We start from the raw sequence: 72,089 nt of genomic DNA, 5'->3' as shown, positions 1-72,089 counted from the left end.
ACAATCACATTATACCGCGGCTAAGAGGATTTTGAAATATCTGAAAGGAACTCAGGACGTGGGACTATGGTACCCAAAAGACTCAAGTTTTAATCTAAAAATTTATTCTAATGCAGACTATGCAGGCTGCAAAATCGACCGAAAAAGCACAAGCGGTACATGCCAATTTCTGGGTGACCGACTTGTTTCTTGGTATAGCAAAAGAAAACCTCAGTTGCCACTTCAATCGCAGAGGCGGAGTATTTAGCAACCGGAAGCTGTTGTGCTCAACACCTCTGGATTCAACAACAACTAAAGGACTTTAGTGTAATTGCTGAAGAGTCTCCAATCTTTTATGACAACACAAGTGCAATAGCGATTACATACAATCCGGTGTTACATTCGAGAATGAAGCATATTGATATCAGAAACCACTTCATTCGGGAACACGTTCAGCAGAAACACATCCGGTTAGAGTATGTCTCAACCGAACAGCAAGTGGCTGACATCTTCACCAAGTCGCTACAGGAAGCTAAGTTCTCTTATTTCAGAAACATTTTGGGACTTATTGATAGTAAACAACTTATACCTTAAAATGTTACTGCATGTTTTCAAAAATCTAAACCTTTATGAAAAACTGTGGCATGAGCTCAGGGAGAAGCTCACGCTTCTCAAAGTTATGATACTTTTATAGGAAATTAAACACTCATGGATGCTAACCGGAAAGATGTCTCCGGTTAAGCTTGGCAAATTCACATTACCAAAATTTCATGTAAATAATTCGTACGGTTCAAATGACTCTCGTAAAACAGACGGTTTATTTCCTAAACTGAACATATGTCGGATTAGTTCGACATCTCTTCACATCGGAATAAACTATCTCGATAAAACTAGTCATGGAAAACTAACCGATAAGTTGCATCATAATTTCGATGAGTGAATTTTTCCGGCTAACTTGGGACAGGTGATCGTTGTTTTCATGCATGCCTTGATGATTAAACCTATGAAACATAAAACAATTTATACCTTAATCAAAGTGAAGACACATGTCTATCACTACAAGAGGAAGACTAACACTTTTTCCATATTTTTTTTAAGCCATTATGAAAATCTTTTGCTATCATTATTTTGTCATTGGAAATAACCATTATACACTCACACAAGTTAACTCTATCATAATTACAAGATGACATCACTAAGCATGCTTACCATCGTTTGGCTATTTAAGCAGCTCATCTAATCCAATCTCAAAACACTATTCATAACAAGAAATCTCTCTAAGCAAAACTATCAAGAAAAATGTTTTGCTCTCTTTCCAAGAAAGTTCTTCTGGCCGACTTTGAATCGGTTGCCAATTCTGAGGACAATGAAGTCCAATGCATATTCAGAGCCCTTGAGAGCACCGGTCTCAAGAGGTTCCTGGAAAACCACTACGCCATTAACTACTCCTTAGTTAATGAGTTCTTTGATATTGCACGGGTGATACACCGAGATATCATCTTTGCCCAAGTTCACGGACAATCCTTTCTCTTCAGTATAACCGACTTCGCAACCTTTTGCGAGCTGCCAACTGAAGGAGTTACCGATCTAACCTACTCTCTAGTGTTCATCGATGAGATGAAAGACCACTTTTCCGGCTCTATGACCCCGGTCAACACCTAGGGACCCAAGAGTTTGCTCGCTAACGAATACCAAGTTCTAAGCGAGATCTTGAGTAAGTCCATCCTGGCCAGGGACAAGTTCCAATCCTACACCCAACGTATCTTCGAGATGATAGCTTCCATCACCGAAGGAGCTCGGGAGAACTGGTCCAAGATCATTTTCGACAACCTGAAGAACTTGATCATCTCCAAGAAAACCAGTTATGCTCCGCAACTGAGCGGCTTGTTTAACCACTTCAACAACTATCACGGTTCGGGTATCATTCTTCACCCGAAACAGTTGTTGACAAAAGAGAAGATTCAAGAGATGATCGACAGATGGGAGAAGACAAAGGCCAAAAAGACTCCAACTGTAGGGCCGTCCCATTATTAATCTTTTCTTGCTTTGAGTCTTTTATATAACCCTAAATGGCGATTGGCGAGGAATCTATTCGATAAAATTCTGTGTTAAAACCCTAGTTATTGTTTTTTGCTCCATTCAACCTCAATCAAAACTCTGAAACTTTACATACTTGGAGTGCGTACTAGCAATGGCGGATCCTAGTTTACCTGCCGCAACTAACATTAAGTATATCGACGAAGACGAAGAAGAAAGAAATGAAGTCGATGTACACATTTTCATAGACGAAGAAAGCGAAAACGATGACGAAGATCAATCACTAGGCATGGAAGATCTATCAGTAAGCGAGGATGAAGAAGATCAATCACTAAGCGAGGATGAAGAAGATCTATCAGTAAGCGAGTATGACGAATATCAATCACTAAGCGAGGATGGCGAAGAAGAAGACGAAGAAGATCTATTAGTAAGCGAGGATGGCGAAGAAGAAGAAGAGCAAGAAGAGGATATCGTGGGTGGTAGCGGTGGAGATACTGTTGTTTTTGTGGAAGGAAAACAGGCATGTGAGATGGGTGGAAATGGAGGAGAGGCGTCCTCATCACAGGCTGGGACTACAGGCGGGGGACCGTGTAGAAGAGAATTGGACGCTTGCCCTATTTGTATGGATGCATTTCACAGTGTTGACGACCATCAAATCTGGTACGGTCAAGTAAACATATTTTCATGTCAATTATTTATCATTTTAATTCTCCTGCCTCTTAATTTTATTGGGAAAACGTAAACACATTGAAAAAACCAAGACCGAATGAAATGCTAGGTGGAAATGTTTAAGCTTTGTTGAAAGAAATCCTTTGATTAACATTACTGAAATGTTTATTCTCTGGCAACTCAATGACCTCTTTTATGAACATTGCTAAATGCAGTTGTCTTCCTTGTGGGCATTTATATGGTTTGTCCTGCATCACGAGATGGCTGAAAAAACATAAACAGAATGTGCCATTTGCACTGTTAGTTCTTGATGTTTTTATTATAATTATATTTATATAGTATCAAAGCATTGATTAAATCTTAGTTTTTTATTGGCTCCTTTGTTATATATTTCCTTGTGCAGTGTCCTCAATGCAACAAAATATGCACGTTTAAAGATGTGAGGAAAATTTATGGACAAGCAGTTGTGATTGATCAGGAATTAGTACAAGTAATGACATTCATCGTGATGTTCTACCAATAGCTAGTACATTGATTTTCATTAATGAGATTTCAACTGATTTAAGATGCTCTCTTTGAGCTCAACTAATATCCAAATTCTTTTTATAGAAATCTCAGTTTCTTGAAGCTAAATGCACTTACCTTGAGAAGAAGGTTAAAGAGGTTTTCAGAATATCACAACGAGCTACTGATCGGTTGTTAATGGAGGAGAATGAAAAGTTTCGAACGGAAATAAGAGAAATGGCGTCTACAGTGAAGGAAATCCGACAGAGGGATGCGAAAAGAGGTGCGCAAATGGAGCAATATAAACAACAAATTACATACCTAATGACAAAGTTTTTACCCCCTAATTAGTACATTGTAGTTCTTTTTTAAAATATTTTTAACGTTTTGGTGGTTCAGAATTTTGGAAATATAATAATATTTTTGTTTATAAATGGTATTGTATATGTTTATGGTTTGATTGATAACCGAGTTTGGTTGCGTAAAAAACGGATGACTTATTTGAGCCATTTTCAGGGTCAATATCGAGAGATAATAGATCATCTCTCGGTATTTCACGAGAGAAATACCAAGAGATAATAGAATAACTTTCGGTATTTTCTCTTGTGGGCATTATCGAGAGATGATCTATTATCTCTCAGTATTTTCTCTCGTGTGAAATACTAAGAGATAATAAATCATCTCTCGATAATGCCCACGAGAGAAAATACCGAGAGATAATCTATATACCGAAAGATATTCTAAAATCCTACGGTATTTTCTCTTGAGGGAACTATCGAGAGTATCTAAAATCTTTTGGTATTTTTTCTTGGGGGCAATTCCGAGAGATTTTCAAATAATCTTTGGTATTTTTCTCTAATGGCTATACCGAGAGATTTACGAATCTATTGGAAACACCTAAAATGAATTACCAAGAACCGCTATACTAACGAATGCCGACCGTTTTTTAATATTTCAGTATTGAGTTACATCGACAGATATATGGTCAATACCGACAATTTTTACTCTCGGTAATGACCATTTTTCACTAGTGTCATCTTCTCATTGATGTCAAAGTATTCAATTCCCTCTATTATTTTTTTCGTTGAGGGATTCTCATATTATTTACTAAACATATAATCCTAAGCTTGTTGTAATAGTATTATTATCTAATATTATGTAGTTGCAACCATCTGTCGCAAATTTGACCCTCATTCGATTAAAGTGTTGTTTCAACAATTGTAGACTCACACGACAATTGCAAACATAGTCTGTAATTGTAATTTTTAATGGCTTTTTTTCTTTCAAAATGCTTCCCAACCATAAATCTTCCATAACCATTAACTGAGAATGCATTGTACGATATACTCACTCTAGGTCGTCGATTTGTTTGATGAGATATCACATCTTCACCAAAATCTTCATAGTCACTATTATCATCATGCCATATGTAACTACCAGTAGTGGTGTTCATCGGTTCGGTTTCGGGTTATTCAAGATCCTCAGTTCGGGTTTTTCGAATTTTTATTTTTTAGTCAATTCGAAAACCGAATCGAATTCAAATAAATTTTATTAAATTCGAATTGAATTCGAATTCGATTCGAATTCGAACCAAATTCAATTTTTTACTATTTATTGTCAAATCTTGAATTGATATTATTATAATTAAAATTAAATATATATTTTTTCAATTAAATTATAAAAAACAATTAAACTAATATAAAAAAAATTACATAAGTTATTTAATCGTAGTTGTGATATTAAAATATAATCCATCATTAAATAAAATATGCCATTGATTATCGCATCATCATTTTTTTGCCACCAAAATTTAGATGTTTAACCTCAACCACAGTGGACACAAGTGGACACAAATATCGATTGTTTCACTTCTGTAATAAATTGAAAAAAATATAATGTACAACTTATTAATAATAAAATAAGAGATAAAAAAATTACAATGTTTAATATTTTCAAACTCCTCATCTTGGCCACCTATCAATGCTCCTACAATTCTAGGAGTTAAAGAACTCCTAAATGTATCAAGAATTCTAATAATATATTATCGACAACTAAAATATTTAAAATGGTTAGATTTTTATAATAATATATCTATAATCATATAACTAATATGTAATAACCATTGAACTTTCCATTTTCACTTCCAACTATTTTTGTTCCTTTATTACTCATATTTACTTAATTCATTTTCATACCAGATTTAGATTCTACGATAATACAAATTTATTTACAAAATAAATAAAAAATAGTAGATATTTTAAGCTTATAAATCAATTTACTTAAATAATTAAAGATCATTTATTTCTATTCCAATTCATCATGTTTAACTCTTCAAAAGTAGCTCAGATGTCAAAAATATTTATTTATTAATAGTTTTAACACTTGTTTTATAAATAATTTCACTAAAATTTGGAGAAAAATAAAGTAAAATTGTATTAAATAAGATATTCAGCAACATGAGAATCTCATCAAAATAACAATATAACATATTTAGTAAATGAACAAAACAAACATAGATGTTAACTAGTATATTGGTAAAGTTGAAGGAATAATTTGTAATATTACCTTAGACTTATATAAAAAAAAAAGTGATTCTGATTTGTGATGAAAAGAGATGAGAGATTAGAGATGTATGTGGCGGCTGAAGTAGATGATTTATTTGATTAGGTTAAGATATGAGTGAGGGATGTGGCTGGAGAGAATGAGAGATTATTAAATTAGGTTAAAAAGAATAAAAATAAGTTGATTTGGTTAAAAGAATAAAAATGAGGATTAAGTTTAGGCTGAAAATTTAAGTTTAGATGAGAGATTATTTTATTAGGTTGAGAGAATAGAAGGTTAATTTGGTTAAAAGAATAAAAAGAGGGATTATGTTTAGAGAATAAAAATAGGAAATGTTATATAAATATATTATTTGTTATAAATTATATAATAAAAAAAAAATGAATTCGATTTTTGGTTTGGTTTTCGAGTTGAAATATAAACTCGAAAACCAATCCGAAAACCGTATTTGAATTCGAATTGGTTTAAAATTTGATTCGAAAACCGAAAATGAAATTCAAATTCGATTTTTCGAATTCGGTGATAACTCGTCAAGTTTAGTCGCTTCACTATCATTTCCATTTTCTTCATCATCTTCACGAATCTCTTCTTCTTCATATCGATCTTCTTCATTATGTTGATTCTCATCAACACCCTCTTCTTCAGCAGTAAAATGTGCCTTTACAGGAATTTATTAAGCTACACACTCTTTATCAATAATCCTTTCTTCGACATTAGATTCAAAATTTTCTTTGAAATCTTGAGACATTCTATCTTCTTCCCCCGTTTCATCAAAACCAATGTCTTCTTCATCTTCAAAATTAGTCTCTTCTTCACCAACATTTTAAAGATGCTGAACGTTTAATTTAATATTTGTAAGAATATTGGTTCAAAGTAGACCCATTAACATGGTCAAGATGAATTGTAACCTCTAGACAACTCTTAAATAGTTGTATAACCTACACATGTTGATCAATGTTGAAGGGACTTAAAGCACCATCACCCCCATCATACAAAAACTTAAAGAGAGACCGATTGCTATATCTCAATGATTCAGTAAACTCTACCAAATCTAAAAAACAGAATTCATCAATATTTGTAATGGACATCACATTTTCTTTCCCATAATATATTAATCTCAAATATTTGAAAAAGAAGAATTTTGGAATTAATAAAAGAGAATAATCAAATAAAACCCTTTCTAAATATGGTCTTAACGTAAATCCTTTCTAAAATCATTTTTTTTTAAATTATGATCATACAACTAATAATTTATTTACTACAACCCTATATGTACCTCAAAATACTTTATTCAATCTTTAAATTATTGTTTGGATTGTGATTTTTGACAAACATAATAAATGTAGATTTATTTGAATCAAGTTCCACATTAAAATAATGTCTAATAAAACAGCATAGTATATCAAATGATTGAAACATAAAGGTTCTATACAAAAAAAAGGACTTTTGACGTTAGCTCAGAGAGAAAAAGAAAAAACCTATATATAAATACAAGATATTTTGTAGACACTCATTTCCCCCCCTGATTTTATAGTATATGTTTTTAATAAATCTAAGCCTATACAAAATTTCTCGAGTTCATTCACGGGCTTATTGCACGATTTATTTTAGAGATAATTTTTTTTACAATTGAGTTTTTAGAAATAATTGATTTTGGATTCTTAGTAAGTTAAGGTGGTAATTCGTTTAAGTTACAACACTTAGGGAAGTTATTATACTTTGAATATTCAAGATTTCATTTAAGTAATTACCTTAAATATTTATAAATAAACAAAAAATTCATACAAAATTTATACATTAATATTTTTTTATAATTTAAAGAAAATCGTTATGTATAATCTTGTTAATTAAATTAGCTCTCGACTATATTAGTTGTTAGATTAGATTTTGCAATTTAGTTTTTGAATTTGACTTAGTTAGTTAGCATCTTATTGTAATTAGAATTGTTCATTATAAATAAGAATAATTTAAAATAAAATTGCTTATTTGTTTTAAATTTATAATTTTACCAAAAATAATTGTAGGATGAAGGGAGATGTGTGACTTTTCAAGGGTCAATCCAAGATCCAAATCATGTTTTGTGAATGGGGTCAAGAAAATTCAAATCAAAGGCAAGTCAACTGGAACTAACGTTATTATAAATTTAGAGTACTCATTTAGAGACGTCTATGAAGGTAAATGTGATTCACTTTTGAGGCGTATTCTAGAAGGTGATAGAATCCTAAACTTAATGAGGTAGAAGCAACTCAATAAAAGTAATGATGAAATATGCTGGAAAATAGAAAGCAATGAGAAGTTTATTACAAGAAAGGCATGAGAAATGGTTAGAACAAGAGGACATGAGGTAGATTGCCATAATGTGGTATGGTCTCCAAAGATTATTCCTCATCACCAATTTATTCTCTGGCTGGTATATAGGAAAAAGTTGACAACAAAAGACAGAATTCGAAAATACATAAACATTCCTGATATCAACTGTGTTCTATGTTCGGGAGTTGAGGAAAGCATAAACCATTTATTTGGGGAATGCTCTTTTGTAATACAAATCTGGAAGATGTATGCTGCAAACATGAACATCATCAACTTTCCAGGAATATGGGAAGAAATCCAAGAGTGGATGAAGAATAATGAAAAAGGAAGATCCTTCTATGTAAGTATGTTGAAATGCTATTTTGGAGCAGTAATCTACAATATCTGGAAAGAAAGAAATTCAAGAACTCATAGTAGAAGAAATAGAACCGCTGAAGATATTTGGAGAGATATAACTTCAGATGGAAATGCACTCATTCAATCCTACAGAGGAATCGAAAGGATTGAAGAGAATAGAAAGCTCTGCCAAATATAGGATATTTCGTTTGAGAAGGTCACAAGTAGAATAAAAGTAAAAACGATTTAAGCTCTAATTGATTATTGTTATTATCTGTAATTCAATTATTGTTTCATTGTCAAATCTAGAAATTGTCTAGATCTGATCTTAAACTTTTGTATTTTTTTCACTCTTTTGAGTTTTTTTAATGAAATGACACTAAGATGTTTTCCCAAAAAAAAACTGGAAGTCAAGCCAAGGAAAGGATCCAATTGACGGATCCGACTGGTGAGCCGACCTTTGGAATCACCCATGCCCAAGATCCGATCCATGAAATACAATTCTAAAGAGGAAAAGGTGAATCTAACGTTCATCTTCATGATGGTGACTCTTGAAGGATCTTCAAAGTGCCTCCGAATCGTGAGTGAGCAAGGATATGAGGGGAATTAACTTAGTTTTTTTTAATTAAAAAAAGCAATCCTTTAAGACTAGGCAACCCCATCAGACTAGAAATTCCCTTAATACTTGGCCTTAATACTTCGCAAACCGTGTGTAGGGAGTTAAATGGGCCTTTGGGCCCTGGTTTTCATGGTTTTGCCTATAAATATCCTTTTAACAACTTGCAAAATACAGTTTTTCACTCTCAAGTGCCCCTAGGCTGCCCTTTTTATTTTTCCACAAAATTACCTTGATCCCTTTGTTTGTTTTTATTTGTTTAATTTGTCTATAACATAAAATTAACATTTGCATGATTTTATAATAATTTTCTGTTTTGCGTTAATATTTTTCATTTTCATTTTGTACATAATGTAAATATTAAATTTTTTGAGTAAAACACAAAGGAAAACAAAATCGGCCCTTGAATTGGACATTTAAAAATAAACTTAAAAGCTATAAAAAAAGAAGAATAATCTGTTTTGATTTGTTTTTTGTGTTTATGATGCTGTATCTAGGATTTTACTTTATATATTTGTTTATTAATGTGTTAATAACATAGTTAGAAATTTTTATTTAGTTTGGGATCCATTTAGATCACCAATTAGTTAAATAACTGAGAGCAGGTCTAATAAAATAAAATTACTGGATTTCTGCCGATTAGTGACGATTAGGACCGGAGAAACTAGCCCTAAGATGCATTGGAAGAGCTTTTGACCAATAAATATGCACCCTGGAGTGTACACGAGTGCCAACAGACCGAGGAGCTTCTCTACACGTAGAGGTCGACGCCTTCCTAACGTTTCTAGCGCTTCTGAACGTTTTTGTGCACACAAGACCGAGAAAACTAGCCTGGCTCTATGCATGTGCTGGTTTTTTTACGCTCAGGACCCTCAAACTAGACCCAAGACCCTTTACGTGACCGTGAAAACTTAGCCCCGAGTTAATCTTTTGTAGCACCTGGCTCCTTTAGCCATTATTTAGGATTTTAATTAATTTATTTTATTTTAGTAGCCTCTTTGGGCTATAATGTGCACACAAAAAGGACCTACTGTCTGTTTAGGATCGAAAGGGTAAGTTATTGCGGACCAAGGACCAATGCTGACTGCACATGGCGACCAAAGACATATGCTTGATGCACTTAATGATCAAGGAATGATGTTGTTTGCTGCTACTGACCAAAGACCGATGCTTGCTGCACCTAGAGATCGTGAATTGATGTTATTTGCTACTACTGACCGAAGACTAGCGCTTGTTGCGCTTGGCGACCGAGGATTGCTTCTACTGACCAAAGACTGACGCTTGTTGCACCTGGCGACCGAGGATTACTACTAATTGTTGCTGACTGAATATCGACGATTACCTAGCGACCGAGGACTGATGCTACTTGTTGTTGTTGACTGAAGACCGACGCATACTGCACTTGGTGACCGATGACTACTGCTACTAACTGGCGACCAACGTTGGCTGCATCTGACCGAGCCGGATCCAATTTTTGATCGAGGGCTAAGTCTTCGACCGTAGAGGCTTAGCCATAGCCCATCTTTTTTTTTCTTTTTTTTAGACTTAGGGTTGTTTGTTTGACTTTTTTTATTTATTTAGTTAAGAGTTTGTGCCTTGATTTATCCTAGGTTAGAATAAATTTTAAAATTAAACCCTTAACTAAAATTGAACCTAACCCTAACTTAAACTTTGGATTTTTCTCTTGAACTATAATATTTTATAAAACCCAAAAAATAAAAATTTTAGGGCCTTTATATAATTTATTTCAATAATGTTCTTAAAAATCAATCTAGACTTAGGCCAATTGAATTTTGATCAATAATTTGCTTAGTTTTGATTTTTATGATAACTTTATGTGTGGATTATTTGCTTAGGTATTTTTTCTTGTTTTTTTTTTAAGTTTTGTTTTTGTTTATTACTTCTTTATTTTTATCTAATGCAAACCTTTAGAATGTTAAAATGGAAAATTATATCGTAAAGCATAAAGAATTAAAAAAAATGCCAAAATTAATTAGTAGAGACCTTAGGGGAGTTGTGGACATAGCGTCTAAAAAACATTTTCCCACACGTAACCAAACGCCGAATTCACTCTCTTAATTTACTAATTATTAAAATTATGTGGCAACTCTCTAGTCGTGAGATTAATTAATATTGAAAAAGTTAAAGTAGAACTATGACATACTTCCCATTAAAAAAACTCTCAATCTCTTCCAAATTCGACGGGATGGTAAGTTATGGAGTTGTTTACAAAACCTCGTTTTATAAACTTAAAATTTTCAAACCTTAAAATGAATTCCCCTCACATTTTTAAAATAAACTTTTAAAGAGCATCCCAGATTTTAATACTCGTCGATCAAAAAATGTTTTTTTAAATCGATCACAATTTTTTAGCAACTCTGCTAAGTATATTCGACGTTTAGTTCTAAAAGTAATTTTGGCCAAGTATTTAAGTTTTCTTACGTTTTAATTCATATTTCATGATAACATTACTTGAATATTTGTATGAGGCTTGGAGCTCCAACATGGAGGTGTGTGAGCATACACCTTTGGATGAAGCTCACACATCTATATTTTATGTGCTAGGAGTAGTCAATGTGAATGATACCCTTAACCCAAGCCAAGGAGGTTTTTGTGTGATTTTTGTGAGTTGAGAAATACCTAGGAAAAACCTTAGACTAACCCTCTCTTATTTTTAAATATCCCCTACTCTTAAAAGTGAGGAATTTTGAAATAGCGGTGATAGGAAACTTCTTAATTGAGGAGCCCCACTTGCATCGATGGTCTAAGGACTTTTCTTGTTGGCAGACAAGCTCTTCTCTTAAGTCATGTCAACTTTAGATAAAAAATTCAAAAAGAAAATTTTGCCAAGTCGTTGCCTCGTCTTGTCTTGTCGAGGAAGAAAGCCACGTCACGAAGCCCTTTACTTGACTATTATCTATATGATAAATACATGTATGCATATAGATATATTTAGGCGCTCAGTTTATCCATTCAAAGTTTTAAAATGTTATGAGACATGTGTACAATTTCGAAATTTTGAGGCTCAATCTAATAATTTTAAAGGAGGAAAATCGATGAAACCTAGAAAAGTTAAAAGAAGAATCTAATTTAACTAGTTTTATTTCTTTGTGTTTTTATTACTCAGATTCTAGACGTAAGCATGGTCAAAAAAAGCAACATCGAGGAATGCAGACAGAATTCAAGCATTCGAAGGGAACTCGAGGCCATGAGAGCCAAGAAATTAGTAATAGCATTAAAAGATCTCGAGGCATGGAAAAGAGACGCGATACTTGTTTGGAGGAACACCAGAAAGATGAGCGAGGCATGAGAAGATCTTACCCACTCGAAACAGCGCGTGAATACATCTATCTACTTAAACCTTATCATTCTTGAGAGCAAAGCTTGTAATGAGAGGATGAGGGGTGCTTGTTTTCATTTTATGTCTTGTATTTGTGACTTTATCCAAAACACTTAGGATTTTAATAAAATAACTCATTCTTATGTTACTCATCTTTTTTCTACATGTTATATATTGGGAATGGGTAAATCGAGCGTCTATTGCGTGTTAGGAATTATGTGCATACAAGCAACGCATTGCTTGTCTTATCTTGCTAAAGGTTTCAAACTCATTGTATTCCTTTGAACACAGATCTTTAATCTATGGCAACTTCACTTGATCCAATCACAGGTTGTTACTCTGTACGTGATCCAAATTCTGGATGTTACACAAGAGCTATGTCTGACTCGGAGTAGCAACCCGCGCCAGGTCGAAGGACAGGTCACTTTACTAGCATCCAAGCAGAATCTATGGCCACCAAGGATGATTTGAGGGATCTAGAACACAAGATAACACTTATAATGGAACAAGTTAAGCGATGTTCCTCCTATTGATCCACAACCCCATCCCCATACTTCTACATGAATTCCTCTAACCCAAATATTCAAAACTTTGAGAATGATGAAGGAGTAAAGGCGGAAGATTGGTATGATTCTGTTGAAGAAGCTAAGACCGATAGACAATTGGCATGGATCGCCCAGATCAACAAAGGGAAAGCGATAATAGAAGAGCGTGATACTGAGTTTAAAGAGGTCAACGAAAAAGTAAATGCTTGAATGTAAATAAGAAAAGGGAGTCAAGTACCCCGGTCCATTGATGGACAAAATGGTTCAATAACTGATGTTGTTCTCGATCAAGCTGAGGAAATGAGCAACATAAAGAAGGTAAAAGCTGAAATCCTAAAGAAGTTAAGTGAGCTAACTGCTAGAGGTACGTCTAAGGCCATGGAATCATGAAGCTACAAAAAATGCTTTCATACCTCATTCAATAGTACTTTGAATATATTTCCATAGTTGTTGAGCAGTTATAACATTCTAGAAATGAATTTTCAGGTTTTGATCTATAGTGTTCATTATCCAATTTCTCACCATAACATCCATTGTATTACTCCATCTACATCCAGTGGTATCTTACAAGATTCGTCGATAAATCCAAGCTTCATTTTTTGCCTCTAATGCCAGTCTAATGCTTATACACCACTCATAGTAATGAGATCTTGTTAGTATAGAATTAGTAATAACTACACCTGTAATGTCTCCATTTTGAAGAAGTAGTGGATTAGTGTTGTATTTCTTCTTGTTCGTCATTCTCCTCTTCAATCGAGCCTCTGTTTCTTGATCTATGTTTTAAGATGACAATCCTTCGTTGATAGTCAAATTAGGGTTTGAGTTCTCCACTTCTTGATTCTTATCAGTAATCGCTCTCCTTTGTGTCTGAAGACAAAAAATGAACCACGCTCTGATACCATGAACAAATCCAGCAAGCTAAGACTTGCTAGACCAAATCAATCAAGAAAACTAGAGAGAATGAAATGAACCATTAACCACAAACTTGATTATTTCAGTTAGAAGGTTATAAAGTCTTTTATCGGGTTAAAATCCCAAATTGGTTTTATTAAACTAACAAATAACTCATACACTTTACATTTAATACAATTACCGTCGACCTAAAACATTCTGTTAAAATAATAACTTAAACTTATCAATTTGTATAAAACTATAAAACTACAAATTGATTCATTTATCTTGATAAGTTTTGTTGAATCATTTATTTTGATAAGTTTTTTTTTTTTTTGAAGGAAATAATCATTTTCTAGCAACCCAATCATCTATATATTATGACCATTAATTATTATAAGTTAATTAAGTTCTAAATATTTGAGATACAAAAATACTTCATGATTCATGTTTTTGACCAGGGAGAAGATGAACGAAAAACATTTCTTGAAAAAAAAATTGAAATATTTGAGGCCCAAGAAGCTTGAGAATTACAAACAAATGCTAAATTATCGAAGATGGAAAATGAACTTTCAATTTTTAGAAATGTTCTGATGAAAAATTTTCGGAAATGGTCTCAGCTATTACTGCATCAAGTAGTTATTAGTGTTTACTTGTTGATTGAACTAACTGCACTATTATGTAAAAACTATTTTCTTAACTTGTTAGAAAATTCAACGATATTATTTGGTTGATTACAAGTTCATGACTTTTTATTTATACCATATATCGTATCGAATATTTCGGTATAGAAAAATAATATTGTTACTGTATCATTATTTCAATAATTTTGAAATAAAAATCAAAATTTAATTATTTATAAGTATTATATATATATAGGGAAATTTGATGGAATAACCCTCATAAGAGGGGAATTTCCACTTTTAACAGGTGATTAATAAGTTTTTCATTTTTGACCTTTTGCCAAGGCAAAAGGTCAGTTTTACCCTTTACTAAAAAAAAAAAAAAAAATTTGATTTTCATTCTCCCCCGTCTTCCTTTCCCCAGTTCTCCTTTCACTCCCTCTCTCTCGTTTCCAACTTCCCGAAGACGACTGATCAACCCCGAAGACGACGACGACGCCGAAGAGCCCCCGAAACATCGACGACGTCCTCTCCCTCGAACCCTCCCTCGAACCCCGACGAGCTCCGACGACAAACAAGAGCCCCCGACGAGAATCTCAACTCAAATACGTCGAATGTGAGTTTATCTTCCCCGTTTCTATCCTAGTTCTCCGTTTTATATCCATGCATGCTGTAATGGAGGAATGGTTTAGGGTATTGTTTAGGTTTAGGTATGTGTTTAGGTTTAGGTAGTGTTTATTGTTTAGGTTTATTGTTTAGGTTTAGTTTTGGGTTTAAAATGCTTCTGTCGAAGGCTGTTGCAGGGTTTTGGGTTTATTGTCGATGGCGACGATGCATTTTCGCAGGCGACAGTGCATCTGTCGCAGGCGACAGTGCATCTGTCGCAGAAAGAATACACTATTCGCCTGCGACAGATGCATCGTCGTCTGCGACAGATGCACTGTCGCCTGCGACAGATGCATTTCCTGCTATTTCTCTTCATGCTCTGTGCTTAATTCATTCAATGCTCTGTGCTTACTTCATTTTCTCGAATCTGTCGCAGGAGATAGATGCAGCATGTTACATTCTTAAAAAAAGAGTTGCCAATTTTCCCAAGACTTATCAACCGATGGATTTCTCAATATGTGACTGTAATGTCTCTACGAGGTTGTCGTTACGTTATTCAAAGTTCTCCAAAAATCCACAAACATACACATTCGACGATGACTTGATGGAATATTTCAGGGGTGATGAAGAAAAATTGATGACTTCTTGGATGATTGTAGATAAGATATATTTCCCTATGAATCTTAATATGAAGCATTGGGTCCTTTGTGAGGTGCAACTACAAGATTGGTGCATCAATGTTTATGACTGCGAATAAGGATTTGTCAAAAAGAATCAATATGACAAGTTCATGAAACCACTATGTGAAATGATTCCATATCTCTTTCTATTTGGAACGACCGAGTTTGACAGGATCAAGTATCCTAAGTTCAGTTTGGAAGGAATGTCATATGTTGTAATACCACACCCCAAGAGTCCCCAAGTGCACGAAGAGTGGAGACTGTGGTCTTTTTACAATCATGTATTTGGAGTACCTTACTGCAAAATTGGATATATCAGCTGTGACATCAGAGAACATTGTTTTTTGGAGACAAAAATGGGCAGTTAGGTTGTTCCACCATATAATAGACCCATAGAAAATGGACATAATTTAGCTATGTATATTTTTGAATGTAAACCTTATGTATTTATTTTTGAATGTAATTTAGTTTGCTATTTTGAATTCAAATATAATATAGTATATATATATAATTAAGCACAAAACATAAATGAAATGCATCTGTCGCATGCGCCAGATGCATTTCCCGTCTGCGACAGTGCATCTCCATCAAAGAGTAGAAAAACACCAACATTCATGTGATCTGCAATTGAAAAAAATTCAACGAAGTCAGTGACAGTGACCAGTCAGTGATAATTGCAAGGAGGAAAATGCAGGGAGGAAAATGCAAGGAGGAAAATGCATCTGTCGCAGGCGGGAAATGCATCTGGCGCATGCGACAGATGCATTTCCCGCCTGCGACAGATGCACTGTCGCCTGCGACAGATGCACTGTCGCCTGCGACAGATGCACTGTCGCCTGCGACAGATGCACTGTCGCCTTCGTCACCTTCGTCGGATGTATATTTCACTGTAAAACAAATCAGCCAAGCTCTAAAACCATTATTCCATGACCTAACCTACATCCTAGACTCTAAACAACAAAACCCTAAAACGACGAACGTCTAACCTGAATGTTGAAGACGATCGTCGATGATGAAGGAAGGATCCGTTGATGATGAAGGAAGCTTGGTGATGAAGGAAGCTTGATGATGAAGAACCTTGATGAAGGAAGCTTGATGATGAAGAACCTTGATGAAGGAAGGACGGGGAAAGGACGGTTGGTGGAGAGGAGGGAAATGGGTGAAGATAGTGACATTTCAGTAACTGAAATGCGCACTACTGAATTAATTTTTTTTTTTTTTTTTTTAATAAAGGGTAAAACTCTTGGCAAAAGGTCAAAAATGAAAAACTTATTAAACACATGTTAAAAGTGGAAATTCCCCTCTTATGAGGGTTATTCCATCAAATTCCCATATATATATATATACTAAGTAAAAATAAACAATGAGATATGTTTTTATCAAAGGCACCCCCAAACTTTAGGACAGGCAGTAATTGGGATTATATCTTCATTTGTTTCCAGCGTTTGGAAATGTACTGCTAGTTGTATCTTTGGTATAACCCTAAATTCTGTGTTAAAACCCTAGTTATTGTTTCTGCGCCATTCAAGCTCAATCTATTGAAGCTGCGTCAAATCAAAACTCTGAAAGCTTACATACTTGGAGTGCGTACTAGCAATGGCGGATCCTAGTTTACCTGCCACAAATAACATTGACTATATCGACGAAGACGAAGCAGAAGTAAATGAAGCCGATGTACACATTTTCATAGACGAAGAAAGCGAAAACGATGACGAAGATCAATCAGTAAGCATGGATGAAGAAGATCTATCAGTAAGCGAGGATGACGAATATCAATCACTAAGCGAGGATGGCGAAGAAGAAGAAGAAGAGCAAGAAGAGGATCGCGTGGGTGGCAGCGGTGGAGATAGTGTTGTTTTTGTGGAAGAAAAACAGGCATGTGAGATGGGTGGGAATGGAGGAAAGGCGTCCTCATCACAGGCTGGGATTATAGGCGGGGGACCGTGTAGAAGCGAATTGGACGCTTGCCCTATTTGTATGGATGCATTTCACAGTGTTGGCGACCATCAAATCTGGTACGGCCAAATAAACATATTTTCATGTCAATTATTTATCATTCTAATTCTCCTGCCTCTTAATTTGATTGGGAAAACATAAACCCATTGAAAAAACCAAGACTGGATGAAAATGTTTAAGCTTTGCTGAAAGAAATCCTTTGATTAACATTACTGAAATGGTTATTCTCTGGCAACTCAATTGACCTCTGTTATGAACATTGCTAAATGCAGTTGTCTTCCTTGTGGGCATTTATATGGTTTGTCCTGCATCGCGAGATGGCTGAAAAAACATAAACAGAAGGTGCCATTTGTACTGTTAGTTCTTGATGTTTTTATTATTATTATATTTATCTAGTATCAAAGCATTGGTTAAATCTTAGTTTTTTTTATTGGCTCCTCTGTTATATATTTCCTTGTGCAGTGTCCTCAATGCAACAAAAGATGCACGTTGAAAGATGTGAGGAAAATTTATGGACAAGCAGTTGTGGTTGATCAGGAATTAGTACAAGTAATGACATTCATCGTGATGTTCTTCCAATAGCTAGTACATTGATTTTCATTAATGAGATTTCAACTGATTTTAGATGCTCTCTTTGAGCTCAACTAATATCCAAATTCTTTTACAGAAATCTCATTTTCTTGAAGCTAAATGCACTTACCTTGAGAACAAGGTTAGAGAGGTTTTCTGAATATCATCTTCTCATTGATGTCAAAGTATTCAATTCCCATCTATTATTTTTTCCATTGAGGGATTCTCATATTATTTACGAAACAGATAATCCTCTTGTTGCAATAATATTATTATCTATACTATGTAGCTGAGTCACTAAAAATAGAAGTTAAGCAAGCACACATGGGGTTCTAAGATTTATACATATTGATGATTAAGACGGCTTGTATGTGAAAAAAGAAAGACAAAAATTACATTCAATGAGTATTAACATCATGTCATTTATTTGTGTTGATTATCAATGTTGCATTTACTTATGTCAGGATCGTGACTGGAAAAGGAAAGAGCGGAAAGAGCTCGAGCAGTTGCGCAGTGATTTACAAGCTGAGTCGAGGAAAATAACACATTTGGAGTCTCGAATACGAGAGATGGAAAGACAAAGAGAAGAATTCCAGAACAAGGTAACGGCGTTTATGGCGAGATATCCTCCACCTCCGAAGGATTAGTTTGGTATATGATATTATTTGAATTGGCTTTTATCTTTTAGATTTTTGACTAGTATATGATGAATTTTTGGTTGAATTGAGATTTTGGTTTAATGGTATATGAAATTTGGTATATTTTTGTTATGATTTGTGTATGATTTCTGAAATTATTTTTGTTTAAATAGGTATAATCGGTTTTACAATCATTTTATTTTAAAAAATAAACTTATTATCACCGAGATCAATAAACGTCTGCTCTCGGTAATCATTTAAGAGTATCATCGAGAGCTAAAGAAAGACTCTCAACAATGATTTTAGATTATCACCGAGAGCAATGGCTCTACTCTCGGTAAAAAAATTGAATTATCATCGAGAGTGATTAGTTCTCTCGGTAATAATATTATCTTCGATGGCTACAAATATTTTTGGTGATACTAATTTTTTCTTCACCGACACCTTCCTTGAGCATTTGTTGTCCTCGGTGAAATGCATCATTCATCATTTGTCAGGACTTTTCAGAGTAAGGTCCAAGTGCCTGGATCAATCAAAAGTTCGCTTCAATTAGACTTTCACCGAGAGTTTTTCCCCTCGTTAAAATCCATTTTTTACTAGTGTTATGAGGAAGATCGTGAGAGACGGCTTTAGTATAGGGAAATGATTGGAGTAGACATTGGTGGGACTTTGAAACTTAAGAACTCATGAAGGCATGCGATTGATGAGTTATGTGTTGGGGAAACCACATTTCCCCAAAATTGTTTTGAACATTACGTCGTGAGAGAGAAACAGTTTGCAGAGGAAAAACATAATGAAACATGTTACCTCTAGAAGATGACGAATTTTGCGTTCAACCACTCTGTTTTGTTTGGAGTGTGAACATACTAGCTAAGGTAGAGAATGTTTTTCGAAGATAGAAATTGAATGAGATGTGTAGCCAAAAACTCTTTTGGCGATATCAACTTTTATAGTTTGAATTGATGGTTGTAATTGAGTTTGTAACATTTTGTGAATTGTTGAAAAATATCATAAATATTATATTTTTCTTTCATAAGAAATAACTTGTAAATGTGTGTGATCATCAACTCACAACAAATGCAACAAACAAATGATCATTGAGAGATTTGACTCTAAAAGGAACCCATACATAGATATGAAACCATGCAATCATTTTAGGAGTCATATAAGGTATTTAACTAGAGGATCACCTTTATTCTCCGGTGAGATTTTCATTCTATTTAATTATATTTGTACAACACTTAAAAATATTGATATTAATTTTGCTTATTTTTATGTTTTATAGATACCTTAAATTTAGTTATGGAAGAAGATGAAGATAATTCAAATTAGAAAGAAGATGAAGATTAATTAGTTGACGTTTGTTTGTTAACTAACTATGATAAACAAGTATTTTCTAAAACTATTGTTTGTATTTGATAATTTGATATATTTATGACTGCACTACCCTTGTGGCAACTTGTCGACATAATTTTGTGTTGGATTTTTCAAAAAGGTTGTTTAATTGGTTGATCTATATACATGTTTAAGTGCATTTATTTATTTTCATTTTAAATGCAAAACTGATTGAATAAAACGAATGTTGATCAATTGAAATGAATCAAGTGAATGTTATGAAATGTGAAATTTGAGGGAATGTTTTTGATATGCATTGATTCGACGAAATTAGGATGTTTTGATGAAGTTGATAAAAATTATATATTGATTTGAATGTAAAAAATGTTGAGATTGATAAGTTTTGATTGATCTTGATAAATGATTACATGTTTAGGTTTAATTATGACTTGAACTTTGAGTTGCAATTGAAGTATGTATTTTTTTTACTTGTAAAGAACTTTGTCATTGCTTTTGTAATAATTATGTAGATTTGATAAATTTTAAATATTTTTTAGATTATGGAGATTAATAAAATTTATGAATAATGTTTAAAAACATTAATAATTTTGTAATAATTTTTTATTTTCAATTACAGTATTTATTATTAAAAGCACTATTACAACTGACTCTATTTGATGTTGGTATTGAATGATGTAGACCAACCGACGTTGTTCAGTAGAAGGAATAGTGCTACAAATGAGCCGGGTTGAGCTCAAACTAGCCTGAGCTTGAGTTCGACTCGATTAAGTATTTATTAGCTTGGCTCGAACGAGTTTATAAAGTTTAGTTCGTGCTAAAACTCGATTATTTACCTGCAATCTCGACTCGGCGCGAAAAGTTTGAACTAGAATTTAATTTTTAAACTCGAGCTCGAATCCAAACGAAAATTTATTTTCAAAACAAAAATATCAAACTTACCTACCTATTCAACGAAAGAAATAATTGAGTAACTTGAGTTTATTAATTCTCGAATTAAATAATATGAAAAAATGAAGAAGGTAAATGCACTTACGTTACCCTAAACAGTATTCACAAAAAATTCATGCCAAAGTTTTGTTCTAATATTTATAGATATTGATTAATAAGATTTAGGGTGTGTTTGATGAAGGGGAATTTGAATTGGAATTGGCATTGGAATTCTAATTCCAATTTCATGAGAATTGACATTGAATTACAATTCAATTTTTATGTTTGGAAAAATTATAGAATTGTAATTCAATTCCAATTCCTATGTTTGGGAAAATGATAGAATTGTAATTCAATTTCAATTCCTATGTTTGTAAAATAAAATATCGGTTCAAAATGTTTATTTCTTAAATATGTTTTCATGTTTTTGGCACGTTTAATACGTTTTTGACATGTTTAACACGTTTAACACGTTTTTGATATGCTTAACATGTCAAACACATTTTTTACACGTTTTTGACACGTTTAAACACGTTTTTAACTTGTTTAACACGTTTTCACACTTCAAACACATTTTTACACGTTTAACATGTTTTTCACGTTTTTGGTATGTTTAATACGTTTTTGACATTTTTAATACGTTTAACATATTTTTCACACGTTTTGACAAGTTTAAAACGTTTTTCAAATTTTTGGCACATTTTTGACATGTTTAACATGTTTTTTACGCTTTTGGCACGTTAAACACGTTTTTTTCATGTTTAACACGTTTTTCACACGTTTTACACATTTTTGACACGTTTAACATGTTTTTCACGTTTTGACACATTTAACATATTTTCACATGTTTTTCACGTTTTTCACGTTTTTCACGTTTTTGACACATTTAACACGTTTTTAACATTTTTAATACGTTTAACATGTTTTTCACATGTTTTAATTATTTCAACACCTTTTTCACATTTTTGGCACGTTTAACATATTTTTTCACACATATGACACGTTTAACATATTTTTGGTACGTTTTACACATTTTGGCACGTTTAACACGTTTTTAACATATTTAACACTTTTTGGTATGTTTAACACATTTTGACAAGTTTAACAAATTTTTGGCACGTTTAACACATTTTCACGTTTTTGGAATGTTTAACACATATTTAGCATATTAACACGTTTTAAGCATGTCACAAGTGTGTTAAATGGGCCAAAACGTATTAAACATGTCAAAATGTGGTAAATGTGCCAACATTTATCAAACATGTTAAACGTGCCAAAAATGTGTTAAACATACCAAAACTTGTTAAATGTGCCGAAAACGTGAAAATCGTGTTAAACGTGTCAAAAACGTGTTTAATGTGCCAAAAAATGATAAACGTGTTTAATGTGTTAAACGTGTTAAACGTATCAAAAATGTGTTAAACGCAAGGTTTTAAAATACACAGTTTGACCGGCGGTCCAACCAGTCCGACCGCGAAACGGTTTGGTGAGCGGTCCGGATTTTGTCTTCAAAACGGTCACCTTTTAAACCGGTCAAAATCTGGTTCGACCGTCCGGCTTAACCTGCAAAACAAACCGGTTTTTTCCGGTTGGAAAGGTAATTATATAAAGTTTATATAATTATTATTATAATATTATTATAATATTTAATTTATTTCTGTCAGTCATGTCAGTGTCATGTCTGTATTATGACTATGTGCATATTACTTTTTTCTTTTAGCTTTAGCCTTCTAAAGTAAAGAGAAATAGAGAGAAAGAAGACGAAAGATGACGGTTATTTTTCACGACTATCTAATTTTTTATATTTCATAAAATTATATATATAATAATATTAATTTTAATATATTATAATATTATATAAAAAATAATTATATATAATTTTATTATTTTTTATATGCCTAACTAATTTATATATATAATTTATGTATTAATATATTTAAATTTTTTTTTAAAAAAAAAAAATCGGTTCAACTAGTGGTTTAGCCGGTTGAACCGGTCGAACCGAAGTACACCAAAAAAACCGGGTTGATGACCGAAACGGTTTTCAAAACCTTGGTTAAACGTGTTAAACGTATCAAAAATGTGTTAAACGTGCCAAAACATAAAAAATATGTTAAATGTGTTAAAAACGTATTAAACGTATTAAAAACGTGTTAAATGTGTCAAACGTGTCAAAAACATAAAAAACATGTAAAACGTGTCAATTACGTGTTAAATGTGTTTATTGTATTAAAAACGTTTTAAACGTGTTAAAAACATGAAAACGTGTTAAACGTGCCAAATATGTGGAAAACTTGTTAAACGTGCAAAAACGTGAAAAACGTGTTAAATGTGTCAAAAATGTGGTAAACGTGTCAAACGTGCCAAAAATATGATAAACGTGTTTAATGTGTTAAATATGCGTTAAATGTGTCCAAAACGTGAAAACATGTTAAACGTGTCAAATATGTGAAAAACTTATTAAACATGCCAAAACGTGCAAAATGTGCCAAAATGTGAAAAACGTGTTAAACGTGTCAAAAACGTGTTAAACATGTTAAAAACGTGAAAAATGTGTTGAACGTGTCAAAAACGTGTTAAAAATGTCGAAGACGTGAAAAACGTGTTAAATGTGTCAAAAACATGTTAAACATGCCAAAACGTGTTAAACGTGCCAAAAACATGTTAAACGTGTGAAAAAACATGTTAAACGTGTTTAATGTGTACAAAATGTGTGAAATATGTCAAAAACGTGAAAAACGTGTTAATTTAGAATTACAATTCTGACCTAAAAAGATTGGAATTGAAAATTATCAAATTACACTGTATTGAATTTCATTAGAATTCTAATTTCAATTCTTAATATTAAGGTGTCTAACAAACATAAGAATTGGAATTGGACCCTCCAATTCCAATTCCAATGCCAATTTCAGAGTTACCAAACACACCCTTAAGGAAATTCACATAGTATTTGCATCATATCTCTTTTTTTGTGTTGGATATGAATATTGGATCATCACTGGAAAGGGAAAGAGATTAGGTGGAAGAGAATAGAAGTTGAACTTAAAATGCAATTGCACAATCTTAAAGAGGCGTGGTTTCCTTGTACCTTGATTAATAATTAAGTTCTAAATACTGGAAATACAAAAATACTTCATGATTTATGTTTTTGTCTAGGGAGGAGATGAACGAAATGCACTTCTTGAGAAAAAAATTGAAATTATTTGAGGCCCGAGAAGTTTGAGAATTACAAACATTGCTAGATTATCAAAGATGGAAAATGAACTTTCAATTTTAAGAAATGTTCTAATGGAAAAGTTTCTGTAAATGGTCTCAGCTACTACTGCATCGAGTAGTTCTAATCAAGATCGGGTTATTTACCTTGAATTGTTCTAAATTTTATTATTTTGACGTGTTAATAGTTTATAGGTGCATCAAATATGGACAAAGACAATAAGATTATTTTAGACATCTTGTCTTGAAATAACAGAAATATATATATAAATGATGTTACGAATAAATTAATTAAATACAATATTACAAAGAACGAAATTACTAGAAAAAAAAGGTTGATTCGATGCATGTGATTAACACATTTCCCTTAAAACAGTTCCACCGTCTTTCTTTGTGCTGGAGCTTATCGCAGATGGCTGTCCCTCAGGGTACAACAAATCTAGTAGTGATTCAACACCGGAACTACTATGCAACGAACATGACAAAGTACCTTAATCAATCACTGAATTTCAATGAAAATACGACGAGTCAAAACTCGAAAAAACACTCGATTGAGTGAAGAACTCAAAGAACACTCTATTGAGTGAAGAACTCGAAGAACACTCGATTGAGTGAAGAACTCGAAGAACACTCGATTGAGTGAAGAACTCGAAGAACACTCGATTGAGTGAAGAAATCGAAGAACATTCAAGAAAACAAATAAAAAACCTTTCGAATTCTAAAGAGATAATTAAATGGGTGAAGAAGAAATATGAGATATATTAAGAGTTCCAACATAAAGGGATATTTATAGCTGAAAAATAAACCATCATAATAAATTCATTTATCAATCCAACGACTGATAATTCATCCAACGTCTGTCATTCCTAGACTCGTGACATTTCAAGACTCTTGGCATTCGATCTTATCCATTGGTAATCGATCTTATCCACTAGCATTAAATTTCACCAAAATTCACATTTGAATTTGATATGAATTTATATATATTTGGATTAAATTACATTTAATTTATTTATCCAAATTCACATTTCCATTTAACTAATGGAATTAGTTTAAAATTTCAACAATCCCCCCATTAATGAAAAATAAAAGATTAATCCGGTGAAAGGTTCAATAGTTGAATTCTACATAGGATGAATAGGTGTAACCCTTTAAACCTTCCATTATGAAAGTATATAACTTTATTAACCGATTAGTAAACTCGTTGTCCTTGAACTATTCTGTCATTTGTGTAAACGATCACACATTTTCACATAGAATTCTTCATAATACATGTCAAGCTCTAATGGTTGTGTCCGTTTTGTCCATGAAACACGCGTCTGGTTCTGTGAGAGGGTCTAGAATTGAGTCGTATAATTCTTTCGAAGCAGACCCACTTCTCTCTCACATAGGTGATCTCTTTGCTCACAAAGAATCATTAAAAGCGATGTGTTTATCCTCGTCAAAATATATATTGTTTCTTTATAGAATTATTCTTCAACTATAAATTCCAAGTTAGTACAATTAGGTTGTCCCATTAAACCTAGTTCTTGGGATCTTCAGTTTGCATAGGTTGGGTTTTCCTTCATGTCTTTAAAATACTTTCAAACTATCTCTCTATTCAATAGTTTGGTTAGTGGATCCACAATGTTATCATTGACTAATATAGTCAAATGTGATAACTCTATTAGAGAGTATAATCTCATGACATTATGTTTAAGACATGTATATCTAGATTTGTCATTTACTCTAAGTTTGTCTAATTTCATATCACAATAATTATAAATTTCCTTTTACACAATCTTGTAATATCTTCTAATAAGCATAGTCATTCATACATACTTATCATTTGAACATTCTTTTGTGAAAATATTATTTACTTGGCTAACTAGTAGACAAAATGTCTAAACTATTATGCCTTCGTGTAAACGATTACATATTTCACAAAAAAAAAATCGTTAGAAGATTTTCACATATATAGTTGCACTTTTAAGTGTAAACATATTCACTTGTAAACGTAAATTTTTTCATATCACTTTATCATTTGATAACAACATGATACATTGTTTAGTGCAACTCACATCCTTAGTGGATTTTAGGGCTAACAATTTTAAACACGACACGAAAACACGATCTGGACCGAACACGAAAAAATTACGTTAGGGTCATGTATTTTTTTTGTTCGGGTCAAAATCAGGTCGACCTGTTTAACCTAATTAATAAATAGGTCAAAATCGGATCGACCTGACATGACCCAAAGTAGACCCGATAACCCGTTTACAAGTTTCTTTTGTTGAGTTTTGTGTTATTTTTTCTTAGTCACTCACTCATTTTCTTTTGTAAAATTTTGTATAAGTGAATTTGTGATTTAACTTCATTTTTATTTTGTATTGATGTCATTTTAATTTGAAATAGAGATATATGAATTAATTATATCGGGTTTGATTCGAGTTGAGTTAGATAAGTCGGGTTAAATATGTCAAATAGGTTAGGTTCAAGTCAAACACAAATAAACAGGTCAGGTTTAGGTTAGAGATTTTTTACCTGAATAATTAAACAGGTCAGGTTTATATTAGATTTATTGAACCTGTTAACCTGTCAACCCGAACCCGCCAACCTAAAACTTACCTAAATTGCCACCCCTAGTGGATTTAATCATTTTTATCGTAATTTCCAACGAGAAAATATTGTATAAAGATACATAATAAAATAACCACTTTCACTTTCATTGTTTTTATGATATACACAATTATCACATTTATTAACTTTTCAGCTAAAATTAAAATATGACCAAAATTTTCATATCATTATTTTAACATTGTTATAAGTCATAAAAAAATTTACAAGCCAATTTTTTTAATTAATTAATTTCATAAAATTAATTTTGAAGATATTTGTTCTTCAGATTTATATGAAAATAATATTAAAGAAAAACGCGTCTTTTGATTTTAAACCCTTAAAAAATCAAATTAAGCATTAACTAAGCAAAATATAAACAAGACATTTTCTTGTTATGTTAAGTTGCACAACTTTATCTTTCGTGGAAAATATATTTGTCTAGCAATAGATCATCATTTTATTTATTATAATATACACAATAATTCTTTGTGTTATTATCAATAAAAATATTTTCTCCACATTCGTGTTGGTACCTTTTAAAACACGCATCTATGCATCTATGTGAATCAAATCCAAAGATTGTTTTTTTAATCAAGAGATTGCCACACAATTCTTGTGTTATATTTATCATTAAATTAATAAGATACATATTATTGTGAATATTTAATTGAATAAATCATTCATATATAATTCATATATAAGAGATTAGAATGCTTATTCATATATAAATCAATTTTCACGTAATCTCTATATAAGAAACTATAAAGTTGAATCAATTAAATATTCATTTAAACCTAATATTTCTATAAAAGAAATTAGAATATTTAATCAAATAAATATCCATCATCATTTCACTTGATTTCTACAAAAAAAAAAATCATAATGTTTCAAACATCTTTGGCCGAAGCCAACATTTATTTTTGGTTGCACGTTTGCATTCGATGATGTTGGCACATATATCGCATCGTTTCTCAAATCAATTAAGATTTTCCTTGTAATATCAAATCAAACAAGATCTTATTATTGAGATCTAGAACCACATAGGCCCTCTCTATTAATACCGCATAATTATGAGTTTTCTTGGTCTTCAGTTTTATCGCTATTAAGACCTTCTATTTCCTTTAATTAGAAACACCTTTTTTTTTTGCCTTGACTCAACTATGTTAACAAATAAATATATATATATATATATATATATATATATATATATATTTAAAAATGATATCTTAATACCATAATAAAAATGTAGTATATAAGACAATTTATATATACATGATATTTGCTAGTAATCACCATATCACATTCTTATTAATTATCCGACACTTAATTAATTTAAGATCGATATATTATAATTAATTATTTAAAAACTTAAACCATATATTTTAATTATAATAATTTTAATTACTATTAATAAATATAGTCATTAATCTTCTGAAAACTATAAGCTAACCTTTTAGTTACCTTTCATTTATTATTAATAATAATTTTAGTAACTATCAAACTTTTAATTAAAAAAGAAAACAAACTATTGTTTATCTAATTTATTTTCAAGATACGTTTGTATATTGAATATATAATTTTTCTTGAGAAAAATTATATGTCAACATATATTAGTTTATAAAATAAAAATTTTAACAACACAAGGAAAATAAAATGTTAATAATTAACATATATACATGTATAATAAAGACTTATCTTTATTGGTAGATTCTTCTCCCCCCTTTTGAGATGAATAAATTGAACTTGTCAAAATGAGTCATCTTCTCCTTTTGAGATGAATAAATTGAACTTGTCAAAATGAGTCATCATCTCTTTTTTAAGATCGCAACTCGTATTTCAGAAATATCAAAGACAACAAAATTCGACTACAAAAGCTACTAAATAACTTGTTTAAGATTGTTAGATATCTTATCTTAAAATAATTGAAATATATATATATATATATATATATATAAATGATGTTACAAATAACTTAATTAAATATAATGTTAAAAAGAACGAAATCACTAGAATAAAAGGTTGATTTAAACATGTGATTAACACATTTCCCTTAGAATAGTTTCACCGTCTCCCCTTGTGCTGTGCTGAAGTTTATTGTAGATAGTTGTCTCCCGGGTACAATGAATCTAATAGTGATTTAACACTGAAATCACTACGCAACAAACTTGAAAAAGTACCTGAATCAATCACTAGGTTTCAACGGAAATACGACGAGTCAAAACTCCAAAAATACTTGATTAAGTGAAGAACTCGAAGAACACTCAAGAAAACAAAGAAAAAACCTTTCGAATTCTGAAGAGATAATGAAATGAGTGAAAAAGAAACATGAAATATATTAAGAGTTTTAAAGGGAGATATTTATAACTAGAAATTAAACCAATCACAATAAATTCATTTATCAATCCAATGACTGATAATTCATAATGACCGATAATTCATCCAACGGTTTGATAATTCATCCAACGGTTTGATAATTCATCCAACGGTTTGATAATTCATCCAACGGTTTGATAATTCATCCAACGGTTGTTATTCCTAGACTCTTTACATTTCAAAACTCTTCGCATTCGATCTTATTCATGAAATTTCACTAAAAATTCACATTTGAATTTAGTATGAATTTATATTTATTTGAAAAAACCTTTCGAATTCGAAAGAGATAAGGAAATGAGTGAAGAAGAAAATGAGATATATTAAGACTTCCAACGTGAAGGAGATATTTATAACTAGAAATTAAACCATCACAATAAGTTCATTTATCAATCCAATGAGTGATAATTCATCCAACGTTTGTTATTCCTAGACTCTTTACCTTTCAAAACTCTTGGCATTCGATCTTCCTAGACTCTTTACCTTTCAAAACTCTTGGCATTCGATCTTATTCATGGGTAATCGATTTTATACACTGTCATTAAATTTAACTAAAAATTCACATTTGAATTTATATTTATTTAGATTAAATTACATTTAATTTATTTATCCAAATTCACATTTTTATTTAATTAATGAAATTAATTTAAACATATTGTTGATTGAGCTAACCTCTTGGCTTGTTAGAAAGTTCATGTATGCCTAGTTTTGTCTTTGGTTTTACTCTGTATGTTTGGTTTTGTCTTTGGTATTACTTAGCTTGTATGTTTAAAAATGCATAAAATAATGATCTGAAATGTTATCTTTATACAAAGTTATACAAAGTGAAAAAAAAACTAAGTTATGTTTTGATAATATTGAAATTGGGATATAATTTTAATTTATATAATTTTTAAACAATTTAAGATTAAGAATTGAAATTAAAATTGTAATTCTAATGAAAACTAGCATTTAGCCCGTGCATTTTCACGAATAATAATATAAAAAATCGTGAAAAAAATTACGGATAACATTTTTAATTTTATTTTTAACCGTTTTAAATTTATGGGTCGGTCAAAACATATTCCGACCCAAGTATCTATTTACTCAACATCATTATATATTAGTTAGTTAAAAAGTTGAACTTATATTAATATTAAAACGTCCCGCATTTATCAAATTTGGTATTTGAATTTAATATATAAAGTCTTTGTACCCTAGTTGGTTAAATAGTTGTACTTGTTTTGTTAGATTGCAAGTTCGAAACATACCTCTAGCATTTTTAATTTTATTTTTAACCGTTTTAAATTTAAAAACGGGTAAACCCACAATCCGACCCAAGTATCCAAATTAACCACAGCTCTCGATCCGGCAATCCGGACACTTTAAAAATTAAGCATCATTATATATATATAGATTAGTTAGTTAAAAAGATGAACTTATATTAATGTTAAAACGTCCCGCGTTTATCAAATTTGGTGTTGAATTTAAAATATAAAGTCTTTGTAGCCTAGTTGGTTAAAAAATTGTACTTGTTTTGTTAGGTTGCAAGTTCGAAACATACCTCTAGCATTTTTAATTTTATTTTTAACCGTTTTAAACTTAAAAACGGGTAAACCCACAATCCGACCCAAGTATCCAAATTAACCACAGCTCTCGACCCGGCAATTCTGACACTTTAAAAATTAAGCATCATTATATATATATAGATTAGTTAGTTAAAAAGTTGAACTTATATTAATGTTAAAACGTCCCGCGTTTATCAAATTTGGTGTTGAATTTAAAATATAAAGTCTTTGTAGCCTAGTTGGTTAAAGAGTTGTACTTGTTTTGTTAGGTTGCAAGTTCGAAACATACCTCTAGCATTTTTAATTTTATTTTTAACCGTTTTAAATTTAAAAACGGGTAAACCCACAATCCGACTCAAGAATCCAAATTAACCACAGCTCTCGACCTGGCAATCCGGACACTTTAAAAATTAAGCATCATTATATATATATAGATTAGTTAGTTAAAAAGTTGAACTTATATTAATGTTAAAACGTCCCGCGTTTATCAAATTTGGTGTTAAATTTAAAATATAAAGTCTTTGTAGCCTAGTTGGTTAAAGAGTTGTACTTGTTTTGTTAGGTTGCAATTTCGAAACATACCTCTAGCATTTTTAATTTTATTTTTAACCGTTTTAAATTTAAAAACGGGTAAACCCACAATCCGACCCAAGTATCCAAATTAACCACAGCTCTCGACCCGGCAATCCGGACATTTTAAAAATTAAGCATCATTATATATATATAGATTAGTTAGTTAAAAAGTTGAACTTATATTAATGTTAAAACATCCCGCGTTTATCAAATTTGGTGTTGAATTTAAAATATAAAGTCTTTGTAGCCTAGTTTGTTAAAGAGTTGTACTTGTTTTGTTAGGTTGCAAGTTCGAAACATACCTCTAGCATTTTTAATTTTATTTTTAACCGTTTTAAATTTAAAAACGGGTAAACCCACAATCCGACCCAAGTATCCAAATTAACCACACCTCTCGACCCGGCAATCCGGACACTTTAAAAATTAAGCATCATTATGTATATATAGATTAGTTAGTTAAAAAGTTGAACTTATATTAATGTTAAAACGTCCCGCGTTTATCAAATTTGGTGTTAAATTTAAAATATAAAGTCTTTGTAGCCTAGTTGGTTAAAGAGTTGTACTTATTTTGTTAGGTTGCAAGTTCGAACATACATCTAGCATTTTTAATTTTATTTTTAACCGTTTTAAATTTAAAAACGGGTAAACCCACAATCCGACCCAAGTATCCAAATTAACCACAGCTCTCGACCCGGCAATCCGGACACTTTAAAAATTAAGCATCATTATATATATATAGATTAGTTAGTTAAAAAGTTGAACTTATATTAATGTTAAAACGTCCCGCGTTTATCAAATTTGGTGTTGAATTTAAAATATAAAGTCTTGGTAGCCTAGTTGGTTAAAAAGTTGTACTTGTTTTGTTAGGTTGCAAGTTTGAAACATACCTCTAGCATTTTTAATTTTTTTTTAACCGTTTTAAATTTTAAAACGGGTAAACCCACAATCCGACCCAAGTATCCAAATTAACCACGGCTCTCGACCCGGCAATCCGGACATTTTAAAAATTAAGCATCATTATATATATATATATAGATTAGTTAGTTAAAAAGTTGAACTTATATTAATGTTAAAACGTCCCGCGTTTATCAAATTTGGTGTTGAATTTAAAATATAAAGTCTTTGTAGCCTAGTTGGTTAAAGAGTTGTACTTGTTTTGTTAGGTTGCAAGTTCGAAACATCTAGCATTTTTAATTTTATTTTTAACCGTTTTAAATTTAAAAACGAGTAAACCCACAATCCGACCCAAGTATCCAAATTAACCACAGCTCTCGACCCGGCAATCCGGACACTTTAAAAATTAAGCATCATTATGTATATATAGATTAGTTAGTTAAAAAGTTGAACTTATATTAATGTTAAAACGTCCCGCGTTTATCAAATTTGGTGTTGAATTTAAAATATAAAGTCTTTGTAGCCTAGTTGGTTAAAGAGTTGTACTTATTTTGTTAAGTTGCAAGTTCGAAACATACATCTAACATTTTTAATTTTATTTTTAACCGTTTTAAATTTAAAAACGGGTAAACCAAAATCCGACCCAAGTATCCAAATTAACCACAGCTCTCGACCCGGCAATCCGGACACTTTAAAAATTAAGCATCATTATATATATAGATTAAAATATAAAGTCTTTGTAGCCTAGTTGGTTAAAGAGTTGTACTTGTTTTGTTAGGTTGCAAGTTCGAAACATACCTCTAGCATTTTTAATTTTATTTTTAACCGTTTTAAATTTAAAAACGGGTAAACCCACAATCCGACCCAAGTATCCAAATTAACCACACCTCTCGACCCGGCAATCCGGACACTTTAAAAATTAAGCATCATTATGTATATATAGATTAGTTAGTTAAAAAGTTGAACTTATATTAATGTTAAAACGTCCCGCGTTTATCAAATTTGGTGTTAAATTTAAAATATAAAGTCTTTGTAGCCTAGTTGGTTAAAGAGTTGTACTTATTTTGTTAGGTTGCAAGTTCGAAACATACATCTAGCATTTTTAATTTTATTTTTAACCGTTTTAAATTTAAAAACGAGTAAACCCACAATCCGACCCAAGTATCCAAATTAACCACAGCTCTCGACCCGGCAATCCGGACACTTTAAAAATTAAGCATCATTATATATATATAGATTAGTTAGTTAAAAAGTTGAACTTATATTAATGTTAAAACGTCCCGCGTTTATCAAATTTGGTGTTGAATTTAAAATATAAAGTCTTTGTAGCCTAGTTGGTTAAAAAGTTGTACTTGTTTTGTTAGGTTGCAAGTTTGAAACATACCTCTAGCATTTTTAATTTTTTTTTAACCGTTTTAAATTTTAAAACGGGTAAACCCACAATCCGACCCAAGTATCCAAATTAACCACGGCTCTCGACCCGGCAATCCGGACATTTTAAAAATTAAGCATCATTATATATATATATAGATTAGTTAGTTAAAAAGTTGAACTTATATTAATGTTAAAACGTCTCGCGTTTATCAAATTTGGTGTTGAATTTAAAATATAAAGTCTTTGTAGCCTAGTTGGTTAAAGAGTTGTACTTGTTTAGTTAGGTTGCAAGTTCGAAACATCTAGCATTTTTAATTTTATTTTTAACCGTTTTAAATTTAAAAACGAGTAAACCCACAATCCGACCCAAGTATCCAAATTAACCACAGCTCTCGACCCGGCAATCCGGACACTTTAAAAATTAAGCATCATTATGTATATATAGATTAGTTAGTTAAAAAGTTGAACTTATATTAATGTTAAAACGTCCCGCGTTTATCAAATTTGGTGTTGAATTTAAAATATAAAGTCTTTGTAGCCTAGTTGGTTAAAGAGTTGTACTTATTTTGTTAGGTTGCAAGTTCGAAACATACATTTAGCATTTTTAATTTTATTTTTAACCGTTTTAAATTTAAAAACGGGTAAACCAAAATCCGACCCAAGTATCCAAATTAACCACAGCTCTCGACCCGTCAATCCGGACACTTTAAAAATTAAGCATCATTATATATATATAGATTAAAATATAAAGTCTTTGTAGCCTAGTTGGTTAAAGAGTTGTACTTGTTTTGTTAGGTTGCAAGTTCGAAACAAACCTCTAGCATTTTTAATTTTATTTTTAACCGTTTTAAATTTAAAAACGGGTAAACCCACAATCCGACCCAAGTATCCAAATTAACCACAGCTCTCGACCCGGCAATCCGGACATTTTAAAAATTAAGCATCATTATATATATATATAGATTAGTTAGTTAAAAAGTTGAACTTATATTAATGTTAAAACGTCCCGCGTTTATCAAATTTGGTGTTGAATTTAAAATATAAAGTCTTTATAGCCTAGTTGGTTAAAAAGTTGTACTTGTTTTGTTAGGTTGCAAGTTCGAAACATACCTCTAGCATTTTTAATTTTATTTTTAACCGTTTTAAATTTACAAACGGGTAAACCCACAATCCGACCCAAGTATCCAAATTAACCACAGCTCTCGACCCGGCAATCCGGACACTTTAAAAATTAAGCATCATTAGTTGTACTTGTTTTGTTAGGTTGCAAGTTCGAAACATACCTCTAGCATTTTTAATTTTATTTTTAACCGTTTTAAATTTAAAAACGGGTAAACCCACAATCCGACCCAAGTATCCAAATTAACCACAGCTCTCGACCCGACAATCCGGACACTTTAAAAATTAAGCATCATTATGTATATATAGATTAGTTAGTTAAAAAGTTGAACTTATATTAATGTTAAAACGTCCCGCGTTTATCAAATTTGGTGTTGAATTTAAAATATAAAGTCTTTGTAGTCTAGTTGGTTAAAGAGTTGTACTTATTTTGTTAGGTTGCAAGTTCGAAACATACATCTAGCATTTTTAATTTTATTTTTAACCGTTTTAAATTTAAAAACGGGTAAACCCACAATCCGACCCAAGTATCCAAATTAACCACAGCTCTCGACCCGGGAATCCGGACATTTTAAAAATTAAGCATCATTATATATATATAGATTAGTTAGTTAAAAAGTTGAACTTATATTAATGTTAAAACGTCCCGCGTTTATCAAATTTGGTGTTGAATTTAAAATATAAAGTCTTTGTAGCCTAGTTAGTTAAAGAGTTGTACTTGTTTTGTTAGGTTGCAAGTTCGAAACATACCTCTAGCATTTTTAATTTTATTTTTAACCGTTTTAAATTTAAAAACAGGTAAACCCACAATCCGACCCAAGTATCCAAATTAACCACAGCTTTCGACCCGGCAATCCGGACATTTTAAAAATTAAGTATCATTATATATATATAGATTTCAATGTGATTTTGTATTTTTATTTTGGAATTGTAATTTTTTTTTTTCAAAATAAAAGATCTTGTTATTATATTTGTTTGAATTTAAGGGTTAATATGTCAAATTGATATCTCTTTTTCTTAACTAGAATCGAGTCTTAAAAAAACATTTGACACTTGAGCTGCCTTGATATATCGCATCATACTCATTATTTTAATTTTATTTTTTTCAAATATAGAAATTATAGTTAAATTATCATTTTATTTTTTTTCTCAAATATAAGAATTAAAATTGAATGTTATTCTTGTAAAATTGTAATTTGAATTCTATTTGTAAATTTAAATTCTCGTCGTACAAACACACACATTTAACTGTTTTACATTTGATCATACATTTTACAATAATATATATATATATATATATATATATATATATATATATATATATATATATATATATATATATATATAAAAGATCAAAATCTATAAATTTGTAGTTAATTAAATATCTAAAACATCAAAACACCACAAAAGACGAAAACCTTGTAACCTAGTTTGATTAAAAAAAATACAAGAGCATTTATACATCAAAAACAATATTGATAGAGGAAACAATTCTCAATTTTAAGGGGATAAACATTTAACTTTACATAAGTAAACATTCTTAACAAAAAAAACAATTGAAATTAAGTTTTAATTTGGAATTGAACCACAAGTTAGGTGTAAATTTTAATAAATATTTATTCGAAGGTAAAATCCCAAATTAATTTTAATCTAACTTTATTTAATTTTAAATTTAATTATTAGAGAAAATGAGAATAAAAAACAACACGTGAGAAATATTAAACATATTTTTATTAAAAGAGAATAACAAATAGCACATCAACAGGACACGTTTGATTCGGATGATGAGATGAGATGTACGTTAATGTTTACGTAATAAACTAACCCACAAAATTATAATCAAACACATTTTAACTTTAACCATAACTTTCATTTTAACTCTTTTTCAATCATTTAACTTATAATTTCATTATTTTTTCTATCTTGTCATTCTTTAATATATATTTTTTTCATTATCTCACAATTTTTATTTATTATTATTATTTTTTTTTAATTTTAATTTCTCTTTATAATTTATATATATATATATAATTATTATAATAATAATAAACATATATATCTTCTTATTTTTACACAAAGATACAAGATGCCTAATAAATTTATTTTATGTATATATATTCTCATTCATTTTATTTTTATTTATTATTTTAAATAATATAATATTATTTAAAAAAATATTAATTATAATATTTTTAGATGACACATTATAAATAAAATATTAACAAAAAATATATATATTAAATATGTATGCTAGATTTTACATCCTTATTATAATATTTTTTATTTTTTATTTTATAATATTATAAATTAAATTAAATTTTATAAACTTTTAAATAATTAAATAATAAATATAAAAATAGACAATAAAAGACAGTATATAAGAATATAAAAAAATAAATAAGAATTTTATTTATTTACTTAATTATTTTCAAAAAAATATATACTGAAAAAAATACTTATTTTATTAAATTTTAAAAATATATTAATAAAAACTTATAAAATCAATATATTTATATAATTTATTTTAACATATAAAACATATAAACAATAAAGGTATATATATAATATTAATTATTAAATATTATTACAAATATAAAATATATTTATATAATAAAAAATATGAGTTTATAGGCTAAATATTTGACGAAATAACCCTAAATTATTTTTAAAAATAATAAAGGAATTAATTTTTTTTTAAATAACTTTTTACCCCTGTTAAAAGTCTAAATTGCCCCTAATTACTTTTCTTCTTCTTTCTTCTCTTCTCTTCTCTTCTCTTCTCTTCTCTTGTACTCTCTTCTTCTCCCTCAGCAAGGGCGAGTTCCCCTCCGATGACACGTCTATCCCAAGCAAAGCAACGCCTTCTTCTAGCTCCCCTCCAGACGTTTGATATCCCCCGACTACTCTATAGCATCTACGCTAGATCTTTAACAAACACCGACGACGATACCATCCCGCTAGATCTCCAACAAACGTTGAATCAATGGATAAGTTAGATATTGCTTTATTTTATCTGAAAACACTTGTTATTAATCAACTGGGATCGCAAAATGCATCTTGCGCCTACGCAAATGCAATTTTGCGCATACGCAAAATGCATCTTGCGCATGCGCTCTAAAAGGGTCATTGGAACCCTTTCTTTTATGTCTCACGTCCTCTCTATTCAATTAACTTTCTAATGTGTTGGGTTATTATTGTTGAACAAAAAAATGAGGTAAAATGTTATTACCCTTTGTGTTTTTTTAAGATAAAGTATCATTTTTTTCTTTGTTTGGACAAACATACTAAATAATAGTGAGTTTGCGCAAATTGCATCTTGCGCACTTTGAATCGGTGCAAACTGTCGTTTGTGCACTTTGTTTTAGTTAGTATAAAATTGTGACATTGTTGTCTATCCATAGGCTTGGTTACTTCCAAGGAGGATAATAATGAATGAGATAGGAAAAAGGTATGATGTTAAGAATATTACCATTATTTTCAGTTGCCTACAAAAATGTGTTTTTGGCCAAAGGGAGAAACCTAAATGTTAAAGAAGAAAATTTTATGATATTGATTTCTTGTCATGTGTCTAGACAGGTTGAGTCTTCTATAGAGGCTACAACTTCGTCTTAAGGTGATGCTTCTCTGTGGAAATATAAGGTTTCAGCCAATATGCTTCGTCTTAACCAAATCCTTCAGAGATGGTTCTTGTGGAAAGGCCAGTAAGGAAGCAACATATAGACTAACAACTACTTCTTGCTGCTCTTAAACCACCTTTCTTCATGTTCTGGTTTTCTGAATGTGTGAATATTCATATTTATTTTGAACTTATATCTGATGTTTAATTGTTTTAGACATTTTCATAACATGTTATGTGAAATTTGGCAATTATTCAGGTTACCCAACACACATGTACTATAAATTGTGGATGCATTTATTTGTTTTAGTTAAACATGTTTGGTTGAAGTACAAATTTATCAAAAATAGGATATTATTCTTATTTGAATTCAAAGATAGAAGAAGGAAAAAGCATGCAATTTTATATATAAGAGGGCAGAATGCAAAGTGTGGCAGATCTTAAACCTGATAACCATCTACAAACTAAAATGAAGCTCTAAGAGGAGACCACACAATAATTAATACACAAATCCTAAATATTGCTGCTTGAATCATTCTCCAACTGATGAGCATTCCCAAAAGAGGAAGAATGGTTGTTAAACTATTCTCTAGAAAGAAAGACCGAATGCATTTGCTGAGGATGATAAGGCGTTTTGCTCAAACTCGACTCCATTATTTTTTTTAAATACTTTCCTTGGGCTTTTGCACCTCTAATTGCTCATGAAGCCCCTTTTGCACTTCCATTTGAAGTTTCAACGCTTCCGTGATTTGAAGCCCACTACTATAGTAAGGCATTGCACTCCCATCACTCTAAGAACACCTTTTGGAGTAACACCTGCAAGAAAAATTACATTAAAACCCGTAAAAAACAGTCAAAATGAATGATATTCAGTTTAACTCACGATTTGGGCCACCCAATTGAGCAACAACTTCAACAAAATATTCGTGAAGCTCGTGTGTCCAACGTAATCGTTGCTTTGAGGAAAGACTATTATTATGGTTGTTGTTGTTACCACCATTCATGGATTCGTGCATCATCATTCTAACTCACTATTATTTAGTCTGTCTGTCCAAGTAAAGAAGAAAAAATGATATTTTATCTTACAAAACACAAAGGGCAATAATATTTTACCTCATTTTTTGCTCAACTACATGAACCCAACACATGAGAAAGTTAATTGAATAGAGAGGACGCGAGACAGAAAAGAAAGGTTTCTAATGACCCTTTTAGAGCGCAGGTACAAGTGCAGGCGCAAATCATAGTTTTAAAATACGCGGTCCGACCGACGTTTCAACTGGTCCGACCGCAAAATGGCTGAATGGGCGGTCCAGATTTTGACTTCAATACGCTTATCTTTCGAACCGGTCAAAATCCGGTCCGACCGGATGGATCGACCGAAAAAACAAACCGAATATTTTCAATTCGAAAGGTATGATTCTCATCTTGTTTAGTATTTCTCCTCTCTCTCCTACAAGAACTCTACTTAGTCTCACATATCTATTTTATAACCTCCAGATCTATTGCGGAGAAGAAAGAAGAGGATCGACATGAGTAAAGATGCAGTATACCTAGATCTGAGAAGTTAAAGAACGGTAGATCTCACTTCTAATGATTTAAGAAATGTAAAGCCAGTTGGGTATATAATCAACAAGAATCCCTCTTCCTCAACTTCTTCAAATATCAACTCTTCCTCAACTTCTTCAAATATCAAACAACCTGGCCGTCACCTGGATTTCTTCTCTTTCGTTTACTATATCTGCATTTCACCTCTTTTTCTTTCATACAACTATTCTGAGGAATAATAAAATATCAGTTGTACTTTTTTCTCTCCATATTAACTGTTGTTGTTGAGAGATAATAAAATATCAAGTTGTAGTGGTGGTTGGTATGGATAAGTTCAGTAAGTAATTATTGTTGTGTATGAATTAATTTGAAGTCATATTATAATTACATGGTATGTTATTAATTTGATTAATAAATTATTGAGTTTAATTATCATGTATTTTATAATTTTTTATATGCCTAAATGATTATATATATAATTTATGTATTAATATATTTAAATTTACTTACAAAAAATAAAATTAATCCGGTCTAACCAGTGGTTCAATCGGTTGATGATCGAAACGATTTTCAGATCAATGGCGCAAATGTAATTTGTGCAAGCGCAAGATGCATTTTGCGATCCCAATTGATTAATAACAAGTGTTTTCAGCTAAAATAAAGTAATATCTAACTTACTCATTGATTCAGCGTTTGTTGGAGATTTAGCGGGATGGTATAGTCATCGGTGTTTGTTGAAGATCTAGCGTAGATGCTACAGAGTCGTCGGAAGGATATTAAACGTCAGGAGGGGTGATAGAAGAAGGCGTTGATTTGCTTGGGATAGACGTGTCGTCGGAAGGGAATTCGCCCTTACCGAGGGAGAAGAAGAGAGAAAGAAGAGAGTAGAAGAGAAGAGAAAGAAGAAAAGTAATTAGGGTAATTTGGACTTTTGCCAGGGGTAAAAGGTTATTTTTGCAAAAAATTATGTTAGGACCAGGTACAACAATAGAGACGGGAGTCTGACTATGTTGAACGCTTATACACTTCAATTCGATATTAATTTCGTTAGAAGTTAATATTTATTTCTATTATTCACAAGGCTTCACAAACTCTTGAACAAAGTCAAGTGTGAAACTGTTTGTTTAGACTTAAAGAGACAAATAAAGGGTTGGAAGATTTAGAAAGTAAATAACACAAGACACAAAGTTTGTTTATGAATGTTCGGAGTAAAACTCTCCTACATCACCCCTTCTTCTCAACCTTGAGAATGATATTCACTAGAAGATTTGGTTTGAGTACAACACTTACACAAACTCAGTCGGACAACCAGGACTTTGACATTGCCTGTTTCCGAACTCCTAGTACACAACACTCTGTTGAACATAACATATTTTATCAACTTACAATACTGAAATCTCATACAGAAAGAACATTATGTAATACAACTTAATGACCTGAAAAACTAGTATACCTTTAGAACTTGAAAACTTGAGCGCTTGATTACAGAAAAGCTTAATACTCGTTGGATCAGTAGAGATATCAAAAAGGTTAAAGGTTGTAAAAAGGTGACTGCAAATTGTCCTCTAACTTCTTCTTAAATAGATAAAACTTCAACGGACAAATTTACTTTAGAGGACACATGTCCTATTTTGGTTGGATGTGTGCCAAGGTAGTACATCAAAGAATATACTTTTGATCGTGGATGTATTGGATGAAGATAGCGCGCCGAATATCCTTTAAGAGATCGTGGTGTACTGGAAACATACAACACATGAAATTTTAATTAGTTTGGCACGTGGAAGTCTTCTATAGGTTAGCTTAGCTGGTGTGTCAGACTGCCAATAACGGATTGATGATGCGCTGGAGAGGGATTTCAAATGCTTGATCAAATACCGAATTTGATCAAGAACCGAAAGCTCTTCATAAAAGTCGAACTTGATTAAATACCGAATTTAATCAAATACCTTATGTGCCTTATATAAAACCAAACTAATTAAATACCTGAATGCCTTGTATAAAATCGAGCTAGTTAAATACCGGAAGGCCTTTTATAAAACCGAACTGGTTAAATACCAGAATGCCTTGTATAAATTCGAAGTGGTTAAATACCGGAAGACCTTATATAAAACCGAACTAGTTGAATACCAAAATGCCTTGTATAAAACCAAACTAGTTAAATGTCGGAAGTACTAATATAAAACCGAAGTTAACATAATATTGGACACGCTTCCAAAATACCGAAGTTGACATAAAACCGGAAGCGCTTATCTAAAAACCGAATTGGACAAACTATCGGACGCGCTTCTTCAAAATACCGAATTGAACATAAAACTGAAAGCGATTATCCAAAAATCGATTTGGACAAACTACCGAACGCGCTTATACAAAAAACCGAAGTTGACATAAAACCGGAAGCGCTCCTCCAAAACTGAACTTGAACATAATACCGGACGAGTTTTGTAAGCATGAAAATTTGTCATACCAATTTTAAAAATAATATTATTTTTTTTAATAATAATAAAGTATTATTTTGAAATTTTAAATTTAAAATAACCTAAGGAGGAATTAAAATCAAATTAAGGGTTAATTATTGTGATAAGTAAACCCTAATTAGGAAAATTATTCAAAAATACAAAAATAATTTGAGGTTAAAATATTGTATTTATTTTACCTAAATTAAAATCAAGAAAGAAGTGGTTAAAATTGTTTAATTAGAATTTAATAATAAATTATGTGTAATTTATGGCTTAAAAACAATTAAATAAATATCCCATAATTCCCAAATATATCAAAAAATAAAAATATGAACATACTTTTTATTGTGATTCTAGAAATATTTTTTGTGAAGTTTTTGGTTAAGAAAAACGCAAGAAATGAATTAAAAATCGATTTCAAATAACCCTTTTATTAAAAATTAAACTGATAATCTGGTGTAGTCAAAATTATGTTTAATAGGTTGCATTAGGATTCTCAGCCATCAGATTAGCCTGGATTTTCATCCAGCGCCCAGGTACACGCCACACAACCCATTATTAATGAACCAAACAACTCAATTTAATCTTGAGACATTCTATCTTCTTCCTCCGTTTCATCAAAACTAGTCTCTTTTTCACCAACATTTTTAAGATGTTAACGTGTAAGACTTGTAAAGCTATTGGGTTCAAAGAAGACCCATTAACATGGTCAAGATGAATTGTAACCTCTAGACAACTCCTAAATAGTTGTATAACTTTTAACACATTTTGATCACTATTTTATTTTATTTTGGGAAAAACAACTTAGTGCCATTTCATTAAAAAAATAAAAGAGAAAAAAATATAAAAGTTTAAGATCAGATCTAGAAAATTTCTAAATTTGACAGTGAAACAAGAACTGAATTACAGACATCAACAACAATCAATTAGCGCCTATAGAGTTTTTATTTTGATTCTACTTGTGACTTTCTGAAACGAAATATCCCATATCTGGCAGAGTTTTCTATTCTCTTCATTCCTTTCGACTCCTCTTCAGGATTGAATGAGTGTATTTCCATCTGAAGTTATATCTCTCCAAATATCTTCAGTAGTTCTACTTATTCCACTATGAGTTCTTGAATTTCTTTCTTTCCAGATATTGTAGATTACTGCTCCAAAGTAGTATTTCAACATACTTACATAGAAGGATATTCCTTTTGCTTTATTCTTCATCCACTCTTAGATTTCTTCCCATGTTTCTGGAAAATTGATGATGTTCATGTTTGCAGCATACCTCCTCTAGTTTTGTATTAAAAAAGAGCATTTCCCAAATAAATAGTTTATGCTTTCTTCAACTCCCAAACATAGGACACGGTTGATATCAGGAATATTTATGTATTTTCGAATTTTGTCTTTTTTGTCAATTTTTTCTTGTATACATCCCGGAGAATAAATTGGTGACGAGAAATAATCTTTGGAGACCATACCACATTATGTCAATCTACCTTCTGTCATCTTGTTCTAACCACTTCCCATGTCTTTCTTGTAATGAACTTCTCGTTGCTTTTTATTTTCCAACATATTTCATCAGTTCTTTCATTGAGTTGCTTCCGCCTCTTTAGGTTTATGATTCTATCACCTTCTGAAATACGCCTTAGAAGTGAATCACATTTATCTTCATAGACATCTCTAAATGATTACTTGATTCATTCTCTTCTAACTCTGTTTCCTTGTATTTATTCTTTGAACATAATGGGAATATTATCCAATCAAGGATCATGTTATAATAGTACCCCTCTTCTATTTCCAATTGTGGTTTGCACCATTTGAAACACATATTTTCTTATTTTTAGGATCTTCTTCAATGACCATGTCATTCTTTCGTTAAACTTTCGTGTCTAGATACTCTTTTCTTCTTTCATAAATCTTGTATGCACCCATTTGACCCACAGAGAGTCCACTTTCTACTTCAACACCCATAGGTTCTTGATGGTGAGGGCTTTGTTTCATTCAACAAAACTTTTTATTCCTAGTCCGCCTTCTTCTATGAGAGTGTAAACATACTCCCATTTGATATTTTTGTCTCCTTTGCCTTGTGTTCCCCAAACGTAATATCTCATGATTCTATCTAGTTCAGTCATTACTTTCTTTGGGATGACTATTTGTTGTGCCCAATAGCCAATAATTCCAAAGATTACTTTAACGAACTCAATTCTACCTGCATAAGACAGTTTTTTCGTAGCCCAACCCAAGTAGAATTTCTAACATTTTCTACCAGTTGTCTGAAGTGATTATATCGGAGTTGTTTTCATGACAATGGTACTCGAGAGTATTCCACTAGTAGTTCACATTCCTTGATTTCCATAATATTGAATATGTTTGCCATCCTTTCTTCATTAACCCCTCCATAGAAAGCCAGACATTTGTCATCATTGATGTATAAACATGTAATACTCGAAAAGATTGTTAGAGCTTCTTTGATTATACTAACAGATTCAACATTCGCATAAGCCACAAAAAATAGATCACCTGCAAAACATATATGGGTTATTGCTTTTTTTTGTAGTACGGGTGAAATTTGAAATAATGAATTCTAAGAAGAATTTTAAAAATGCAGTCAAGAATTTCCATTGTTAAGACGAATAGGTAAGGAGATATAGGGTCTCTTTGCCTTACTCCCCTTTCACCCTTGAAGAGGCCTCCATGAATACCATTCACGCTCACAACAAAGTGAGGAGTGGAAACACATTGCATAATCCAATCAGTGAAAATAATTGAAAACCTGCAGTAAGGAGGAATTCGTGGATTGATCCCTATCTGATCGAGTCAAAAGATTTTTTAATATCAATTTTGAAAGACACACGTGGCGATATGTTTTTCTTGCCATATTCATTCAATAAGTTCTGCATGAGTGAGATGTTATGGGAAATAGAGCGTTTAAAAATAAATGTTATTGTCTTAATTCTACAAGCTTATCAATAATTGTTTTCAAATGTTGCAAAAAAAATTTGGAAAGAATTTTGTAAATAACATTGTAGCATTAAATAGGAAGAAAGTCCTGAATTTTTTCTGAAATTAAATTCTTAGATATCAAATTCAACACTATGACGTTCTATTACTTCAACATTTTCCTATTTTGGAAAAATTTCAAAACCCCTTCACTTACATATTTACCCACTATTTCCCAGCTTACATGTTGATCACTATTGAAGGGACTTAAATCAGCATCACCCCCATCATACAAAAACTTAAAGAGAGACTGATTGTTATATCCCAATGATTCAGTAAAGTCTACCAAATCCTAAAATCATAATTCATCAATATCTATAATGGACATCACATTTTCTTGCCCATAATGTATTAATCCCAAATGTTTGAAAAGAATAATCAAAATCTGTCACGTCCTAAAATCACACTTTTCTTGACCGAGGAATCTGCGGTCTTGACAGAGATCTACGACCGTGGATAATGGCACCCAGGGTCGAGTGGTCCAACCGATGATTCCGCAAACAAGGAATTATCAGGCAAGTACTTTCTATACGTTTTCTAAAACCCGAATATGTGCTCAGTATGCAACTATACATGATTGGCTGATGAGATACCCTTAAAAACCCTCATGAATGCAATGTCTTACAAGTATTCTTATAAATGTTTGTTGGGTCCCTAGACTCACTATGCTTGTGTGGTGTAGGAATCTAGCCAACGGATTTTATGACAGGTGAAGAAAGAGTTGGAGCGGAAGCGTAGTGTTGGAGATGTGTGTGGAAGGAGGGACCGAGACCGTAGGACCGACTTTTATATCAATCTTTTCAATGATTGGGTCAGATAGGCACCCTAGAGCTTCCGCATTTATGTTCGAAATCACATTGATTTAGGTGCGTGAAAGTAGGAAATTAGGGCGTAACAACTTGGTATTAGAGCAACGATTCCGAACCTTAGTACTTTCACATATATGCTCCTGCAGATGCACCTCCAAGGCCTTCATGTCTGTAAATTGTTTTAAAATGATGTTTTGCATGACATGAAATCGTTTTTCATAATAGTTGGAAATAATGTTTTTTTCATGAAACCATTTTTTACAAACACACTATTTGTACTGCCTTTATGATCGAATTTCGGGGACGAAATTCATTATAAGGGTGGTAGTTTGTCATGTCCTAAAATCACACTTTTCTTGACCGGGGAATCTGCGGTCTTGACAGAGATCTACGGCCGTGGATGATGACACCCAGGGCCGAGTGGTCCGACTAATGATTCCGCAGACAAGGAATTATCAGGCAAGTATTTTTCTATAAGTTTTTTAAAACCCACACAGTGCTATTTATTCATGTAATTTATGTAAACGATGCATATGATTTCAAAAAATATTTTCATTGCAAGTCCATGGTTTTCTAAAGAACGATGGTTTTAAGTTAAGGGCTATGGAATCTAAGAGATAATCATGGAGGAATTGACGAATACGAGAGGATGGCTACCAGGATGAGCTCTGGTGGTCCGATGCTCTCAAAATATGGTTGGTGGAATTGACGAAGGGATGCCCACCCTGGAGGATCAGCTCTCCGGGCAAAGGGTCCCGAATATGTGCTCAGTATGCAACTATACATGATTGGCTGATAAGATACCCTTAAAAACCCTCATGGATGCAATGTCTTAAAAGTGTTCTTATAAATGTTTGTTGGGTCCCTATACTCACTATGCTTGTGTGGTGTAGGAATCCAGCCAACGAATTTTATGACAGGTGAAGGAAGAGTTGGATCGGAAGCGTGGTGTTGGAGATGTGTGTGGAAGGAGGGACCGAGACCGTAGGACCGACTTTTATATCAATCTTTTCAATGATTGGGTCAAATAGGCACCCTAGAGCTTCCGTATTTATGTTCGAAATCACGCTGATTTAGGTGCATGAAAGTAGGAAATTATGGCGTAACAAAATCGCTTCTGAATATGATCTCATCGTGAATCAAAAAAAATAACTGACTATAAAGAGATTGGCTATAAATCTTTTTTGAAATCACATTTTTTATGAAATTATGACTATACAACTAATAATATATTTACTACGTGTTCCACATTAAAATAATGTTTGACAAAACAACCTAGTCTATCAAATGATTGAAAACATGAAGGTTCTATACAAAAAGAAAAAGAAAGAACTTTTGACTATAGCTGCCCTCAAAGAGAAAAAGAAGAAAACTATAATATAAATACAAGATACATTTCAGTTTCAGAATAACATCATACAACCTCATCTATTATCTCACAAAACTAGGAAATTTGTCAACATTGGAGCTTTTTGTTTTAATGTGATCTTGGATTTAATAAGATTTCTTGGGTGGCCTTAGTGAAAACAAAATAAATTGAATAGCAAACCTTAATTTCACATCTATCAAAAGTCATAATCTAAAAATTATAACTTCGTTTCTTACTTACCGTATAGACCTATAGAATTTAGGGAAAGATTTTCTTGGCTCAGCGATGTGTTTGAAGGATTTTGTTTTCCTCGACCAGATGTTGGACCTAATCAAACATAAACATGAATTTCAGAATTCAAATTAAGAAGAATGTATGCCATAGTTAATAATAAGAAGAATCAAACATGAATCATAGAATTAGGGGAGAATTTATCAAAACAGAATTAGGGTTTAAACATGGATTCGTCAAATGTAATTTTTTGTGGTTAAGAGATTGAACAAAGGAAGAAAGAGACGAGGGGATGCTAGAAGAATAGACGACCAAGGGCGGCAAGTGCGGACGACTTACATAGAGAAAGAAAGGTGAAGATGAAAGGGAGTTTTAAGGGCTGTGTTGAAATTGAGCCGATTTAGGTTTATTTTTTTAAAATAATAATATTTGGTCAATAATTTTAACATTTATTAAAAAAACAAGTAATTAGTTTGTTTATTTGTTTTTAACACATGTATTTGTTTATTTATAAATATAAATGTCACATAATTAATTAATTAGATAGAGACCTTATTTTATACAAATTAACAATGAGAAACACAATCGGTGAGGTTTTAAAGAGAATGTCCGAAATTGCAATTGACACCTAAGAAACCTCAATTTCTAATTTTGGCCTATATATTTTAAAATTTTGAAAATATCATATATTTACCGTACTAATAATTTCGTTATCAATATCCTACTTTATCATATTTTTTATTTTTAATTTTTACGATTTATAAAAAAATCAATATTTTCAGTATTTTACATTATATTAAAAAAAAACACTCCAAAACAAAATTTTTAAACTTATTCTAGATCCTCACACCTAATAAATAATATAATTGTTTAGACTATTTTTTTTATAATTATTTTATAAAAGTATTATAGGTTGAATATTAAATATATATATATTAAGTAAAATAAACAATAAGATGTTTTTTTAGTGGCACCTTTGGGAATTGGGAGATGAGTATATTTTGGCGTTTGAGTTTCCAATATGCACTGAGTTGAATCTTTGATATAACCCTAAATGGCAATTGGCGCGGAATCTAATCAATGTTAAAACCCTAGTTGTTGTTTTTGCGCCATTCAAGCCTTTCTTCTCAATCTATTGAAGCTGCGTAAAATCAAAACTCTGAAAGCTTACATACTTGGAGTGCGTACTAGCAATGGCGGATCCTAGTTTACCTGCTACAAATAACATTGACTATATCGACGAAGACGAAGCAGAAGTAAATGAAGCCGATGTACACATTTTCATAGACGAAGAAAGCGAAAACGATGACGAAGATCAATCACTAGGCATGGAAGATCTATTAGTAAGCGAGGATGACGAATATCAATCACTAAGCGAGGATGGCGAAGAAGAAGAAGAAGAAGAAGAAGAGCAAGAAGAGGATCCCGTGGGTGGTAGCGGTGGAGATACTGTTATTTTTATGAAAGAAAAACAGACATGTGAGAGGGGTGGGAATGGAGGAGAGGCGTCCTCATCACAGGCTGGGACTACAGGCGGGGGACCGTGTAGAAGGGAATTGGACGCTTGCCCTATTTGTATGGATGCATTTCACAGTGTTGGCGACCATCAAATCTGGTGCGGCCAAGTAAACATATTTTTATCATTCTAATTCTCCTGCCTCTTAATTTGATTGGGAAAACATAAACCCGATGAAAAAACCAAGACTGGATGAAAATGTTTAAGCTTTGCTGAAAGAAATCCTTTGATGAACATTACTGAAATGGTTATTCTCTGGCAACTCAATTGACCTCTGTTATGAACATTGCTAAATGCAGTTGTCTTCCTTGTGGGCATTTATATGGTTTGTCCTGCATCACGAGATGGATAAAGAAACATAAACATAAGGTGCCATTTGTACTGTTAGTTCTTGATGTTTTTATTATAATTATATTTATCTAGTATCAAAGCATTGGTTAAATCTTAGTTTTTTATTGGCTCCTCTGTTATATATTTCCTTGTGCAGTGTCCTCAATGCAACAAAAGATGCACGTTGAAAGATGTGAGGAAAATTTATGGACAAGCAGTTGTGGTTGATCAGGAATTAGTACAAGTAATGACATTCATCGTGATGTTCTACCAATAGCTAGTACATTGATTTTCATTAATGAGATTTCAACTGATTTAAGATGCTCTCTTTGAGCTCAACTAATATCCAAATTCTTTTTACAGAAATCTCAGTTTCTTGAAGCTAAATGCACTTACCTTGAGAAGAAGGTTAGAGAGGTTTTCAGAATATTATCTTCTCATTGATGTCAAAGTATTCAATTTCCATCTATTATTTTTTCTGTTGAGGGATTCCATATTATTTACGAAACAGATAATCCTCTTGTTGCAATAATATTATTATCTATACTATGTAGCTGAGTCACTAAAAATAGAAGTTAAGCACACATGGGGTTCTAAGATTTATACATATTGATGATTAAGACGGCTTGTATGTGAAAAAAGAAAGACAAAAATTACATTCAATGAGTATTAACATCATGTCATTTATTTGTGTTGATTATCAATGTTGAATTTACTACTGTCAGGATCGTGACTGGAAAAGGAAAGAGATTAAGTGGAAGAGAAGAGAAGTTGCCTTCCGTCTAGAGAATGAGGGATTTCATAAGCAAGTACAACAATTAGCTGTTAATCACAAAAATATTGTAAATGTAATAGAAGATCTAAAAGCCAAAATATTGGAGAATGAAGTCGGAAGATTAACTGATATTGCCGCGATGGAGGAAAAAATGGTAACTAAGATAACACGATACATGGGCACTCCATCTGCATCTATGCCACCAATTGCATCGATGACACCCACTACATCACCTTATAATATAGGTCAGCTTATTACCTTAAATTGTTTTTTATTTATGTGCAAGTAAATATTCTCTGGTGAGTTTTTCATTCCATTTAATTACAAATGTACAACCTTTACAATTTATGTGCAATAACTGAACCCATTAGTGTACTTCACTCTACAACTAAACATAAAACAACATAATTTTACATTCCCCTCAAGTTAGTGATGGTACATTCCTAACTTGTTACACAACATAAGTCTTCAAATGTAATCTTTGATAGAGATTTAGTGATGACGTCTTCTACTTGTAGTCTTGATGAAATATGATAAATCTCCAATATGCTACTGTTGACTTTCTCATAGATGAAATATCAATCAATTTCAATGTGTTTAGTTTTTCATGATCTACATGGTTCTTGTTCCTTCAATATTCTACTGTTGACTTTCTCATAGATGAAATATCAATCGATTTCAATATGTTTAGTTTTGTCATGATCTACATGGTTCTTGTTCCTTCAATATTCTGTGAACCCACATTCCTTTGTATAGTTTGAGAGTGAGTGCTCCTAATTCTTCTTCAGCACTATTCCTTGAGGCAATTGGTTGTTTCTTACTTTCTCCATGTTACTAAGTTACCCCACATATAGGTACACTAAGTTACTTTCTCCATGATAAATCTCCAATATGCAACTGTTGAATTTCTCATAGATGAAATATCAATCGATTTCAATATGTTTAGTTTTGTCATAATCTTCATGGTTCTCGTTCCTTCAATATTCTGTGAACCCACATTCCTTTGTAAAGTTTGAGAGTGAGTGCTCTTAATTCTTCTTCAGCACTATTCCTTGAGGCAATTGGTTGTTTCTTACTTTCTCCATGTTACTAATTACCCCCACATATAGGTACACTAAGCTGATGTAGACCTTCTATCTGTGGCATCTCCAACCCAATCTGCATCAGAATACACATGAACATAATATTCCTCATTCTTTAGAAACAGTAATCCTTTCTCCGAAGTACTCTTAATGTATCTCAATATTCTATATACAACATCCATGTACTCTTTAGTAGGACAATTCATAAATTGACTCACTACACTCTCCTAAAAGCCAATATTGGGCCGTGTATGAGACACATATATGAGGCGACAAACTAGCCTTTGATACCTTCCTAGTTCAACTATGGCACTATCTTTCTTAGATCCAATCTTTTAATATGGGTCAATCGGATTATCAATTGGCTTACACCAACGTTCATGTTTTTTTTCAACAGATCCAAAGAGTATTTTATTTGGGACATATACCCTTTTCTGAACCAGCCAACCCCATACCAAGGAATAACTTAGGATGCCCTAGGTCTTTTGTTTCAAGTTCTTTGGCCCTAGGTCTTTTGTTTCAAGTTCTTTGGCCGACACTTTCTTTAGATTAGAGACTTAATGTTCATCGTCACTTGTAAGAATATTATCATCAAAATACACAATTAGAATAACAATCTTCTTTTCTCTTGAAGTCTTTATGAACATTGTGTGATTGACATGACTTTGACGATACCCAAATCTAGTGACAAATTTCTCAACTTATCAACCATGCACGTGGGGATTTCTCTAGACTGTACAATGATTCTTTCTTGAACATTTGACCTCAAATCGGGAGGAATATCCATATCTACTTATTTTTTCAATCTCTGTTTAGAAAAGCATTCTTCACATTTAACTGATGTAGTGGCCATTCTTTATTAGCTGCTAGAGAACAAAATTCTGATAGTGTTCAAGCTAGTTACGGGAGTAAATGTTTTTCCGATAATCAATACCTATTTCAACAAGACGGGCAATGGACCTTTAAAGAGATCCACCTGCCTTGTGTTTGACTTTAAAGATTCATTTGCATCCATTAGACTTCGTATCATAGTCCCATTTTTATGAAGAACACTAATCTCGTCATTAACTATTTCCTTCTATTGAGGATGCTTCATAGCTTCTTCAACAATCTGTGGTACCTAAATACTGTCATGAGTTGCATTACCTGTGCGATAGTGTGGTGATAACACTTCATAGGGCTTGAAACACGATCTAGTTCAATGCTATAGGCACACCAATATTATGAACATGTAAGGAAGCATTGTGATCAAGTGTATTACTTGAGTGAACTTCTTGAGCTTGATTCAATTGATTGACCTTGTAGCGAGCGTGCTTGGTCTTTCTTCTTTATCCTTGTGTATACGCAGAGTTCCTGATTGACATTCACGCAGAGTCTCCTCCTGAATATCGGAATATGGATTGTATGGAAGGTTTAAAAAAATGTGATATCTATTGTGGTGTACATCTTTCTTGTGATGAGAGTATAACAACGATATATTTATGGAATGATGAATATCCAAGAAAGATACATTTCAACTCTTTATGATTGATCTTGCTTCAATTTTGAGGATGGAGGAACAAAAGAATACTTAGGAGGAAGATTGTGAGAGACGACTTTAGAATAGGGATATGATTGGAGTAGACATTTGTGGGACTTTGAAACTTAAGAACTCGTGAAGGCATGCGATTGATGAGGTATGTGGCGGTGGAAACCAATCTCCCCAAAAATGTTTTGGAACATTACGTCGTGAGAGAGAAACAGTTTGCAGAGGAAAAACATAAGGGAACATATTACCTCTAGAAGATGACGAATTTTGCGTTCAACCAGTCTGTTTAGTTTGGAGTAGAAAATGCCTTTCGAAGATAGAAATTGATTGAGATGTGTAGCCAAAAACTCTTTTGGCATTATCAATTTTTATAGCTTGAATTGATGATTGGAATTGAGTTTGTATCATTGTGTGAATTGTTGAAAAATATCATAAACATCATATTTTTCTTTACTAAGAAATAACTTTTAAATGTGTGTGATCATCAACAAATACGACAAACAAACAATGATCATTGAGAGATTTGACTCTAGGACCCCATACATCGCTATGAAACCATGCAAACGATTTAGAAGTCATATAAGGTAAGTGTGGAAGAGATGTATCCGGATGCTTAGCAAATTGACTTCACATTAAAACGAATCAAATTTTGCATTGATAAATAACATGGGAAAGAGTTTCAAAAGGTACGTAAAGATAGTATGACTTAATTGATAATACCATATCATGATTTTGACATTTCTATTGGAAACGGAATTAAATCTGCAAAAAGAAAACTAAGTGGAAGTGACGACCGTATTATGTAGAGAGTTCCCATATCCCGACAATCACAAAGATTTAGAGAAATTTAGCATAACACATGTAATCAGGAACATAAAGTTAGTCTTTAAAAATAATTTGAGTGTAATTTGAACTGTCCCACATCCGAGGAGTTCAATTGTCGATCCTTTAGCAATACAAAGATCAGTCAAATCACGACATGAAGTGTAATTTTTTAAAAGCTACAACTTACCAGTCATATCAACTATCCAGTATTCAAATTCTCTATTTAACTCTAGAGCAAATAAAGGATCACCTTTATTCTTCAATGAGATTTCATTCTATTTAATTATATTTGTACAACCCTTAAGAATATTTGTGCAATAATAGAAATATAGAAACTAATTTGGTTCTTTTTTATCGTTTTATAGGTACCTTAAATTCAGTTATGGAAGAAGATGAAGGTAATTCAAATTAGAAAGAAGACGAAGATTAATTAGTTGACGTTTGTTAACTAGCTATGATAAACAAGTATTTTCTAAAAACTATTGCTCGTCTTTGATAATTTGATAGATTTATGACTGCACGACCCTTGTGGCAACTCGCCATGTAATTTTGTGTTGGATTTTGTAAAAAGGTTATGTGAGTGTTTAATTTGTTGATCTATATATATGTTTAAGTGCATTTATTTATTTTCTGATCAAATAAAAATGAATGTTGGTCATTTGAAATGAATCAAGCGAATGTTATGAAAAATGTTATGAAATGTGAAAATTGAGGGAATGTTTTTTATATGCATTTATTTGATGAAGTTATGATGAAGTTGATAAAAGTTATATATTGATTTGAATGTAATAAATGTTAAGATTGATAAGTTTTGATTGATCTTGATAAATGATTGCATGTTTAGGTTTAAATTTAAATTATGACTTGAGTTTTGAATTGCAATTGAAGTAGTATATATATATATATATATATATATATATATATATATATATATATTTTAAATAGTTGTAGTTATATTGGTTATTATTTTTGTGTTAGAAATTAGTTGGTATTAGGCAATGTATATTTATTTTGTTAGTTGTTTGATTAATTGTTTTAATTTGTATGTTGTTAGCCTGCATTTTAGAAGATTGGAGACTTTAGAAAATTGTCATTACTTCAGTAATAATTATGTAGATTTGATAAATTTTGAATACTTTTTAGATTTTGGAGATTAATGAATTGTATGAACAAGGTTTAAAATTATTGAAAATTTTGTAATAGTTATTACATTCAATTATTTATTATTTATTTTAATAAAAGTACTATTACAACTGATTTTTTTTTTAGAGTATTTAAGGTTGGTATTGAACACCAATAATATCGAGCTTGACTCGATTAAATATTTATTAGCTTTAACTAACCGGTTTGACTCAAAAAATTTGAACTAAAATTAAATTTTTAAATATTTATAAAAAATATATATTTATTTTATATTTTAATATTAAAATAAACAAAAATATATATTATTTATTATTAAAACTCGAGCGTGTATTATATGAGCTCAATCTTAACTTGAATAATTAACGAGTCGGCTCGAGCTCGACTCGAATTTGATCAAACTCAAGTCAAGCTTTTAAAGATCGGAGACTTCTAGATAAGTTTATCATTACTTTTTGTAATAATTATGTAATTTGATAAATTTTGAATATTTTTTAGATTTTGGAGATTAATGAATTTTATGAATAAGGTTTAAAATTATTAAAATTTTTGTAATAGTTATTACATTATTTATTTTAATTAAAGTATTATTACAACTTGGTTTTATTTGCTGTTGGTATTGAACCATGATGATATACCAATTGAACATATAATCATATTTACCGGTTCGTATTGCTCAATAAAGGAATGAGCTTAATCTTTCACTATTATTAAAAAAAATTAAAAACATGTTCAATAAGCTCCATACTTTTGTTGGTTTAAAATTTATACAAAAATAATTGATATACAAAATTTCACATATTTGAAACATGCACATTCTAGAATGCTCTAAAACAAAACAAAAATGTTTAAAATATAAATAATTATATTTTATAATTTGAATCAAAAATATATATATTTTTTAATAATTAATATATACTTATTTAATACAATCATTACTTTTTTTCACTATTTTTTTTTATCTTCACTTATTTAATTAATACAATCATTATAATTATAAATTATTGATAATTTTATAATTATAATTATATGAATTATTTTATTATTTATATTTTAAATTTAAATTATTTTTTTTTTATTTCGGTGAACCACGGGAAACTATATCAGGATGGGGATGGTTTATATTCAAAATCTCCGTCGAGATAGAGCGAGTCTAATAGATTCTGGACGGGATGATAATGCGATTCCCCGAATTGAATTGAATTGAATTGAACCGAACATTAATATCCCTATTTAGATTGGTTACATATACTGATCATCATTTGATATATTTTTACATGGGTGTATGTTATAAATAAAAAATTTAATAGTATAAAATATAAAACAATAAAAAGATAAATTAATAATTATTTTAGGAGATATATATATGATAAGTAAGGATGACAATTTGAAACTGTCCCGTAGAAATAAACTAAATTGTCCTGTTTGGGACGGTTTTTCTCTGAAACCAAACGGGGATGGAGCGGGAATAATATTTGTGTTTCCCGTCCCAATCTCATCCCGATTCTTCCCCGAACACTATAAACATAATTAAATATATTAAATCATTAATATATTTGTTTATTCATTATATTTTATAAAAGTGGTAAGTTTATTTCTTTATAATAATATAAAATTTCAATATATAACACTACATAATATTAAAAATATTCGTTTATATAATTTTATTTATAATTTTTTTATTTTTTTAAAACTATTTTATTAACGGTGCCTGCAGGGATTCTCTAAAACCGAATCGAACAGAGATGGTATTAAAAAAATCCCCAAAATATTATTAACAATGCGGGGATGATAAATGTATTCTTCGCCCCCGAACCATTTAATTGTCATCCCTAATGATAAAAGAAAAAATAATAAAAAAAATTAATTAAAAAAGAGAAATAAATAATTATTTTAGGGGAGTAAGTTGCTATTTTTGAAGAGAGAATAGATTATTTTGGAAAAAAAAGTGCAGTAAATTAAATATTGAAAATCTTAGATTAATCTTTATTATATATATATAAATAGAATTCATACTTTTAATATGCAAGGATATTTTTTCAAATAAAAAAACAATTTAAAAAATAAAAAATTTGAAAATGTTAAAATAGAGATCCAAAACCTGAATCAAAATAAATTGTTCAATTGATTTTAAGCGTTCCTTTAGAAACGTTGGTCTGCCGCTTTGGGTTCCCTCCAAAGGTTTTCCTTTCACCTATACAACACTCTCTCCCCCTTGGATTGCGTTACTGGCAAATATCAATGGCGACTGGTTTCCCTCACTCAATCAACATTCACTATATCGACCAAGCAGAAATAAACGAAACCCATTTCAACATTCTCATAGACGAAGAAACCGAAGACAACGACGAAGATCAATCAGAAACCGAGGATGATGATGATGAAGACGAAGAAGAAGAAGTGCAAGAAGAGGATCGCGGAGGTGGTAGCAGCGGAAGTTTGCATCCAGTGGAGCCGCCGCCTCCTTGTCAGGATGCTGTAGAAAAACAGGCATGTGAGAGGGGTGGGAGTGGAGGAGAGGCGTCCACATCACAGGATGGGATTGCGGGCGGGGGACAGTGTAGAAGTGAATTGGACGCTTGCCCTATTTGTATGGATACATTTCACAGTGTTGGCGACCATCAAATCTGGTGAGGCCAAGTAAACATATTTACTTATAATTCTCAATTCTTTTGTCTCTTAACTTGATTGGGAACAAAAATCAAGAATGAATGAAATGCTGGGTTGAAATAAATTTTATTATTTTCTAGAAACCCAATTCACCTATGTTATGAACATTGCTAAATGCAGTTGTCTTCCTTGTGGGCATTTATATGGTTTGTCCTGCATCATGAGATGGATAAAGAAACATAAACGGAAGGTGCGGTTTTTGTACTGTTAGTTCTTGATGGTTTTGTTATATTGTCTCCTTGCTTATATTTCCTTATGCAGTGTCCTCAATGCAACAAAAAATGCATGTTGAAAGATGTGAGGAAAATTTATGGACAAGCATTTGTTGTTGATCAGGAATTAGTAAAAGTAATGTCTTTCATCTTGATGTTCTTCCAATAGTACATTGATTTTCATTTATGATATTACAATGTATTTAAGATAAAATCCAAATTCTTTTTACAGAAAGCTCAGTCTCTTGAAGCTAAATGCACTAACCTTGAGAAGAAGGTAAGAGATGTTACTTGACAGTATTCATAATATCATCTTCTCATTCATGTCAAAGTTTTCATTTTCCTTTGTGGGATTCTCATATTCTTTAAGAAACTGAGATAATCCTTTTGTAGCTGAGTTTTACTAAAAATTGAAGTTAAGCACATTCATGGGGTTCTATGATTTATACATATTGATTAAGATGTTTGAAGCAAATAAATTATGACAGCTTGTATGTGAAAAAAGAAAAAGACAAGAATGTCATTCTAAGAGTATTAGCATCATGTCATCTATGTGTTAATTATCAATGTTGCGTTAATTTGGCAGGATCGTGACTGGAAAGGGAAAGAGATTGAGTGGAAGAAAAGAGAGGCTGACCTTAAATCGCAATTGCTCTATCTTAAAGGGGTATGATTTCCTTGTACTGGATATTTTGTATCTATGGCACATTACCTTGATCCAAGATTAAGCACTATGTAGCTGAGATTCACATAAATTATAAGTTGTGTGCATAACTAGCCTAAATTGAAACACCCTGATACAATAATTCTGGATCCAAACATGTATAATGATGATGTAGCTGAGATTCACAATAAAATTGTTTTGGGTTGTTTTTCATCTAGATACAGATCCAAAATAAAAAAAAATGTGGGTGTTTCCAAATAGGGCTTCACAACATATTTTCATGGTTAAACAAGTAGCAACCAAAAAGAGTTTTAGTTGACTACTTTTAACAATACAAGTTTTTTTTAAAAAATCTTTCATTATAGACTATACCTTTCAATTTGATGCACTTCAGCGAACGAGAAGTTTGGAACTCATGTCAAGAGACACAAAAATCGTGCAATCTACTGCAGCGCATTACCTCGATCAAGAATCAAGTGTTCACATGCCTCCATCCTGTTATTTTCTTCAGGTTTGACAGTTTCTCTTGCTTACTTCTATCTCATATCAAGGAACCAGGCCAAGTTAAAAATTCTGAGCTAGGATTTAATTCTCTTTGATTCTTTCTAAACAAAGATGGAAAATATATGCTAAAATACATTTAAGCTCATAATTTTCCTGTTGCTTGACCAATTAGCCAATCTGATATGGGTAACTACCTCCTTTTAGGACAAGACAGTTATATGAGAGACAAAAAAATACCCAATCAGCTTCGAAACCTTACTTCTCCCACTTCTCTTGCAGCAAGAGATGCAGATAACTGGTGGAAGGTATCTTGATTTAGATGCTTCCAATGAAATTATAGTAATTGCCCGGAGGCTGTCTGGAATGGCCGGAAGACATGTTCTTACCAAAGTAAGTTTCTTTCCCCTGACAGAAATGCTATTCAAAAGATTTGTTTAATCATCTAAAACCTGGGTTTGCAGGTAAGCATGGTTGATCCAAATGCAAAAGAAGATATTGAGCTCCTTGCTAACACAAAAGCCATTAAGGACCTTCATCTTTCACCTGATGGAAAGCTAGTATTGCTTGCATCCTTGGGGAAAAAACTTTCGGTTATCAGGTGAATTTTACATTACATTCTTCTTGTACTTATCTTTACTTTTTTTTCTCCTTACATGTTTTCTTCTCACTTTCTTAATTCACGGACTTTGCTTCTAAGCATCTTATTTATTGATTTATCCTTTTCATCTGGTGCAGCACGGACAGCAACAATATAGTTCTTAATTATGATTTACCGGTAAACAATCTCCCCTGTTTAACTTTCAGTTACTAGATTCTGTCAATCTCTGCAATTTTCTAGACAAGTATACTGTTTCATATATAAAATTAATAACGATACACTTATTGTTTTTGTTAATGTATTTGGATCCGTTTCCACTTTCTAGATACAAAAGCAAAATATATTTATAGTTTCAAAACATTTCTGTGTCTGGAAATGGATCCAGATCCAGAACAAAATCAACAAGTGTTTCCAGATGGGATTATACAAACAAGATTGTCTTTTTACTTTATTTACTTCTTTCATCTGAAGTTAGCTGCTTTATATTGCATTGGAATTCCTAGGCTGCTGCTTGGTCATGTTCTTGGGATGTTTGTGCCTCACAATACATATATGCAGGATTGCAGGTTTAACCACATTCTTATTATATTTACTTTAAAGTCTAGCTGTTGTTCATGGGATCTTAGTTTTCTATTACTCTAATGATATGTGTAGAATGGCGCGATGTTGATGTTTGATGTGCGGCAAACATCAAGTTTTGTGGAATCATTGAATGGTCTAACTTGTAACCCTATACACACCTTGCGGTCTCTTTTACCAGATCGATCTGTTGCTTCAGGTGTTAGAAGTCTCCTTTCAGCCTCTTCAACGGGCATATGTGAATGGAACTTTGATAGCAGTGAAAAATGGTAGGTTTATTCCACTTGCTTTAGTAATCTGCAAAACCAGTATGACATTTGTTATGCGGTATTACCATTTAAATAGCTTGAATCCCAAATGCATATACTTGACACGTCCTTTTTCAGTTTTCTATGGGTCAAAACTACAAATTACTTTTTAGGGGGAAAACTCTATATCTCTGTTGTCCTATTGTTCAATTTGAAACTGTAAGTGTTTTCCAGTCTCGAAAAAGACGGGCCTGCATTTTCCCAGATTGTTCAACACTTACGATTTTCTAATCATAGTACCAAATGAGTTTCTTTAAGGGTCAAAACTATTGCATATACTTGATATGTCCTTGTTCAGTTTCTAATGAGTCAAAACTACAACAAAAAAATCTGTTGGAAAACTCAATTAATTTCAAATAACCCCAATATCCCACATTATCAATCCCCTCATCAATCAAATCATCAACCAAAATGCACTCTATTTCTGTAAGAAAATCTTTTTTTATTATATATTAATGCCCATAATGTCTTTTTACACCAAATAATCCAATTTACAATCTTATTTTGCAATAACATGCTGGTTATCCAAATAACCCAAGATCGAACAATCCCGTTTTGTTTCTGGATCCGGACGAGGAACCTCCGATAAATTTTATAATCTGTGTAAGTTCTGTTTCTAAACGTGATCTTATATGGATTCACATCCAGAAGGAACACCTTCCAAAAAAAAGGTTTCCCAAATGGGGTCTACAAATGTAAGTTTTACCCAGTCTAAGACAAAGGGCCTGCATTTTCCCAGATTGTCTTACACTTGCGATTTTCTAATCATAGTGTCAAATGAGTTACATCTTGTATAGTTTTCAGGCATTGCCCTATTTCCTTTTAAAATTGTAGGGAATATAATGATTATGATCATGTCAAATTTAGAATCTGACCCTTATTTGTCTTGTGAACATTATCCCTTACCTATTTACTGATACACTCTTTTTTATGGAAGTCCATTTTTGGTTCCGGAGTCCCAGAATCAGGGAGTTTGCATATCTGTTGCTGGCTTTCCCAGCAGTAATGATGTGGTTGCTTCTTTCCGACCCAAGATCGAGGCGTCCAGTGAGATAGCTATTTCACAGCCTTTGCTTACACCTTCATCAACTGTTATGAGCCAAGTACAAGGCTCTCATGTTCTTTTCAGGAAAGTTGGAACCAGATCTTATCAGAAACTAGGATCTAGATTGGCAAATGTAAATAGTGTTAGACTTCCCAGGTCTGCAATTGTACAGGGACAGAATAACCACATGCTATTTGTTTCTGAAGATGAAGCCTCTCACGGATTAGCTTTACAAGAGTTGCCATTCTTTGAGGTTGTTCAGTGCCTTGCTTCTTCTGAATACCAACCGGTTCATGATCTGAAATATGCACGATACCAGAATTGTGGTTTGCTTGGTTGTCTGAGTGATGATAAATTGCAACTTTACTCCACGAGACAGTTGTGATAGGTACGCTCTTCTCATTGTCGGGTTCATTTCAATATTTGAATCTTAAGGGTGTAATTGTTATTTCTATTTTTCTTTTCATCTCAGTTATCTTAATCTTAGTCTGCATAGTAAGATTAATTTTTATGTTATGAAAAATTGAAAATTTTATTGAGACTATAGTCCACAGAATAGTCATATCTCCTATGGTAAAAATAACTCCAAATAAATAAAAATTAAAAGTTATCATGAAGTAATCCATTGTATTGTTTTCTTGTTTACATTTTTGAAAAGTTAAAATTTGTATTAATAAAGTTATCATGTAAACAAAGGTCTCATGGGTTTGAGTCTTCATACCCAAATCATTTTAAATAAAAAAAAAAGTTATCGTGAAGTGAACTTCTAATAATACAAACAATTGGCCCCATTTGGGCAAACTTTTTAAATCTGATTCTATACATGGATAACTTTTTAACCTCTCTGACTAAATTTAGTTTCCAAATATTTTTGTATCTAGATCCAAATACAAAAATAATGAGGCCAATGTTTTAACCTAAATTCATTGAACAATTCAACAATCAAGCCACACCTAATTGGTTGTATTATTTCTTTGATATAAATATTGGGCATACCAACCATCTTAGTTTGGTACAGATGAATTGCTCATTTGTTGACTCTTTTGACAGTTTCCTAATGTTCATCACCTTTTTGTGTTTATTTGACAGCACACTCATCAACTTAAAGCCATTTTGTATATGAGCTAACAATATTCAACTATGGATTTCCTGCTATTCTGCATAGCAGGTTTGTACTTTCAAGTTAGTAGACTATACATTTTTGCTTTTAGCATAGAATAAGAGGGATTCCATTATTTTAATCTTTTTTTGTATTTAAATTTTTCTGGCTTACATGATTATATAGATACATCTAGTTTATTTTTCTTGACAGATAATTTATTGTTTAGGTGAGTGAGTATCTTCCCTGAAACAGTAGTAAATTGTTTGTAATCTATGTATGTATTTCTCATCAATGGAAAAGGGTGAAGTAATGGATTATGTGATGCCATTTGGATCACTTACTTGCGCATGCCTGACCAATGCTTGCTTTGGCTGCCATCATTTCCCCACCACCATAAGTAGTCCTTTAGAGGTAGGTACCTCTGTCAACTCCATTCATGTTTATATATATATTATATATATAAATCACCCATGATAGCTTAAATGGAGATGTACTGAATAATAAGAGATTTATGAGCAATTTCCTCCTTTGATTTCTTCTTATTATATGGAATCTTAGATACCCAGTTTCCAACAAGAAGTTAAGAACAGTAAATATGTATAATTGCTTGCTGATACATCATATGCATAATTAGTCCATCCCCATAGTAAAACAAAAGGTTATTATAAGCTATATATAGATTTTAGGTTAGCCCCAACACTCTGGTGTGAGAGAATGGTCCCTCTTATCGTCTCTACAATAATCGTAAACCTTGTAACGACTTTGAACCCACTGCATAACAGAATTCTGCTTTCTAGTCAAACCCCACCGGTAAGGAGAGGCTGAGACAGGGCGGCACTTCCTCGAAGCATAAGCGGAGCAGCCACCGGACTTAAAGTTAGTATACATAGCAACAAATGGCTGATACTTATAATCAGCTTTATATTTTCCATTTTCAGTGGCCCATGAAGAAGCATCCCATATGGATCCATACACCCACATTGGCCTTAAAGGAAATGTTTCTGCACTCTTTCTTGGATACCTTCTTATTGCCACGTCATCCACCAAGAATCTGATCATCATCATACAAATTAATCATAATGGTCAAATGGGTTGCAGATTGATTTAAAACTTACATGATTTCTCTGGGATTCCATAGAATTGCATAATGATGAAAATTCAGAGTTGGATCAAACCATAAATGAAATTTCATTTCTCTTCCAATGATCTTTCCATCACCACTTCCTCTTATATACACGTTTGTTTGAAGAGTGTATGGCTTTCCAAAAGTGGTTCCCAAGAACTCTATGTCAACCTCATCATGCAACCCTGGATGAGCTTCATTGTTCGAAAGCTGCATTATTAATGTGTCTGTTAAAGAAAGAACATATAAAAAAATTGCTCATTTAAAACCGAAACAATGAATCAATCTCACATAAAATGCTGTAATCACTCCGGCAGTGTAACCGGTTTGAAGCTTGATCGAGGTTCCAAAATACCCAGATCGAAATGGTCGAACCGACTTGAACCCACTTCCTAATCATAAGAACCATGGAGGTATTGAGAAACATAGAGCTTAAAAACAGAGTTTGAGATAAATTTTGAAAGATGGTGACCTGAGGAAGAATCAAGCCAGATAGTAATGGCATTATTATTACTGTCAAGTTTCTGGTGGGCAGGACCCCAGAGATTGGTAAAGGCCTGATGGAAGTTCATAGTCTTGAATTTATGACTGGGAAAGTAGCCAGGGGATGGTGGCCAATAGGAGGCTGCAATTGCTAAAGGCATCAAAAGGATGAGAGTAAAAACTTGGAATAAAAATCCCATTTTCATAGTAGAAAGAAGAACATGGATATGGAAATCTATAAATAAATGCAAAGATGATGCAATGAGACCCATTAGTGGGTCCATTAATTCCACTTCCATGAATTTCATTCCACATTTGTTAATGAAGTATTTCAACCCAATTGGAACATTGTCTCCGGTTATAAAGAACTATTTTACATTATTTCAATTTGGATCTTGGTTAGTAACAATTTAAAGCAAATTTACAAATTTAAGTTACATGAATAGTAATAAGAATGATATGACCCAACATTATTATTTCAGACAAATTATAACATGTCATGTTCCTTGATTGAATCAAGTAAAGTTCTTATATGAGTTAAAATAAATCTATCAAAATTGAGGTGCTTGAGTTTTTTTAGAAATGAGTCTTGTATTTTTTACATCATTTACAATAGTAATTTGATGATTAATACTTAATTAGCACAACCATCACTATCTTGCAATTAACACTTTTGAGTTTTACTTTAAATAAAGTTTCTAAAAAGTAATAATGAATAAATAAATAAATATAATTGTACAACTCAAACCAAATTTATTTGACCCTTATTCAACTTAACATATTGATTAATATGGATTTTAACTAAACAATTTAATTTAGTTTTCTATTTTTTTTTTTTATCATAATTTGTATTTTGTATGACCATCAGTTACACATCCTTTTTGTTTTATAAAAAGCTACAAAAGTATACTCTTTGTCAATAAAAAATTGATTTTGCAAACTACGAAATCATTATAACAAAATATTTTGATATCAATAATAATTACCTTAAGTCTCTAGTATAAGTCGGTCCTAAGAAAATAAATATCCTTGTGGGGAGTCGTTCAATTTACGCTAGTTTTATTCACTTTTTAGAAATATTGCCTGGTGTAATATATTAGTAAAATATTATGTAGTCAACTCAATTCAAAATAAAAGGAGAACATCTCTACATGTTTTAAATTATTATTTTTATTTATAAAAACAATTTTGGTTATTAACTATATAGACAAGTATTTAATTAAACGCATTCAGCTTAAACGGGGCAATTAAAAAAAATAATAAACAAGTAAATAACTCAAAACAATAGTTAACTTTTTTACAAAAGAAATTTATGTAAATTAAAAATATTACTTTAAATAAATAAGTTATAAGCATATATTAGATGAAAACCACTCAGAATTAGGACCTCGTTGATGAAAGGGTCCAAGGTAATATGCAACAATGTTCTTAAATACATGCTTCTCTTATTTTTAATTGTATAAATTGAATAAACTCGAAGACAAAAATTAACTCGAAATCAACTAAATTTGAAATATCTTACTCAAATTACTTAGGTGGGGTTAGAGTTTGAGTTAACATGCTATTTGTTAAACCTATTCAAATTTGAAATAAGCAGTTAGTTGTAAACATAAACTAGCAAGGCTAAAATTTAGAGCTCTAATTTTATTTATTTTAAAAAATATTCAATATGAATTTGACAAAAACATAAAACAAATATTTAATTTTTTTACTTGAAAATGAGTTAACTTCATTTTTAAACACACTTATTTGATTGAAAGGATATTCATATTTTCGATAAAATAATTTGATACGATAAAAGAGAAACAATTATTTTATATTTAAAAATGAGTTTTAACCTATTAACATTGAGTGAGTAATATTCACAAAGTATATTAAATTTGTCTTCAAATTCCTAATATTTTATTTACAAATAAACCTGATAAATCTAAATTGAAAAGCTGAAATAAATACATTAGTTTAATTTGATATATAAGTCCTCTTATAAGGTTAATGTTTAATGGTTAACAATTTGAATATTGAGTATAAATAAGTATAGTAACATGTTGGTTAATATGCAACATATATATTTATAAAAGTCAACAATTACCTAATGGTTAAAGTGTACTCATTTCACACCAAGATTTGAATCCTAACTTGTGTGAATTTAAGAACGTATATTATAAATATTTAAATGATAATAATAATTATATATGTTTGTGGAATCTTAGAAAGATATATATGTGCAGAATAATTAATGTGACTTATTTAAGAAAATGACATAAAAATTATTATTTTTTTATTTTAAAATATTGTTGACGGCTTTGGGTAATATTTAGTGACATGTTAGATAAGTAATGTTATAATATTTAATTTTATCATTTTTTATTTTAAAAAAATTGCATGTTTAAGAGACATAATCTATATATATATAATGATGCTTAATTTTTAAAGTGTCCGAATTACCGGGTCGAGAGTTGTAGTTAATTTGGATATTTATGTGAGAGTAAATTGATACTTAGGTCGGATTGTGGGTTGACCCGTCCATAAACTTAAAACGGTTAAAAATAAATTTAAAAATGTTATTTGTAGGTTTCGAATTTGCAACCTGACAAAACAAGTACAATCTTTAACCAAATGTGATTGAGATGTGGTTTGTCGAGGGATAATAGACCGGTATCATTTGAAAGTGGTTAAAGAAATATGAAATCAAATATTTAATTGACCAAAGTGTGAGGTCACAATGCTAATTATTAAAAAATATGAATCAAATATTTGATTAACAAAGTGAAAGTGTAAAGTCACGAAATGAGATTCATTCGGAAAAAATATGTGATGAAACATGTGAGAAAATAAGTTGTTTTATCGAAGTGAATAAAATGTGAAATGAGAGCGTTATATTTTTTATTTTAATAATTTTAAACATTGAATAAATATTATTATAATCTATATATATATAATGATGCTTAATTTTTAAAGTGTCCGGATTGTCGGGTCGAGAGCTGTGGTTAATTTGGATATTTGGGTCGGATTGTGGGTTGACCCGTTTTTAAATTTAAAACGGTTAAAAATAAAATTAAAAATGCTAGAGTTATGTTTCGAACTTACAACCTAACAAAACAAGTACAACTCTTTAACCAACTAGGCTACAATGACTTTATATTTTAAATTCAACACCAAATTTGATAAACGCGGGACGTTTTAATATTAATATAAGTTTAACTTTTTAACTAACTAATCTATATATATATAATGATGCTTAATTTTTAAAGTGTCTGGATTGCCGGGTCGAGAGCTGTGGTTAATTTGGATACTTGGGTCGGATTGTGGGTTGACCCGTTTTTAAATTTAAAACGGTTAAAAATAAAAATGCTAGAGGTATGTTTCGAACTTGGAACCTAACAAAACAAGTAAAACTCTTTAACCAACTAGGCTACAAAGACTTCATATTTTAAATTTAACACCAAATTTGATAAACGCGGGACGTTTTAATATTAATATAAGTTCAACTTTTTAACTAATTAATCTATATATATATAATGATGCTTAATTTTTAAAGTGTCCGGATTGCCGGGTCGAGAGCTGTGGTTAATTTGGATACTTGGGTCGGATTGTGGGTTGACCCGTTTTTAAATTTAAAACGGTTAAAATTAAAATTAAAAATGCTAGAGGTATGTTTTGAACTTGCAACATAACAGAACAAGTACAACTCTTTAACCAACTAGGCTACAAAAAGACTTTATAATTTAAATTCAACACCAAATTTGATAAACGCGGGACGTTTTAATATTAATATAAGTTCAACTTTTTAACTAACTAATCTATATATATATAATGATGCTTAATTTTTAAAGTGTCCGGATTGCCGGGTCGAGAGCTGTGGTTAATTTGGATACTTGGGTCGGATTGTGGGTTGACCCGTTTTTAAATTTAAAACGGTTAAAAATAAAATTAAAAATGCTAGAGGTATGTTTCGAACTTGGAACCTAACAAAACAAGTACAACTCTTTAACCAACTAGGCTACAAAGACTTCATATTTTAAATTCAACACCAAATTTGATAAACGCGGGACGTTTTAATATTAATATAAGTTCAACTTTTTAACTAACTAATCTATATAGGTGTTGAGTAAATGGATACTTTGGTCGAATTGTGGGTTGACCCACCCATAAACTTAAAACGGTTAAAAAAAAAAAAATGTTATCCGTAATTTTTTTTTACGGTTTTCTATTAATATTACTCGTGCAAATGCACGGACTAAATGCTAGTTTTTTTAATTTATTTTATTTTTATCATTATTCGTGTGCATCGCACAGAAATCTTCCTAGTTACAAAAATGATATTATAGTTCAAAATAGCTAATGCGCAATACACTTCAATCGGTAAATTGCTCTAAACAATCACTTTTTGTTTAATTTTAAAGAATTTTGTGATGTTAATTTCTTATCAATATATTATTAACGTATTTTAACAGTGTAACTCAAGTTTATCATTATAATATTTTATATTAATTTTATAACTTAATATTTACATAAATAAATTTCTTTAACAGTTCTCGATGACATTTTTAATTTTTAATCACGTCAATTTTCTCCTATTTGGTTTTGTATTGTTTATGTTATTTAAAATGGTTTAATATTAATATTATTTTAACTTTATCGTCCAAGATATCTTACTTAGTATAATATAAATAATTGGAAGCATTTGAAATATTTTTTAAAATTAACTAATAACAGACTATTATTATAATTATTTAATTATTTAATTTATTAAAAAAATTATGAAATTCAAAATTTAATTAAAAACTATTTTAATAATATCTTCCTCAAAACTTAAATAGTTCATATTTTTTTTAAAATAATTTCATTTAAAAAAAATCATAAAATCATTATTTAAATAATTTTTAGGATTAGATACCCATTTCAACAATGTTTTTTAATTTTTAATTTTTTTAAATAATCCATGAAAATTAAAGAGTAGTTAAAGACGACAAATATATTACATGAAAAATGCAAGAAAAAAAATGAAAAACAAAATGAGAAAAAAAAAAAAATCTCTGAGTACGAAGATCTTTCAAAAGAGCAATAAGAGCAATAAGATCACCCGTCGAGTGCACATTCTTGCCGGATATCTCACCTCAACCAGCGTCATAATAATAGTGTTTGCATGAACCTCAACGGTTATCTATAGTTGTCGAAGGTTCTTCGGTTCCACTCAAACCATATAATCCACCAAAAAATAACGAGAATAAAAGTTCAGCGTTTCAAAGAAGGCTTCAAATCCCATCCACAGACTCACAATGCAAGAGGAGGTGACACATTCGACATTGACTTGTCATAATAAAACCCCTACGCTTAATTTTTTTCATCCGTTAAAATACTTACATGAATAGCACTCCAACTAAATAACGAAATCTTAACAAGCATTTTAGAGTGAATATAACAAGTCCTAACAGTGACCAACATTAAATGTTTAAATATTACACCATCGCATAACATCACGAATAATCGAGTTGACCTCTTTACCATCCACCAAATCCAATAATCTCTCGTAAATCATGATAGAGGACTTCAGCACTCCCCAGCCGCGTCTCTTGTATCTGATCCAGATAACAAAACTCACGAAATACGACCTTGACGTAGCACCCCTACAGATTGCAAGAAGCAAACACCGAAAATTCAGTTACAAGATGTTTATTCCCACATCAAAAATAATTCAAAAAAAGATTGATCCTCAAGATAAATATTAATATTATTGATTATTCATAAAATCCTTCACGTGATGGAAATACCCCCAAATACTATCATCTCTACAATGTTTTAACTTAAAAAGTAAAAAGTACCAATAATTAATGCTATGCATATCATCAACAGATGCAGTTTATTTTAAGCATTGTCGGTAATGAAAATAATTACTTAACTAGAATTTGACTTACTATTCATATTTTATAACTATTATTTAAATAATTAGTTATATATAAAAATTTAATTTATAAATAATAAATATAAAACAATTAGAAAATTAAGACAATAATTTTTTTAAAGAAAATTGTACATCTAAAAATTCTAAATTTGTAAAACAAAATTGTAGATTTATAACTTTTTTTTCAAATATAATTTAATATTTATCTGAAATTTTTAAATATATCAGATTTTATTTTAGATCAACAAGTTAAAAAAAAAATTTATTGGATTATCGAAATAAAAAATGAAATTCGAATTCGATTATATGTTCAATTTATACTAAATATTGAGCTCTCTGACTACTCGTACATCAAACTTTTTCTTCATTCTCTTTAATTTTAATAACCAACTTAAAATTGATCATTGGGCATAAAAATAATATTTTTCAAAAACTGGACAAAACACAATAAACACCTTTTTATAAAATAGACTAAAGTGAAAAAGATTCTAATCTTATCAATCAAGATTTCAAAGGTCTTTGAATGAGGGAGCCCATTAATAATTGGGGACCATGATTTCACCCAAATCAGGAAACATTTAAATTTTCTCTTATCTTATCAACATGTTTTGATTTTATTTTGGATCTTATACTGAATTTAATTTAATATTTTTTTACAACATTGTAATATTAAATTAATATATATTTACAAACATAAAAATTAACTTTTGATCTATTTTAACATTACTCATTTAAATACTTTTAACCCTTTAAATTAAAGTGAAGATAATATTAATTTTTTCAAAATATAAATTTTAATTTTAAAAATTAATATCAAACAAATTATTTTAATGAGATAACTAGCATGACACCCCACAGACATTGGCTCTCTATGTTCAACGAAAATTAAATTCGTGGTCTTTTAGTCTTTTAAGTCAAACTCGTGATCTTTTGGTCTTTTAAATCGACTATTTTCAATTAATCACTATAATGAGAGAACTAACATTACACCTCACTTCATTGACTCTCCATTTTCAATGAGAATTGAATCCGTAACATTTTAGTCTTTTAAGTCGACTATTTTCACTTAACCGTGGGATAAAATAATATCAAACATTAAACAAAGAAAAACAAATCAATTTGCATTGTAATACAAGAACAAATAAAAATATATATATATATATATAAGGACTAAAATCTCAATGCCTTAATCATCATATTTCTAAAACATGCATTTTTTTTTTTTTTTTTTTTGTCATAAGAACATGTCTTAAAACTCAATACACACATTTTTTTTAATCTTTGTGTGACCTAGAAGGCATGCTATTGGTCCACAATTTCATTATGAATATATAAAATGATATAAGATTGAACTGTTTTGTCGGCCACACTCTCAAATGTTTATATCTTCGGTTGAGTGTGTACATTTAATAATGGCAATATATTTAAATAATTTTTTTGAATCTCATCTTTATGGGAAATATTATTTGATAGTTATTATCTACTCAAATATAATATATTATAATTCAAATAATAATGTTAAGATCTATTTAAATATAATCTGGCATAAATTCGAATAATGATGATAAAATCTTACTAACTTCATAAATCAAAAAATAAATTGTGAGTGTTTAAAAGTAAATTAAAAACTTTTTAACAACTTTTTTTTTTCTTTTTTGAAAATGATTAAAATGGTATCTACTCAGAAAAGACTTACTAACACAAATAAAAATAAATAGTTACTACTCTCAATTTTTTTTATAATTTCAATTACTCTCTCAATTTTAAATTTATATTTTACACATTGACAACGATTTTAATATAAATTTTCGATTTTGACTGTCTTGATTAAACTGTGCACCACGGGATTGCCTTCG

The 72,089-nt window shown here is 31.2% G+C and overlaps 3 protein-coding genes, 1 long non-coding RNA gene and 1 other non-coding gene across 8 annotated transcripts; 3 read left to right on the top strand and 2 right to left on the bottom strand.

Annotated features, from left to right (window-relative positions):
* Positions 1-2,036: 2,036 nt before the first annotated feature.
* On the top strand, positions 2,037-3,645 carry LOC124938787 (E3 ubiquitin ligase BIG BROTHER-related-like). Its single transcript, XM_047479297.1, has 4 exons — positions 2,037-2,676; positions 2,901-2,984; positions 3,089-3,175; positions 3,295-3,645. The coding sequence occupies exons 1-3, from the start codon at positions 2,171-2,173 to the stop codon at positions 3,126-3,128; spliced, it is 630 nt and encodes a 209-aa protein (XP_047335253.1). The 5' UTR covers positions 2,037-2,170; the 3' UTR covers positions 3,129-3,175; positions 3,295-3,645.
* Positions 3,646-16,425: 12,780 nt separating this feature from the next.
* LOC124940822 lies at positions 16,426-16,551 on the top strand. The gene has a single exon (XR_007099553.1). It is a non-coding gene; the product is annotated as a small nucleolar RNA SNORA77 (small nucleolar RNA).
* A 575-nt stretch (positions 16,552-17,126) lies between these two features.
* LOC124938785 (E3 ubiquitin-protein ligase RFWD3-like) lies at positions 17,127-63,015 on the top strand. 3 transcript variants are annotated; one of them, XM_047479294.1, is made up of 13 exons: positions 17,127-17,713; positions 49,663-49,732; positions 49,851-49,937; positions 50,057-50,101; positions 58,512-58,592; positions 58,984-59,100; positions 59,373-59,483; positions 59,555-59,691; positions 59,829-59,868; positions 60,195-60,257; positions 60,346-60,539; positions 61,516-62,011; positions 62,713-63,015. In XM_047479294.1, exons 1-12 carry the CDS (start codon positions 17,295-17,297, stop codon positions 62,006-62,008), a joined length of 1,857 nt encoding a protein of 618 aa, XP_047335250.1. In that variant the 5' UTR covers positions 17,127-17,294; the 3' UTR covers positions 62,009-62,011; positions 62,713-63,015. The 3 variants fall into 3 exon arrangements, with proteins under 3 accessions (XP_047335250.1, XP_047335249.1, XP_047335251.1); XM_047479293.1 differs by lacking the exon at positions 17,127-17,713 and adding an exon at positions 48,829-49,462; XM_047479295.1 differs by lacking the exons at positions 17,127-17,713; positions 49,663-49,732; positions 49,851-49,937; positions 50,057-50,101 and adding exons at positions 57,200-57,673; positions 57,834-57,903; positions 57,975-58,061; positions 58,158-58,202.
* LOC124938788 lies at positions 38,829-40,251 on the bottom strand. 2 transcript variants are annotated; one of them, XR_007099410.1, is made up of 3 exons: positions 39,563-40,251; positions 39,333-39,496; positions 38,829-39,265 (listed from the first exon to the last, which is right to left on the bottom strand). It is a non-coding gene; the product is annotated as an uncharacterized LOC124938788 (long non-coding RNA). The 2 variants fall into 2 exon arrangements; XR_007099409.1 differs by having other exon boundaries at positions 39,333-40,251.
* A 218-nt stretch (positions 63,016-63,233) lies between the features above and the next one.
* Positions 63,234-64,618, bottom strand: LOC124939864 (probable xyloglucan endotransglucosylase/hydrolase protein 32). The gene is made up of 4 exons (XM_047480319.1): positions 64,321-64,618; positions 64,140-64,240; positions 63,841-64,058; positions 63,234-63,776 (listed from the first exon to the last, which is right to left on the bottom strand). Exons 1-4 carry the CDS (start codon positions 64,613-64,615, stop codon positions 63,413-63,415), a joined length of 978 nt encoding a protein of 325 aa, XP_047336275.1. The 5' UTR covers positions 64,616-64,618; the 3' UTR covers positions 63,234-63,412.
* Between the last annotated feature and the right edge of the window lie 7,471 nt (positions 64,619-72,089).

Source organism: Impatiens glandulifera, chromosome 5 (assembly GCF_907164915.1).
Source record: "Impatiens glandulifera chromosome 5, dImpGla2.1, whole genome shotgun sequence".
In the NCBI taxonomy this organism is placed as follows: domain Eukaryota; kingdom Viridiplantae; phylum Streptophyta; class Magnoliopsida; order Ericales; family Balsaminaceae; genus Impatiens; species Impatiens glandulifera.
This window is presented reverse-complemented; position numbering and strand designations above follow the sequence as displayed.

What these genes read in the sequence shown, in the direction of transcription:
- LOC124938787 (XM_047479297.1), top strand. Translation starts at nt 2,171, where the DNA reads ATGGCGGATCCTAGTTTACCTGCCGCAACTAACATTAAGTATATCGAC. An exon ending in GTTGACGACCATCAAATCTG is followed by an intron (nt 2,677 to 2,900) that starts GTACGGTCAAGT and finishes TGCTAAATGCAG; the next exon opens with TTGTCTTCCTTGTGGGCATT. An exon ending in CAGAATGTGCCATTTGCACT is followed by an intron (nt 2,985 to 3,088) that starts GTTAGTTCTTGA and finishes TTCCTTGTGCAG; the next exon opens with TGTCCTCAATGCAACAAAAT.
- LOC124938785 (XM_047479293.1), top strand. Translation starts at nt 49,041, where the DNA reads ATGGCGGATCCTAGTTTACCTGCTACAAATAACATTGACTATATCGAC. An exon ending in TTGATCAGGAATTAGTACAA is followed by an intron (nt 49,938 to 50,056) that starts GTAATGACATTC and finishes TTCTTTTTACAG; the next exon opens with AAATCTCAGTTTCTTGAAGC. An exon ending in GCACTTACCTTGAGAAGAAG is followed by an intron (nt 50,102 to 58,511) that starts GTTAGAGAGGTT and finishes TTAATTTGGCAG; the next exon opens with GATCGTGACTGGAAAGGGAA.
- LOC124939864 (XM_047480319.1), bottom strand. Translation starts at nt 64,615, where the DNA reads ATGGACCCACTAATGGGTCTCATTGCATCATCTTTGCATTTATTTATA. An exon ending in CTGGCTTGATTCTTCCTCAG is followed by an intron (nt 64,241 to 64,320) that starts GTCACCATCTTT and finishes TCTTATGATTAG; the next exon opens with GAAGTGGGTTCAAGTCGGTT. An exon ending in GAGTGATTACAGCATTTTAT is followed by an intron (nt 64,059 to 64,139) that starts GTGAGATTGATT and finishes TTAATAATGCAG; the next exon opens with CTTTCGAACAATGAAGCTCA.